The 60948-nt window shown below is 37.6% G+C and overlaps 1 protein-coding gene across 1 annotated transcript; it reads right to left on the bottom strand.

Annotated features, from left to right (window-relative positions):
• Positions 1 to 3068: 3068 nt before the first annotated feature.
• On the bottom strand, positions 3069 to 30589 carry LOC133815538 (protein DETOXIFICATION 45, chloroplastic-like). Its single transcript, XM_062248368.1, has 11 exons — positions 30204 to 30589; positions 8050 to 8148; positions 6537 to 6641; positions 5266 to 5369; positions 4745 to 4841; positions 4551 to 4651; positions 4176 to 4339; positions 3866 to 3937; positions 3639 to 3755; positions 3441 to 3535; positions 3069 to 3342 (listed from the first exon to the last, which is right to left on the bottom strand). The coding sequence occupies exons 1-11, from the start codon at positions 30587 to 30589 to the stop codon at positions 3201 to 3203; spliced, it is 1482 nt and encodes a 493-aa protein (XP_062104352.1). The 3' UTR covers positions 3069 to 3200.
• Between the last annotated feature and the right edge of the window lie 30359 nt (positions 30590 to 60948).

Here is a 60948-nt window from a genome sequence, read left to right as displayed (position 1 = left end):
TCTCAGTTTCACAGATTCAAGACCATTCATATGTAAGACAATGGCATCAGCCCCCAGCTAATCTGAGAAGCCTTTCCAGTTTCCATAATACTTTGCTTACTATTTTGTTTCTCTCATCCGTTTTCAATAAAAAATCGAGGATACCATACTAACCTATTATTTGTTACCTTATCTGAGTAAGGACAGTATGTTACCAGAAACTATTCTCAATTTTGGGATAGTTAAGTTATAGTCTTATTTATTTGAATTTTTGTATGTCTATCATAAACAAAGAAGAAGAATAAATCTCTCTACACTCCAGACACCAAGACTAGAGTTCATTTTCTCTCTATACGATATAGCAATATATGATCCTCAACATACATACACTCCACTATTCTCCAATCACAAAACCAAGCCAATATTTGGCTCAAAAAATACCTGAACTCTAATTAATACTTTTAAAGCATCACCTCTGCATCTCAAAAAAGAAAATAAAAGACATCACCCCAGCCTCTGAATGTTGATTTCTTACAAAAATACAAACAACAAAGAAATGAAACCCAACTTTTCATTATCCTCATTCTCAGGACAACCAATGAGAGCAAGAAAAATGATAATTATAAAATCAAGAACATAAACAATAAGTGAAAAAAGAACACGAAAATCAAAGCCAGTAATTCCCTTTGCTCTGTCTAAAAACAAAACAAACATATAATTGATGCTTTCCAGCCACAACAATAGTTCAGTACATTTGGCTGAAATTTAATGTTATGGAAGGATTACTGATAATAGCACCAAACCACTTCAAACTTCATTAAAACCAGCATCAAAAGATAATTCCTTGGTGAGATCAAACAACTTAAGATAATTCAGAAGTGGGTTCTTAGTCTTATGTTGTGATCAGATTTCAAAAATCCTACATCATTATCCATTATCAAAACCAAGAACCATGAGTCTCCAGCAATTAAAAGAGAGACTTCATTCTCGAAATCCTCTAAAGGTACAGAACATAGTAATACAGAACAAGGTAGCATCATAAGCCTATTAATGTGAGAAATTTTAAAGTGCCAAGTTAACAAGCTACCATGCTCTCAACTTGACATAAAAATAAGCTCACAAAAAATCACAATAAAATCCAAACTGCAAGCATTGCACACAACAAGCATAAGCATGATTCAAGTTAGATCTGAAAGAATAGAATCATTTTTTTATCAATAGATAATTAAGATAATTATATGCAACTAAATACTTGGTAACATTTATAGAGGGTTTAAGGTGATAAAAATAATTTCAAAGCAATTAATGATCCGGAATTAAGACATCTCTCACATTTAATAGCAGTGAGAATAGAAATTATTTAGTCAAAACCATGAAGAGAAGATAGCGTAAAAGTGAATTACACGTCCAGGAGACTAGATGATTTCTTAAGAGAACACACAATGAGCACCTCCATTCCTATGAGGTGTTTATCAAAATTAATAGCTACTAAAATAAAATGCAATTTAAAAGTTCTTCCACATACTTTATAACATAGTTTTCCTTGACCATATTAAAGTAGAGTAGAATCATTTTAGCCACTTTAGACAAAAAAAAATCACCACATTCAACAACATACTATTAACACAACAAGAAATCAAGCAAGCATGGCACAAAAACTTGACATAAGTCATATCATTATACATTATGAAGCAAACATCTAACCAGGTTGTAAGCGAAGACATGTCAACCAAATATTATGCTCGATGTAGTCTTAAAGCTTTCTAATGCAATGAAATTCCCGCCAACAAACTAAACTACCAATTCCCAAGATCAAGTTACTAACAATTGATTAAGACATAAAGTGATGCAACAACTACAATATATTTTATCTTTTTCATTCTTGCTAAAATAAAATTTTATTTTTGATCAAGGAAAACAAGCTCCAAAAATTCAATAACAACAAAAATAGAAGTAGAAACTCTTCAGTTAGGTAAAATCAAGAAAATTAAAGGAGAAACTATATAATGAAAAGTAAAATCATGTTAATTTCAAGGAGAAACCATGACCCTGAAATTTTCATAGTATTAAAACAAAAGTGACCTTCCAATTTGAAATTCAAGTTATAAATGCTAACCCAAATGCTGAAAAACAAAATCATAAATACAAATTAAAAAAATAAGGCTTGCTCTCTAATAAAAAATCAGTTCTATTGATACTAGTCTCAAGAATTACATGCTATAAAGTCTATTGTTTACTTGGTAAATTATTTTATTTTGAAAAATAAACCAATCATAAACTAAGCAAAGTGATAGAAGTCAAAGATAAATTAAAGCATAGTATTTACATCAAGTAATATTTGATAGAAATTGTTCTTTTGTGCTGTTCAGATCAGAAAGCTAATAGCCCAAAAGATAGCATTGTGTTAAACAATCTAAAAACACAAAAGAGAAACAATAAGCTAAGAGATGAACGAAGAGAAAATTCCACTGCCAAACAGAGTATCCGCTATCGCTGAATTCCAAGACCACTAACAATAGAGATACAAAACTAAAAATTAGCTTATAGGAAAAAAAATCAAAAATAGAATAGAGCTTCATCTATTTTTGTAAGCAATTAGTAGATTGAAGCAAACAAAGTTCAAAAATAGATCCCACTTTTTAATTATCTTTCATTCCAATACAAAATAGCAAATTAAACTCATAGACACGCTTCAACCATTATCAAATATAACCATTAGAAATAAGTAAGCAATCCAATTCACCAACATGCATTACAGTAGTCATTATGTATAGTAAGTACGCATATGAAACCATTAATATGTTTATCAGAAAAGCTCTAGTATGCTTTAAAATAAGTTCTACAAGCAAATAATATTATATCAAGATCCTTAAAAGAAACTAGAAGGCAACACAGAGACAGATGAAGTGAACCAGCAACAAATTTTCAGTAGTCCATATAATATATTCAAGAATTTCATTCTCTGCATTTCATGAAATCACCACAAGCATTTAAATTAAAATGTATAAAAACTCAATGGGTAGGACATTCAAAAATCTTTAGGTACAAGAAAACTCGATAAATAATTAACATAGTATAAAGACCTTACCTTCAGCACATAGTAGGATCAAAACATTATAGCAAGCAATATAGAATGCTATTTATAAGAGTTTGAAAATCCCATAGTTCATGCTTCATCATAAATTTTATGTCTTTTATTGTTTTAATTAAGAAAAAGGAACTCAAATATTGTATGCATACCTGTAAAATCCAGCCACCACCCGCAAACCCATAAACAGAGTCAGCCCTAACCAAATCCCAGGAAGAGCAATGATTGTCGGAGTATATAGCAAAAATGCAGAAGACATTCCTCCCACCACCATCTATGAAAAAAAAACAGTAGTCAAAATGAGAAAAATATGCAATCTTCGGATCAGACCTAAAAAATAAAATTTCTGAGATTTTCAAAAGTTCAGCATATCATGGCACGAGCAGCATATGCAAAATCCGAAGCACCATAATGGAGACCATAAAAAACATAAGCTAGTGCGTTCAGAGGTTGACTAGCATTGACAAACTGTAACAGTTTTAGAGAGCATCATTATGAAGTCTATACATGGCCAGTTACCCAAAGGCAAATGAAAAGCAATTAGACTTATGAACAACAAATATACACATACCAATACTCTAGTACCAACAATTGCTAGTACTTCAGCATCCTTGGTGAATAAAGTAGCTAATGAACCAAAAGATAGACCCAAAATTGTAGACAAGGCATGACCTGTGAGCAATCCTACCTGATAGATAGTTAAATTAAAATGTATAAAAACTCAATGGGTAGGACATTCAAAAATATTTAGGTACAAGAAAACTCGATAAATAATTAACACAGAAAAAAAGACCTTACCTTCAGCACATAGTGAGCAATTTCCTTCACTGTCTTATAGTCACCTTTAAACATATAACTTGCAGTCAAAGCCTACAAGTAAACAACTCATAAATCATCAGAGACAAATCATGTGCAGACGCTGACTATGCAGGGAGAAATTTCAACAGATTTAAAACTAAAGTATCCCTCTATTATTGACCAGTATGAGCAAAAAAAAAACAATAATAATAAGCAGAACATTGCCAAAACTAGTGGTCAAAAACAAGGGCAACTTTAGTAGGATCAAAACATTATAACAAGCAATACAAGTCAAAGAAAGAGATAATACCTGTGCAGATGCACCCAGGGCATCAACCAGAAGCGAAACAACCAACCATACTTGTATGCATATCTGATGAGTAGCCATTGCAACCGGACCTTGACGAGCAGCCATTAATGTCCCCAAAGTCATGGTTGTTAGAACTGCAAGAGTTCTTCCAAGAAGAAAACCACCTATAACATTCCAAAATATATGAAAGAATTAAATAAAAATATAACACCTTAGTTATAACAGGCAAAGAAAACGGTCAACATGTCTAAAACAAAGAAACAGGTAATATTTTTGCTAAAGAAAAGTAAACTAAAAAACAGAACATACTATATCAACTGACTGGTTATGCTTCAGTCAAATTGTAAGACAAGAAAGCATCTTCATATAATTTACCAGATTTTATGTATCCTCCAAATTGTAATGATCCCATCTTTGGAGGCAGTAGTATTGCTCTCTTATTTAGAAACCATAGCATTAAGAAGGTGACAACATATCTGAAATATAAACATTCGAGCAAGATCTTATGTCAAGGGATTATCATTGCAAAAACTAAAGAAAATTTGCAATGCTAGTCAAAGAACACGTACTGAGACACAATTGTGGAAATTGCTGCACCAGTTGCACCCAATTGGAAAGAATACATAAGTATGAGAAACAAAATCATAGCTACAAGATTCCCAATACCTGCATACACAACACCACATGAACTGACAAGAAGAGTGGTTAAACTTTGAAGAAATGGAAAAGAACACAAGGACAATAAATTGAAGACAAAATATATGATTTTCAATAGTTCTGTCAAATTGAATGGTTTATGAAATCTAAAATACAAATTACGCTAAGTAAAATGAAGCAACTACTTGATGAAATTTCTGTAATGATTTGCAGAAATTACAAGCAAGCAATTCATATATGCCTGAACAAAAATTAGCTTAGAGAGGTGGGACTTTCCTTCAGCTACTCTTTGCTACCCTAAAATTCAAATTCAAATAAAAATAACTTACATTAGAACCAAAGTCGGGTCTAATGAGGTAGAACAAAAGAGATTAAATCAGACTAAAAACTAAAATGAAAATTGAATTGAATCGAAATAGGAGATGAAACTCACTAGATTCAACGACCATGTGGTAGGAGAAATCGAAACCGTTCGTTCCAGTAGGCCTTCCATATGTGGATTTTCTCTGCTGCATCTTTTCTTCTTCTTTTTCTCGGCTATGGACAAAGGGCTTTAGCTTAAAAAACATGCAAAATTTTGGACAGATCCCTAAATTATTATTATTATTAAGAAATTTTAAATTACTTCACTATGATCAGATAACACAGTTCAAGGAAACGAGAGATAGCGATGAATCACAAACAAAGTGTCGTAAGGAAAATGAAAAGAACCTTTCATCTTCTCCTCAACGGTGTAAGCTTGGTGGTGGCCCGCGAATGGAAGTCGCACTGGGTCGAAGGCACGCAATGGTGGGCTCGCACCTGGGGTCACTTGGTTCGGGGGTTGGGTTCACGGGTGCCTGAGATTTGGAGCTTGGCTCGGAGAAAAATGGCTGTGAGGATGGTGGTTAGGTGGTCGGAGCTGAGGATGATGGTGGTTACAGGAGTGCGGCTAGGGCAAAGGGAAGAGAGAGACGAGAAGGAGAAGGGGAAAAAATGTATGAGAATTGGTTCTCTCTCGGGTCTCACAAATTTTCAGGTCAAAAATGAAAAAAACTCTAAGTGGCGCGGGATGGTGTATTATTACCGCCCTTTTTTTTCACAAAGTGGCCCATTATAGTGCTCTAGTATAACACTTTTTTATTAGTATTATATTCATGTGTTATGGAAATGGGTATTTGGTGTAGTGTCAAACCAAAAGCTTAATGGCTATAGAATGTTTTGTTAAGAAGTCTATTTACATTTATAGATGTTATGATAGTGTTGACCAAGACTTAAAAAGTTTCAACAAAATGAGGCAATGAAAAGAACTAAATCTAAAAGCTTGTCTACATATGCTACTGTATATTTACAAGCATTTTTTGTATGTGTGTGTAGTTTATTCAGTTTTTATGTTTTATATAGAAATTTTGTTAGGCTAGTTGGCTCACTCTCTCAGCATTCCCTCTCTATGAATCAAGCTGTATATATATATCTATATATATATTTATGTTTTTTTTTGTTGCATTAGTTCTATTCTCTATTTTTTTTTTTTGTATGAAAGGGGGAAGTTTTTGGCATTATTCTGTTGATGTGAAAGTGGTCAAGCATAATAACCAGATTGAGTTAAGTTTCTGTTAATCCTAACCCGAATCAAACTAATTGTCAACCACTTACATGTTTTACTTAAAATAGAAAGAAATAAATTCAAATAACACAACAAAAAATAGGGGATTGACCTTTTACCAGCTTCTCTTTGCTGCTTCAACTAGACCTTTTTTCGCCCAATCTTCATTGAAGGCAAACAAAGTTAAAGTGAAAGAAGCAAAAAGAAGCTTTGGAAAGATTGTACTATACATCAGAAAAAACAATTAAAAGAAGATCACTACCCAAAAAAAAAAAAACAAAAAAGATTGGCTAACATCTTTTGTATGCCCTCTTCCTAGTACACTTTAAAAAGACTGTGATTCCTAGTCTTTTGTTTTGTTAGAAATTCATAAGAGCACCATTATTCAAGGTAAAATTGAAGCTTAGTTGATATGGAATGAATGGCCTAAAGATAAAAAGAAAAGCAGGCTTGAGATTACCATATGATTATTGTAGAGAAAACAAATTATAGATGCATGTTCCACCTTGGATTTTCTGTCAGCTAACTCAATCAGAGCCATTTTGATGTTGTCATGTACTAGCTTTGATGTAGTGAATATAAAATATATAGAAGTGTCAAGGAATTTTATAAATTTACTGACCAAGAGCGAGTTGTAGTTTCATATAACATTTAACATTTAAATAACCAAATTTATATGTAAAAAGGTGAAATAGAGAACCATATCCAAGAAAAACTAAGAACCATATCCATTATCATTAATTGTTGTATAATTATATAAATATAAATAGTAAGTTTAAGCAAATAAGACTCAACGCATTTCCTTATCATGGTAATATATAAAAATTTTAAATGAAAAACTTAAATGAATTATTTTGCAAAAGCGAGAAAATGGTAAAAATGTCAAAGAAGGTTTGGTTTACATTTCTTAATGAGAGTACAAGTTATTGAAAAATGAAATATAAGTGTAAGAGTTATTTAAAGATCCCAGAGAGACTAATTTAGTTTGAACAAAGGACCAGACAAGGATTACATTAATCCACGCAATACTAATCACTCTACAACCACAAAACCTTCTAACTCCCCCACTAGAAAGTAAACACAAACCAACAAGATTCATTCAATATATATATATATATAATTCCACATTCCCTCAATACATTCCAACACACAACACTACCCATGCCGCAGTAATGGATGAAAATAAAAAACTTCATACACAGTAATAACATAACAAAGATATCCTAGAAATATGTGAAATATATGAGACACAATCAAAACAATATAAGGTATCCTAATCTTAGCTAGCCAATAAAATATATGAGACATAATCAAAATAATAGAAGTTATCATAATCTTAATAGTTCATGTTTAAATGTTAGACACATCAGACATATCAGTGCTTTTGTTGCTTTACTATAGATCATATAATATTTTGAAAGTGGACAACTGAAAAGTACCAAACAAACTTGAGTTATGATCAACATCTACTAGATAACAGTGAAATAGTAGCCACTAAGAAAGAAAGAAGAATAATCAGTGGAATAGATTTCAGAATTGCAGCAGTACAAAAATTTCTCTAAATAAAAGAAAAATAGGAGAGAAATTATCTTGATGTTACAATTGTTACTAATAGAGATGAAACATATGTACCTTTCATTGCCAAAGATGCACAGACCATAACACGACTCAATCTCTCTGCTTCTTGTCATTGTTCTTTTCTCAACAAACCATAATCTTCCAATCATCAGTCTGAAAAAAGAAAAGTGATATACTCTCTAGAAGAACAAAAAGAACTTTAAAGCAATTCACACAGGGAAAAGGTCGTTGCCAAAGTTGAGAGAGACGATTACAACAAAGAATAGGAAGATCTAAGATGGATGTCTACTTGATCGTGGGAGAGAGAGAGACTAAGTATTGTTATTTCTCTTTTTCTTTCTTGCTGAATATGCTATTCTAAAAATTGGTTCAAGAATTTAGCGGGCTTTCTCAAAAGTATGCTGCCTTTTTTTGTTTCTTTTTTTTTTTTGCCGCTTCTTTAACCAAAGATATAATAATACTTTTTCAATAGTATTATATTCATGTATTATGGAATGTGGTGTTTTATGTAGTGTACCTATGTTTTCTAGTTTAGTTAAGCTTCAACATGAGAACTTTTCGTAATTAAAATATATCTGTTGTAATAGATTAAAATACAGTTCTAGCTATGGAAACACCAGACTTTCCTCCCATAAGTATGTACTAATTCAGCTCCATAACCAGTAAAGCATTCTAATCTGTATATACCCATGTAATTCTATGTGTGTATATATATGAGCCACGTATACTAAGTAATGATGGCTCTATAGCCTTGTAATACAAGTTTTATTTTCCCTATTTTGGAAATGCATTACACATCTCATCAATCTTTAAACTTTCCTAGTTTTGCTATCTCTATAATGACTAAAAGGAAAGCAAAGCTCTTAAAATATATCCCTCAGAATATGAGCCATGAAAATGGCTATTACTAGTTCTATAAAGCTATAATCAATATCAAATCATGCATTGGAATGATGACACTACTAGAATCAGAGTCAAATTATACATTGGTATGATTTAAGTTATGAGACTCAAATATCAAGAGTGTTGGTGATCAAATTCAGTGTTTACTATAAAAAAATAAAATAAAATGCTCAACCCAAATCTCCAAAATGATTTATCATTTCAAATAATTAGTTACCAACTATAACATTGATATTAACCAAAAGGGTTTCAAAAATATGTGATTCCCTAAAATATCACAACAACAGGGAATAAAATTTTCCTTTCATTTTAAACACATCTCTCAGAAACCAAACAGTAGAAATAAAGTTTTATGTTTAAAAGGAGCAACATATCAATTCAGTTGTGATAGACAACAATAAGTCGTGATTTGAAAGAAAAAAAATCTATCTAGATTTTCGTTAACGAGACTCAAAGAAGACAAACAACAACAAAAATATAACCTAATTTAAATCAAACACAATGATCTAAGTTAAATTCTTATATATGTTTGCTTGTTTGTTCTTCCGCTCATGATTGTTCTTGGAGGATCACTTGCCTTTATCATAGGGACAACTATAAGTTGGAGATCATTAGCTCTAACTGGTAAATAGTGATTACAATCACATATTTTATTTTTTTCCTATATCACTATATATGTGTATGTTATGTGATTGAACTGAATTTTTCAATGAAACATACAAGAATTTAAGGGACTAACTTCTGAGTTTTTTTATTTTTTTATCTGAAGGACTTGTTCCATGCATTGTCTTACTGGTTGATCTACATTTTGTTCCTGAGTCCCCTAGATGGTTGGTCTTATGGGGAATGTAATTTCCGACTGCTGTTATATTCATGCATATTGCAATCCCAAGTAATTTGAGACACTATAATTGCATTAAGGTTGGTTATCTACACAAACTAAACAACAAATGTACCCTATTTTTTCTGCTCCAATCATATGCACGGACATCTATTGTGAATAAAAATAAATACCATAACCAAATTTAAATATCAACAAGGCACAATTGGGACTCAAATAAAAGTTATTCAATAAAAATAAATACCATAACCAAAGTTACATCTTGAGTTATGAATTATGGAGCTTTAGGATCAACAGAAGGAGCAGTCTTTCCTTACATTATCTCTAAACTTCACATACAAAATGACAAAATTTGTGTATAACTATAGGAAAACAGATCAGTTCAATTTCACATGTGAAAACTATCAATCCTTATTTTTTCAAAATACACATATATTTTCCTCTAAAAATCCAAGCAAAAGAAAATAAGAGAAAAGTGAAAAAGAAATAATCTTTAAAAAAAAAAATTAAATAAGGTCACCAAATTATGCTTGCATTCCCGATAATATCACAAAGTTATTGTGACAAATATCCATGATACTGCTAATTAAAAGAAGAAAACATAGAAACAAATATATATATATATACACATGTACAAAGAGAAAAGTCCAAACATTTCAAGCTATCCATAAAAAAAAATATTTCAAACCAATAGACAAGAAATGCAAGATAAATCACAAAGCCCAAATCATATCAAACTAGAAGACGAAAAATACAAGTTAAAATCAACTATGTGAGCAATGTATAAAGTTTCAAATTAAGAAAAAAAATAAAATTTCTTTTAGTAGAGAACGTGAAGACTAACTATAAAACAATGCGAGCCTTTTGCAATGGTAGAGCATAACTATAAAACAATGTTAGATAGTGTGATCAATTGCTACTATTTGAGAATAAGCTTTTAGTGTTGAAAACGAATAAATAAGTAATAGATTAAATAGCACAAATATTAACAGAATCTTCTACATTGAAATAAACAAAGATAATGCATTAAGCTAGGGAAATGAATTACTCTGAGAACTACATTATATGTTATCCAACGTGATTGATGATGAATACATAAACAACTAGTTACCACTATATTTTGTAACCATACATATATATGGTTTGAGAAACACTTGCACTGTTTTGTAAGTCTTTTTCAATCTTTTGGCCAAATTAATTTATTCAGAAAACACATTACCACTAAAAATCCATTGTCATTGTCAACTACAGATTGGACATCAAATTAACCAAATTTTAATAGCTTAATTAGCCAACAAATAAAAGGGCAGTACCTACAAAGTCAACTTCTAATTTTAAATATAATGTTCTATATTGATTCATTTGTGTGAAGTAAAAACTACTGAACCACACTACTGTTCTAAAAAAAATCGTATTAAAAAACAAACTTAATTCTTAAAAAACATAGCAAAATTCACAAATTCCAATTGAAAAAAAAAAGAGTAGATTTATTATTCAAGTATATAATTAAGCTTAAAATCTAACAGAACACGTTTATATGAAGAAAAAGAAAAGTGCTGCCAATGTCATTATTTTGTATGTGGGTGTAATGACCCACTAATCTAGACTATTTGGACCATTAACGAAACTATACATAAATCTTACATTTTTACGAAAATACCATAATTTATTGAGTAACTTGCAAAATAAGAGTTATTTACAAATAAACAGAATGCTAAGAAGGATTATGGGATCCCATTGTCTTTAAAAACAAAAGATGATTTAAAATAAAAGACATTACATAATTGGTGCGGAAAATACACATAAAACCATAAAAATTAAAAGGAGACTACATCCTCGAATCGAATAACGCTCGGCCCCTTGACTCCATTCATCATCGATACACATCCTCCAAGCGTCACGAATCTTTCCACCTCTAAAGCTTATTTCCTGCACATAAACAGAAAGGAATGAGCCTAATGCCCAGCAAGGAAAAATCTAACACAATCATAAACATAAACATAATTTCATAATAACGTAAAGACATATCATAACACATAATTCACTTATTATAATGGCCATTATCACTTGGGGTCCCATAGACTAAACAAGCTTATGCCCATGAGATTAGTGGGGTCCTACCAGCTAAATAGGCATATGCCCACAATCTTTTTGGGGTCTTGTTAGTCAAATAGGGCATAAGCCCAAGCCTACAACAAACACATGCATAACAAATTCATAACACATTCATAACATATCATAACATAAACATAAACATATAGATTCTAGCCTATTTTCCTTACCAAAGTTACCGGGATAAAATGGACTGAGTTGGGACTTTTTGGAACACTCCTAAAACCATAATGAACAAGAGTGAGTCTAAAGAAAGGAGATGAAATGAAAGAGAATAGGAAGACTAAACCATTAAAAGAAAATATGCTTACCACAACTTAAGTGCTTAAGAACTTGGATTCCCTAACCAAAATAAGAATGAGGTTAGGAAATTGAGTAGAAGACTAAGAGAAAGGAAACATAATACAGAAAGGAACTAGAGTTTTGGTTACCTCAAAGATTTGCAAGATCAATCTAACCTCCACCGAAATACTATAGAACTCACTTCCCAAAGTGTTTGATAAGCTTATGATGTTTAAGCTTATAGTTTTTCCCCAAACCAGAACACTCTCACACTCACTTAACACTAGCAGCTTCTGAACTTAGAGCAAATGGTGAATAATGGCTGGGTACTAGGTCCTATTTATAGAGTTTGGGAATGAAAATATCTTGATTTTACTTGAATAAAGATAATGGCTTTTTAGGTGAAAATCATTTGAATAATCGTTCAGCAGAGGCTGAAGACTCGTTCAAAAGATGCTGGACTGTTGAAGGAGTTTGAATGGCTGAAAGGAAATGAATTCAAAAACATTTGAAAACATACTGGAGGAGGCGATATATCGCCCCCTGTAGGCGATATATCGCCTGGGCCAATATGCCCGAGGCGACCGTGCATCGTCTCATGTTTTCCGTATTTACGTGCTGCGATATATCGCCCCCTATAGCTGCGATATATCGGCACATGCTGAATAATTAAACACGAAATTACACATTTTTAGCTAAGTTTGAATGGAGTAAACAGCCTTGACTAAGCCCTCAACGTATTCAAAGCTGTTGACTGGCCCTATAACATTCAAACTTTACCCTTATTTAATTTAATCCTCCAAAAATACTTAATCCTTAATTACCATTCATAACATGTCCTTAAAATCCTATTGGTTGATGTCTAAACCTTATAATATAATAAATACTATCCTTAATATCAGTCATATAATCAAACCTTAGGTTATACTTAATATTCTTAAACTATAGATTAAACTTAGAAAATCTATAAGTACTACTATGAGTGTCCAAATAATTCCTGGTCTGAACCAAAAATCCCTAGTAACAAAGATAACACTAAACATACTATAATACTACTAAACAATTAGCTAAGTAAAGTTCTTGGACTCTACAATTCTCCCCTACTAAAAAGAATTTCGTCCTCGAAATTTACTTACCAAATAACTCCGGATACCGGCCTTGCATGTCCTCTTCCAACTCCCACGTTGCCTCACGTTCAGAACTATTGCTCCATAGGACTTTAACTATAGGAAAGCTCTTGGACCGTAACTTCTTCATCCCCCTATCTAGGATGCTAACCGGTCGTTCCTCGTAACTTAAGTCTTTTTGGAGCGCTATGGTATCGTACTTGAGGACGTGAGATGGGTCTGACACATATTTGTGTAGCATCGAAATGTGGAAGACGTTGTGACTATCGGCTAGTGCTGGCGGTAGGGCTAGTCTATATGCAACTGGTCCCACTTTATCCAATATTTGAAAAGGACCTATGAATCGGGGACTGAGCTTGCCTTTCTTCCCGAACCGGTTAACACCCTTCATAGGAGATATCTTTAGGAAGACTTGATCTCCAACTTGGAACTCGACATCGCGTCGCTTGGTATCCGCATAGCTTTTCTGACGGCTTTGAGCAGCAAGCATACGCTGTCTAATAAGCGTTACTGCTTCTTGTGCTTGTCTAACAGCTTCGGGCCCTAGAAGCTGCCTTTCTCCTACCTCGTCCTAGTGCAACGGTGATCGGCACCTTCTTCCTTATAGCAACTCATAAGGTGCCATCTCGATCGTCGACTGGTAGCTGTTGTTGTACGAGAACTCGATCAGCGGTAAGTACTTGTTCCACGATCCTCCGAAGTCAAGTACACATGCGCGTAGCATATCCTCTAAAATCTGAATTGTACGCTCAGACTGCCCATCTGTCTGAGGATGGAAAGTTGTACTAAGGCTTAATTTAGTACCCATAGCTTGCTGTAAGCTTCTCCAAAATCTTGACGTAAACGTTGATCCTCTATCTGACACTATCGTCTTGGGGATTCCATGCAATCATACAATCTCTTGGATGTAGATGTCTGCATATTGGTCTACCGGGCATGAGGTTCTAACAGGCAGAAAATGAGCCGACTTGGTTAGTCTATCTATTACTATCCAAGCGGAATCATGCTGCTTGTTCGTCTTTGGTAGCCCCGTCACAAAATCCATGGCTATATCATCCCACTTCCATTCTGGTACGCTAAGCGGTTGCAATAAACCTGCAGGCCGTTGATGCTCCGCTTTCACTTGTTGGCATACCAGACACTTAAATACATACTCCACTATCTCCTTCTTCATCCCTGGCCACCAATAGACTGCCTTGATGTCATGAGTCATCTTGGTAGACCCTGGATGAACTGAGTATGGGGTATTGTGCGCTTCTTCTAGGATCGTGTTCTTAATACTTTGATCGTCTGGCACACATACCCGATCCTTATATCTCAATAAAACTTCACTGGATATTGAGAAATCTGTAGTCTTGCCTTCTTTGACTGTTTCCATATGTGGTGCTAGCGATTCCTCATGTCTCTGACCTATCCGTATGTCCTCTAGTAGATTTGATTGGATAGACAAGTTAGCCAGCTTGCCTACAACCACTTCTATTCCGGCACTGATAAGCTCCTGCTGTAGCGGCTTTTCTATTCCGGATAAGACTGCTAATTTCCCATAGCTTTTCCTACTAAGCGCATCGGCAACTACGTTCGCCTTCCCTGGGTGGTATAGGATTTCACAGTCGTAATCCTTGACTAATTCTATCCACCTGCGCTGCCTCATGTTGAGCTCCTTCTGCGTAAAGAATTATTTTAAACTCTTGTGGTCCGTATAAATCTCGCACCGTTCTCCGTAAAGATAATGGCGCCAGATTTTCAATGCAACGACCACCGCTGCCAACTCCATATCATGAGTTGGATAGCGTTGTTCATACTCCTTCAACTGACGTGAGGCGTAGGCTATCACCTTGTCATTTTTGCATCAACACACATCCCAATCCTAGCTTTGATGCATCGCATTAGATAACGAACTTATCGTCAGGTATCGGTACACTAAGTACTGGTGTTGAGCAAAGCTTATCCTTAAGCAATTGGAAGCTTTCTTCACACTTATCGTTCCAGTTAAACTTTTGTTGCTTCCGGGTCAAGTTGGTGAGTGGAGTGGCTATCTTAGAAAAGCCATCTACAAACTTTCTATAGTAACCTGCTAGCCCTAAGAAGCTTCTTACTTCCGACGCGTTCTTTGGTCTAGGCGAATCCTTCACGGCCTCTACCTTCGATGGATCTACTGCAACTCCGTCTTTCGATATGATGTGCCCGAGGAACGCCACTTGTGAGAGCCAAAACTCGCATTTCTTGAACTTGGCGTAGAGTTGGTGCTCCTTCAATCGCGTCAAAATCATCCTCAAGTGTTCCTCGTGCTCCACTTCATCCTTGGAGTAAATTAAAATGTCGTCGATGAACACAACGACGAATTTATCCAAGTAGTATTTGAAGACCCTATTCATTAAGTCCATAAACGCAGCTGGCGCATTAGTAAGACCGAAAGACATAACCAAGAACTCGTAATGTCCATAAGGAGTCCTAAAGGATGTCTTAGGGATATCTTCTCCCTTTACCTTGAGCTGATGATACCCAGACCGCAAATCGATCTTAGAGAATACAGTCGCGCCTTGGAGTTGATCAAACAAATCATCAATCTGAGGTAGCGGGTATTTGTTCTTAATTGTTACTTTATTCAGCTCACGGTAGTCTATGCACATGCGCATACTTCCGTCCTTCTTCTTCACGAATACTACCGGAGCTCCCCATGGTGAATGGCTTGGCCTAATGAAACCCAAGTCTAGGAGTTCTTGTAGCTGCGTCTTTAACTCCTTGAATTTCGTAGGTGCCATCCGGTATGGTGCCTTAGAGATAGGCTCGGTGCCCGGTACTAATTCTATCATGAAGTCTATTTCTTGATTTGGCGGCAATCCTGGCAAGTCATCGGAAAAACTTCTGGAAATTCTTGTATAACTCGAACATCTCCAACTTTAAGTGACGTCTCCTTCTCCACATTCGTGATGCTGTCTAAGAACGCTTGGCATCATTTCTCCATCATTCTTTGAGCTTTGAGAGATGACACTAACGGGGTGCGTAGTCCTGAAGCTTGTCCCATGAAGCATCGTCTCTGGCCGTCAGGAGTTTCGAACATCACCTTCTTGCGTTTGCTGTCGATCGTTGCGCCATGCCGTGCTAGCCGATTCATGCCTAGTATTACGTCGAAGTCCTTGTTCACTAGTCTATCAAGTCTCCTTCTAGTTCTATGTCCTCAATCTTGATCGGTACGCCTCGTACTATTCGTGATGATAGAACTACTTTGCCCGAAGGCAACTCGGTTACAAACCTAGTTCTAAATCTTTCACTAGGTTTGTCTAGTTTTTCTATCATTCCTAACGAGATATACGAGTATACTGCTACCAATCAAGCGATACTAGAACATATACTATCGAGGATAGGATCTGACCTGTAAATCCTTGTTACTAGCATGGGTTCCTCCTTGGGTCAAGGCAAAGACTTTGGTCTGGAACCATCGTTTAATCCTTCTTCTCCTCACTAACATTCATCTGAATCCTTTCTACTTCTATTGCCGCTTCTAGAACATTGGCATAGGTAGGGGTTCCCAGGTTTGCTAACTTAACCCCTAATTCCATCTTTGGTCTAAGTCCTCTGATGAACTTGGTCAACCTCGTAAAGTCGGTTGGGACCAACTCTGGTGCAAACTTGACCAATCTATTGAACTGATGAGCATATTCTTCTACCATTAGCGATGACTGCCGAGGAGTAATACTTCTTGTGGAATGGTTCCACAAATCTTGTCCATATAATGGTGGTGACATCGTTAGTCTGCTGAACTAAGTCCCACCATATTCTGGCATCCTTCCTGAGTAATGACGAGACGCAGGATATGCGGTCCGTATTACTGAGGTTCATGTGCGTAAGAATTGGCTCCACATTCCTTAGCCACTCTTCTGCCTCAAAGGGGTCTATAGTCCCTTCGAAGTTTGGAGCGTGCTGCTTGCGGAATCTTTCATACACTGACTCCATATTCGGTACTGGATGTGGTGCGTAGTTCGTCACTGGCCATCCCCCATATGGACCAACTTGTTGGGGTGCTAGAGCCATTAGTTGTAGCTGCGGCTGCGGTTGCGGTGGAGGCTGAGGCTGAGTCTGCGCCTGTTGACGTTGTTGCTGCAAGAGTTCCTCGACTTGTTGTCGCCGTCTAGCGATTTCCGCGGTGTTGTCAGCTGACGGTGTCGGCGCGTTGCGGCTAGTAGTAGCACGCACTCCTCTTCTCTGAACTGGAGGGCATCATTGGTCGTTGGAACAATGTTGGAGGCGTTTCCGTTGGTGCGTGCAGATCTTCGGAGCGACATCTTCACCAAAAGTTCTAACAGTCGAGAACTTGTTAGAACTTACCCTAATAGGCTCTAAGGAAAAAACTTATTCTAAAACAACATATCTCGGACATTTTTATTATGACTTCTTATGAAAAATTATATAGGTCTTTATTTATTATTAGAGCGGGTTTCTATACTTAGAAAAACAAGTCATCTTTATTTTCTAGGTGTGTTTCTAGTCATCCTTTATGACTTAATTCTCAGGCTCGAAACTTATCTTTGTTCCAAAGTTAACCATATTGAGGGAGGGCTGGGATCAGTAAAATCGTTCCCACTACTAAGGCCCCCTAACTCTCAATAAGGAAACTTGGTTCATTGATTTGTATCCACCCTCACTGAACTTGGTCATTATTCATTTTATTTATTACTTATTATGATTGCGAAAATAAAATCAAACTCATACATGATGATAAAATAACATGAAATTAATTTGGAAAAATAATTTTCACTTATTACAATCATAAAATAAAGAAATAAACAAAACAAACAATGAAAAGCTAGGTATTCTTAAAAATCGGGATCTTCTACATCCGATCCTTCATCTAGCATATCATTATCTATCTCCTTATAATCATCATTGTCTTGAGCCTAAAAATTTCCTCGGGGAAGATTCAAGAAGATCCTATGTTGTTGCTCATTAGTGAATTGAAACTCTAAATCATAGGTGAACTTAAGTATGAGAGAATAATATCTTAGGGCTGCTTGTAAGTCATCATCCTTATTTATATTCTCCCATATTTCTTCTAAAGTTAAAATTGCTGAAGGAAAATCTTTTAAAAGCCTAATTACTAGGACATATTGTTCTGCAGCTCTCATCATGATTTGCTTAGACTCTTGAAGGTGACCTATCTCTTTGTGGAACAAGATCAATCTTCGAGTGGTCTTTTCTAGTGCTCCTACGGTGTTCCTTGGCTCCCTTATTCTTTTTAAAGCCTTAATGGCTCGAATATCCTCATTGCTTAAAGCTCCGTTCATTCTTAACTGAAAACATAAACACTTAAGGTGTTAGCTATACACATAAGTAACATAACTAGTAACTTAAACACTTACTTGGCGGTCCGATTCGGAGCTTTGAGCGTGTGTATCGAGGAGAACTTCATGCAAAAGAACCGTTTCTCTGATACCAACTGTAATGACCCACTAGTCTAGACTATTTGGACCATTAACGAAACTATACATAAATCTTACATTTTTACGAAAATACCATAATTTATTGAGTAACTTGCAAAATAAGAGTTATTTACAAATAAACAGAATGCTAAGAAGGATTATGGGATCCCATTGTCTTTAAAAACAAAAGATGATTTAAAATAAAAGACATTACATAATTGGTGCGGAAAATACACATAAAACCATAAAAATTAAAAGGAGACTACATCCTCGAATCGAATAACGCTCGGCCCCTTGACTCCATTCATCATCGATACACATCCTCCAAGCGTCACGAATCTTTCCACCTCTAAAGCTTATTTCCTGCACATAAACAGAAAGGAATGAGCCTAATGCCCAGCAAGGAAAAATCTAACACAATCATAAACATAAACATAATTTCATAATAACGTAAAGACATATCATAACACATAATTCACTTATTATAATGGCCATTATCACTTGGGGTCCCATAGACTAAACAAGCTTATGCCCATGAGATTAGTGGGGTCCTACCAGCTAAATAGGCATATGCCCACAATCTTTTTGGGGTCTTGTTAGTCAAATAGGGCATAAGCCCAAGCCTACAACAAACACATGCATAACAAATTCATAACACATTCATAACATATCATAACATAAACATAAACATATAGATTCTAGCCTATTTTCCTTACCAAAGTTACCGGGATAAAATGGACTGAGTTGGGACTTTTTGGAACACTCCTAAAACCATAATGAACAAGAGTGAGTCTAAAGAAAGGAGATGAAATGAAAGAGAATAGGAAGACTAAACCATTAAAAGAAAATATGCTTACCACAACTTAAGTGCTTAAGAACTTGGATTCCCTAACCAAAATAAGAATGAGGTTAGGAAATTGAGTAGAAGACTAAGAGAAAGGAAACATAATACAGAAAGGAACTAGAGTTTTGGTTACCTCAAAGATTTGCAAGATCAATCTAACCTCCACCGAAATACTATAGAACTCACTTCCCAAAGTGTTTGATAAGCTTATGATGTTTAAGCTTATAGTTTTTCCCCAAACCAGAACACTCTCACACTCACTTAACACTAGCAGCTTCTGAACTTAGAGCAAATGGTGAATAATGGCTGGGTACTAGGTCCTATTTATAGAGTTTGGGAATGAAAATATCTTGATTTTACTTGAATAAAGATAATGGCTTTTTAGGTGAAAATCATTTGAATAATCGTTCAGCAGAGGCTGAAGACTCGTTCAAAAGATGCTGGACTGTTGAAGGAGTTTGAATGGCTGAAAGGAAATGAATTCAAAAACATTTGAAAACATACTGGAGGAGGCGATATATCGCCCCCTGTAGGCGATATATCGCCTGGGCCAATATGCCCGAGGCGACCGTGCATCGTCTCGTGTTTTCCGTATTTACGTGCTGCGATATATCGCCCCCTATAGCTGCGATATATCGGCACATGCTGAATAATTAAACACGAAATTACACATTTTTAGCTAAGTTTGAATGGAGTAAACAGCCTTGACTAAGCCCTCAACGTATTCAAAGCTGTTGACTGGCCCTATAACATTCAAACTTTACCCTTATTTAATTTAATCCTCCAAAAATACTTAATCCTTAATTACCATTCATAACATGTCCTTAAAATCCTATTGGTTGATGTCTAAACCTTATAATATAATAAATACTATCCTGAATATCAGTCATATAATCAAACCTTAGGTTATACTTAATATTCTTAAACTATAGATTAAACTTAGAAAATCTATAAGTACTACTATGAGTGTCCAAATAATTCCTGGTCTGAACCAAAAATCCCTAGTAACAAAGATAACACTAAACATACTATAATACTACTAAACAATTAGATAAGTAAAGTTCTTGGACTCTACAGTGGGTTAATACGAAACTTACTATTCTTGGGCTCTTTCCATTTGTTGGTCGATGTAATTCAAATGAAAAAAGCTCTGCAAAATATTTGTGTTTCCATTACGAAGTTTGGCTGAAAAATATTTAGTTACCTTCCTACCTCTCATCAAATTGGTTCTCAAGTGCCGATAACCCTTGAAAAATGATACATGATTCTTAAATATAATAAATCAAGATATAACTTATTTTAACTATTCTAGGGCAAAAGAACCCCTTGAGTAGAAGCAATCTAATTTATTTAAGCAGAATTTACACATGCTTTTGAGAAACATATAATTTTGTATAGAAAAATAAAAATGTCCCTTTTATCCCAACACCGTAACATAAAACACAATCAAAAAAACAAGGAAAAGAAAAAAAAAAAAACCAACATAAAAGCTATGATCTAAGCCTTACCCAAATAGAGAGCCACGTCGTATATGACCAGAGACGAACGGAGACTTTGGACACAGCGGGAGGAGTTTTGTAGGAGTAGATCTTTAATCCTTTAACACTGATTTAGGGAGAATAAATGAAAAATCAATATGCAAAATCGAAAACACATGCAAAATTGAAAATTAATTTTGAAAACCACAGATTGCATAGATTCTATGAGATTCAAGCTGATAAATCTAACATCTACAACTAATTACTTACCTGGCTTGCCAAGACCAAAGAGAAGAAAAAATTTGAGAAGCCCAGCGACTGGAAATCGAAGGTTGACAGAGAGAGAGAGAAAGACGAGAAAGAGAGAGTGAGGAGTTCGGAGACGTACGACCAAGCCGAAGAAATGGGTCTCTTCTTTGTGTCGATATGTTGAAGGAAATGGGCAGAAATGTTGAAGGAAAGCTCAGAAATGGGGGTCTCGGGTCTCAAAAATGGGGAAGAGAAAGGAGATGGGTGTCTCGGGATTCTCAAGTCTCAGAAATGAAAAAAAAATTCTAAGTGACGGGATGTGAATATATTACCGCCCTTTTTACATAAAAAGTTTCCCAATATAATACTCTACAATAATACTTTTCTATTAGTATTATATTGATGTGTTATGGAAATGGGTATTTGGTGTAGTGCCAGTACCAAAATCTAGCCTCCTACAAATGAATTTCTCTAGTCTATTTAAAGACTGATTTACAAAATATCTTCCCTCTTATTTCGGGAAATTATAATTCAAATTTTAAATAAATTCAAATAAATGCATTAATTACATAATATCCCATGATAACTGGAATTCTTTATCAGATTACAACAAATCCATAAGAAATATGGATTTTCAAACAGTAACTGTATTCAAACTAGATTATCGACCTCAAACATATAACTTATATACTTTCGAGATTGGCCAACATCACGAGCTCGTCATTTCTATTAACCTCGTCCTTATCAAGTAACTTTATCGAGATAATCCTCTTCGAGCTTGCAATGCTCAGGATCGAACCTTCCTGACTGTTATTCAATCACCAATAAGAATAAACCAAGAAATTTATACAAGTGTTGAATCCTTGTATTTGTAGCTTCGACCTTGACTTGTAACCTCGAAACACCTTCGAGACCACATGTCATTCCGATCTCACAAATTCCATCGTCGACATCTTAATTCCAAACGAAACTACCAAACCCAATCCGCATAAATGTTGATGACGTGGCACAATTGCTTATTTCCATCTTACATTTTACGAGCTTGTCTTTCGAGACCATAATTTCTATTCTCGATATTTGGGTGTAACATTTTTCCCACTCAAAAGTATTGGTTCGAATCCTATGAGAAGGAAACTTTTGAACTTCTTCTTTCAAAAATTGTGCCACCTACCATACTCGAGTATGGACACGCGTCAGCTAAGGATTGCACACAGAGTACTTGAGTACTCCCTACTTCTGCCCACGTCTCTTCATATCTCAACTTTTTGTTTCCAATACCCCATCCGTCTGATCGAATTTCAAATCAAACCAAAGGTCGAGATTTGTCCGACCTTTGACATCCCTCTGGGATATATAATATATATACCCCTTTTCTTCTTCGTCTTCACTCTTATTTCATTATCAAAGGAAAAGAAAAACCGAACCAGAATGGACCAGAGCCCCCTTCTTCTTTTTTTCTTTATTTGCATGTTCTCTAAATCGAAGGAACAAATTAACTCCAGCACTTTCGACTCTATGAGGTCTTTCTTGCAACCGTTCCTTCAGTCGTCGATCTCATTATTTCCACAGACAACTTTGCGTAAGTTTCTGGTCTTGATTCTCTTTCTTTGGTATATATATTATACGTGTTTCCTCTGTACCATGAGTATATTTACTGGTTTTCCACTAGTTTTATAAGATTGTTTGATCAATGTTAGGCAAACTTCTAATCCAAGTTATTGTAATGTAATCAAAATCACAGTATTAGACCCAAATTCTCTAGTATAAACATGCATAAATGGGGTTTTTCTGGCCAAAAAGAGTTTCATGCAGCTTAAGAAATAGGGGTTTTACAATGCACAAATCCCAAAAATATCACCTTTTTGAGTAACCGCCAGCTTTTTTTTTTCAGAAAATCTGGCATCAACCTCCCCACTCTCATGTGAGTACCGCTTAAAGCCCGAACCTTACAATAGTTCGGGGATCACATTCGAGTTAATCTCGCCCTTTCGAGGCTACAGTCTTGATTTAGGCAATCTCGTTATCTCAAGCTTTCGAGCTCGAGCTATCAAAATTATACTTTCCGTATAATTTCCAATATACTGGGCCCTCACCCTTTTGTTTCTTGTTAGATGTCACAGTACCCTGAGAATGGGTGGGGGCCCAAGTTCGCCATCCCTTACCTCCCATCAACTTCCTGTCTTGAATCGCCCTTCACCTGAAACCAGCAGTTGATACGCAAGCACAAAGAAAGTTGTGAGCAAGAGGATATTCAAGTACGCTTACGACGCTAAATAGAAAAGGTTGAGGAGAAAAAGAGAAAGATACTCTGAGTGGCAATTTATCCTGATCCAGACCTCGAGATCAAGCCTGTTCCGTTAGACCCCAAGCTCAAAGTCATTGTCACCTTCGAGCCTGGTGTACTCTCATTCTCTCTAATGGAAGACTCTTCAACACGTCCTTCCACCTCCCATGCTCTCTCAGTCCCCACCTCAAAGGAGGAGTTATTCGAGGCTGAGCACTACTGGAGCTCAGTCTCATCTACCAGCCAGATATCCGAGTTGCTGGCATATCACAACCTTAGGTTCTCTGGCACCCTGATGTGCTGGCCAGCAACCTCGAACGAATGGGGCTGCTTCGCCTCGAGAGATGGAAATTTCAACTGTAAAATCAAGCTCGCCGCCTGGAGTTGCGAGCACTTGAGGGCTGGGGCCTTGCTACCCCTGAAGTCAAATTTCAAGATCTTCTTGGATTTCGTCGAGCTCACCCTATTCCAACTCCAGATTAACTATTTCTGGGTTTTGTCAGCCCTCAGGTTGTTATACCACGAGCTGAAGTGGGAAGGACCCTTACCACAAGAGATATTGTATCTCTTTTATCTCAAGAGCAACCCTTCTCGAGCTCGTGGAGGACATGGCTTTTACTACCTATCGAGCTATTTGAAGGAAAAGTGACTTTTCGAGGATATGCCAAATCACCCTGTGAATTTCGAGCTCGCATTTTTCTGGACAGACGACCTCCTTCATTCTAGATTTTACTCCTTCCAACGCATGTGTAAGTATTCAACATACTTGTCCCTTTTTCCCTTGAATAGCTAGGCTCGAGACACTCACATTTATTTGTTCTTGAAGCCAATTACCACTACCCCACCCCATCAGAAACGATGGTAGAACATAGGGCAACCATGATTCAACTGCCGTATGGTCGAAGTTCCTTGTCCTACCTCCTTCACGAAGACCGGCTCTGGGCCTGCAGCCTTTTAGAAGAAGGCCAGCCCATGGATGACTCGACATATCGCAAATATTCAAGGTGGGAACACATGCCCCTCCCTATTGACAAACTCCTTGCCAGGAGGAGATCTTCTAGCTCGCGGTTTCATGCCCCTGCTTCCCGCCAACACGATCGGCCTGTCTTGGGCAATGAAGCTCATGATGAAGCCTCACAAAGCTTGGGTGATGGAGGTAAAGTTGTGCTCGATTCCTCCATGTGGTCCCCTTCCTGGTTTAAGCACAAACCCGAGGTTATGGTCCTCACCAAGGACCGCAGGAATAATTTCTTAGTATGGTCATGGGTAGATCTTAGGGTTCGTAGGATCGATAGCTGGTTAGGGCAGTATCAAACCATGTATAGTTTAAACGAGGTTTGGGACGGGATTGGCATTCAATACGAAACCAATATCTATAGAGACCTTTCGAGGCTATCTCCCACATATAGAGATGGGATTCTCCCAATGTCTTCAGAAGATACAGGAATTTCCTGGTCCCCGAGCTCCAGTACTGTTAAAAGTACCAGTTAGATTTCTATTATCCTTTGAGTCTTGTTTCTTTTAGTAAACTTATGCTCGATCACTAAAGTATGATCTTTATGTTTTTTAGATGACATGGACTCATACCTAGACAACGTGCTCAATGAGCATCCCCAATGGGGAGTCATCCCTCCAAGATTGCAAAAAGGCCCGAGGTGGCTCCTCCATCCTCGGTTACTCAGAATTCGGGTTAGGCTGTCGAACCCACTCTTGAGGCCAGAGAAAATGCTAATATCAAGCCAGTGGTGCCTTCCACCACCCTGCCTCCTCCTGTTGTCTGACCGGCCAAGCATGCCCCTGCACCCCAGAAAAAACAAGCACCTGCGAGGGAACGTTTCTAGACGATTTTACCTCACATTCTGGAGTTTGTGCTCGATAATGCAGCAGGGTCGCATTGAGTCAATCTAGGATCGAATGTCTTGACCTTGGTGGGTGAAAGTCCCAGCAGCCTCAGAGCCCCACTACGGGAGTTTCTAACCTCCTGCCGCGATGTCAAACCATCTTTGACAAGGGTGGCAAGCTTAACTTCTCGGTTAGTCATTCTTACTTTGACCCTCTTGTACTGTACTAACATATATTGTACCTTTAATAACTCGTGTTTATTTTTTTGTACAGGAATTTTCCTCCTTTGTTCAGCACAACTTCATGCTAAACAACGAGGTGATCGCGAGCAGGGCACTTGCATAAGAAGCCAGAGATGCCCAGTTGAAGCTTGCGAATGAACTCAAAGCAACGAAGCTAGAAGTGGTAGCAAGGGATGTGGCCATTCTAAAGGTTTCTGAGCTCGATTCGAAGCTAGAGGCTACCTTGGAACTCGATTCGAAGCTCGATTCTAGGTCAGACACCTTCTGAGCTCGATTCAAAGCTAGAAGGTGTCAGATCTAGAATCAACGCTGGCGGTGACCTTGGAGGAGGTCGAGGCTAAGAATTATGAGATCAAGGAGAAGGACTCCAAGATCAAGGAAATCCAAGAACTAAATGCCAAGTTGGAGGAGGAAAAAAAGGCGAGCTTTGAGGTAATCGAAGGCGAGAAAGCTCGTCTCCTGGAAGAGTTCAAGTCGAAAAAGGATCGCGCCGTAGACATGGCGATGTATCAGATTTGGGTTAACAATCCTGACCTCGACACCACCTTTTATGCCAAATTTGAGGCCGAATTTGTCACCAAGTGGCAGGCTCGGCTCGAGGAGGAGGAGGCCATGCTCGAGGCCAAGGAAGCAGTAGAGACCTCGGGGTTGCAGTTGGAGAAACATCCAAATCTTGCCTTAATTTCATGCCTTATATTTGTAGAATGAAATATTTTGAGCCTACCAATATTAAGGACTTGCTTTCATATGTTTTTTATTCGTACAAATATATCTATTGGATTTAAGTTTGAATTTCAATGCATTCATGCAAAGTTTAGTATCCATGTTCGACTTCGTTATTGTCAAGGTCGAACCTTACTTTTACCATGTACCTGAAAGTACTTAATTGGCATGTAATTTTAGTAGTCTAGTTATAATTTGCTTTTCTAGTCACTTTTCCTCATCCTCAAGTATGTTCTCGAGGTTGCGAGGTTGAAACTTATTTGCAAAATTTTCCAGCCCCAGAGTCGACTTAGTATGCAGTTGGTTTATCTAAAATTCCAAATTTTTACTGTCGGTTAGGTTTTCCTGGTTTATTCCTAGCTCGCATCTTTGGTTTATAATCCATACACTTATAAATTTTCATGTCGGGTTAATAATCCAGACATTTTTAGCTTGCATGTTTTTTTAATGATCCATACACTTATAAATTTTCATGTCAGGTTAATAATCCAGACATTACTTTTCTTTTTCTTTATGTTATATTTTTTCAGACATATGATATGATTGTATACCATTTATGCCCCATTAATATCCTATGAATGTGATCGTAGGTTTTTGAATTATGAGGATTTGCAAAACAAAAAAAAGTACAACACTAAAAAGAAAGCACAACTCTTTGAACGAAATCAAGAAAAAAAAAGTCAAAAATCAAGCACTTTCTTGGTTACAATTAAAACATCATTCCTACAGTACTGGTAATAAGGTCATAGATATTCACCATTCCAAGCTTGCATATCAATTCTCCGTTTAGCCTCGCCAACTTATACACTCCAGGTCAAATAATAGACTCGATCTGGTAAGGCCTTTCCCAATTAGGTACAAGTACCCCAACAGACGGGTCTCATGTGGCTAAGAATATGCGCCTTAGCACGAGGTCTCCTAATGCGAATTTTCTATCTTGAACCCTCTTGTTAAAATACCTAGTAGCTCATTGCTGGTATGCAACATTTTTCAATTGGGCTTCATCTAGTCTTTCTTCAATTACGTCTAGACTTTCTTCGAGCTGAGATTGGTTCGAGGCCTGATTGTATGCATTGTGTCGTATTGTTGGGATTTCGACCTCAATTGTTAACATGGCCTCGCATCCATAAGCTAGGGAGAACGGAGTATGCCCCGTTGAAGTCCGTGTTGTGGTTCTATAAGCCCACAAGACTTGAGGCAACTCCTCGGACCATTTCCCCTTCGCCTCTTCTAGCCTTTTTTCATGGAGCTTTTTAAAGTCTTATTGAATGGTTCGACCTGGCCATTTGACTCGGGATGGGCCACAAAGGAGAAACTTTTTATTTTCACGTTTTTTTTGCAGAAATGAGTAAACAGATCACTGTCGAACTAGGTCCCATTATTTGACACTATCTTTCTGGGCACCCCATATCTGTAGATGTTATTTTTTACTACAAAATCTAGGACTGTCTTCAAGGTGATAGTGGCCAAGGGTTCAGCTTCGGTCCATTTTTTAAAATAGTCAAATTGCGACCACAACATACCTTACTCCACCTTTTCTAGTTGGCAAGGAGCCTATGAGGTCAATTCCCCATATTGCAAATGGCCATGGGGAGCTCATCATGGGGAGCTCAGTGGGTAGAGCTCGTGGAATTGAGGCAAACCGTTGACATTTATCACATTGTTTGACATATTCGAATGAGTTCTCCTTGACTGTAGGCCAGAAGTATCCCTGCCTTATATCCTTTTTCGATAAACTATGCCCCCCCAGTGTGATCTCCACAAAACCCTTCATGGATTTCTTCCAAAATCGTATTTTGCCTCGTGTGGGGTTACACATCGAAGTAATGGCATAGAGTACCTCCTTCTATACAACTTCCCTTCAACAATAGTGTATCTTGGAATTTGACACATCTGCTTTCTAGCCTTATTCTGGCTACTGGGAGATTGTCGGTTTTGAGGTATTCAACTATTGGGGTCATCCAGGTTTCTTGTGAGTCAATCACGCATACTTCTGCTTCATCGAGCTCGTTAATACTCAGGATCGGTAGAAATTATACTAGGACCGCGTTCAGTGTATCAGCCTCGTTAGTTGTGGCAAGCCTTGCCAATGCGTCTGCATTGAAATCTTTCTCCCGGGGGACTTGCTTTATAGCGTAGAACTCAAACTGTCCGAGTGCTGCTTTTACTTTCTCTTGGTACGCAACCATTTTTATACCACAAGCCTGATACTCCCCTAAGACTTGGTTAACAACCAGTTGTGAGTCGCTATAGCAATGTATAGCCCTTGCTTTGAGCTCATTGGCTATTTGAAGTCCTACTAGTAACACCTCGTATTCATCCTCGTTGTTTGCCGCTTCAAAGCCAAACCTTAGAGTCGAGTGGAAGCGACTTCCTGTTGGGATAATTAATATGCTTGCCCCCGATCCATTTTCGTTAGAAGATCGATCGACATAAAGTTTCCACAACTTTTGGGCTGGGGTTACAACTTTGTTGTTGGAGATCCCAGTGCATTCGAAAATAAAGTCTACCAGAGCATGTCCTTTGATCTTCATTCTTGGGTGATAAGTGATCTCGAACTGTCCGAGTTCGATAACCCACTATAATAGTCTTCTCGATGCCTCTGGTTTGGACAAAACTTGTCGCAGTGGCTGGTTAGTTAGCACATTAATAAGATATGCTTGGAAGTAGGGTCGGAGCTTTTGAGATGTGTGTATTAGGCTCAGAGCCAGTTTTTCCATTCATGGGTATCTTGATTTTGCCCCTAATAATCTTTTGCTGATGTAGTATACATTTTTTTATATTTTTTTATCCTTCCGTGCTAGTATTGCACTAATGGCGTGCTCGGTTGTAGCAAGGTATAAGTACAAAATCTCTCATGTAATAGGTTTAGACAAGATCGGTGGTTCGACAAGGTGTTTCTTAAGGTCTTGAAATGAAAGCTCACATTCTTTCGACCATTCGAACTTTTTACCCCCTCTTAAAAGGTTAAATAATGGGATGCACTGGTGTGTAGATTTCGAGATAAACCTACTTAAGGCCACCATTTGTCTAGTTAGGCTCTGGACATCCTTATGTTTTCGAGGTGAGGGCATGTCTATCAACGCCTTAATGTTGTCTGGAGTAACCTTTATTCCCCGTGTGTTTACTATAAATCCAAGGAACTTACCCAAAGATACTTCGAACAAGCATTTTTGTGGGTTAAGTTTAATTTTGTATTTCCGAAGTACATCAAAACACTCAGTGAGATCATCCACATGGTTATGGTTCTGTTTAGATTTGACCAACATATCGTCCACATAAACTTCCATGCTATTCCCTATTTGTTTAGAAAACATATATTTATACCAGCCTTTGGTATGTGGCTTCTACGTTTTTGAGCCCGAAAGGCATGCATTGTAACAATACAAACCTTTATCGTTTACAAGCTCGTATGTTATTGGTCCATCCATGCATGGCAATCTGGTTATATTCATAATAAGCATCCATGAACGACATGATATCGTGACCTGTTGTGGTATCTACGAGTTGGTTTATCCGAGGTAAGGGGAAGCAATCTTTAGTGTATGCCTTGTTAAGATCTGAATAGTCGATACAGGTTCGCCATTTTTCGTTGGGTTTTGGGACAAAAACTAGATTGGTGATCCAATCAGGATAAAAAGCATCTCGTATGAAACGATTTGCTTTTAACCTCCCAACCCCTTCTATGAGGGCCTTCTTTTTGTCATCGTCCAGGAGCCTTCATTTTTGTTGTTTCAATGGGAAGCTCTTATCAATGTTTAGTGCATGGCTTATGACATTAAGACTAATTCCTACCATGTCTAAGTGCGAACATGGGAACACATCCTGGTTTTCTTTCAGGAAGCAAATTAATTGCAATCTTGCCCTTTCAGAAGGTTCTTGCCCATTTTTACAACCTTCATGGCATCCTTTTCATCGAGCTCCACTTCTTTAAGCTCCTGAAGTGGTTCAAGATCAGCCCTTTCTTCTACTCTAGGGTCGATCACCCCTTCTATCTCGAAGACAGATCCATCCTTCTCCTGAATAACAACAAGTGTCTGGGCACTAATTTGACTCTTTCCTCTCATGGAAATGTTGTAGCATTCCCTTCCTACGAGCTGGTCCCCCTTCAACATCTCGATGCCACTAGAAGTCGAGAACTTGATGGCCAGATGCTTGACAAACGATATTTCCCTGAGCCCAATCAGGGCGAGTCTCCCGAGCAGTATGTTGTAGTACGACGAGGTATCCACCACCACAAACTCCATCATCTTTGTTACTGAGATTGGATAGTCTCCCAAGGTCACGGGTAGTTCAATGGATCTCGTACATGCAATCCTTTCTCCTGAAATTTTTTACAATGTTGTTGCATATTCTTTCAAATCGTAAAGCATGAGTCCCATATTTTCTAGAGTGGCCTTGTAAAGGATATTCACAAAACTCTCGTTATCAATCAAGACCTTGCGCCCCCTCCTGTTCGCGAGTTGAAGAGTGATGACCAGGGGATCATTGTGAGGAAACTGGACGTGTGACGCGTCAGTAAACGTGATGGGTTAAGTTTCAACCCTTTGCTACTTTGGAGCTCCTGGTTCGGGTTTGTAGGGAGAATCATCTCCAGTCTTTAGCTCATTAACATATCTCTTTTGGGCATTTCTGCCTGATCCCACAATATGAGGTCCCCCCGAGATGGTTACTACATCTTCTCCATTAATTGGAGGAGGTCACTCATCCCCTCGTGCTCGAGAGTTGTTATGTTGGGCAGGTTGTGCAGTTGCTACCCTTTGACTTGTAGAGGTATGATTAGAATTTTGGTTTCTTACATACTGTCTCAAATATCCCTTCGAGATCAATCCTTCGATCTCTTCCTTCAGTTGTCAGCACTCATCAGTTGTGTGTTCGATGTCTCTGTGGAATCTACAGTATTTATTGGAGTCCCTTTTTGCCTTATGATTCCTCATTGGGTCAAGTCGCCTGAATGGGACCTAATTCTCATTGGTAAGAAATATCTTTTCCTGAGTCTCATTAAGCTCGGTATACACTACGTAGACAAAAAAATACTTGTCTCCCTTCTTCTTTTTCCCACCATCAGCCTCAGGGTTGTTCCCTTCATTTTTCTTCCTTTAGAAGGCTTATCTCTAGAGGGTTTTGACGTTGATGGGGCCGTTGAGTTTAAGGCTGAGTTAACGTTTGTTGTTGTAGTTATTTGTTGGGAGGTTAGTTTTAATGCCGACCTCGCCTCTTATACATTGACAAACCTTTGGGCCCTCCAGCTGAACTTAGTTGTTTTCTTTGCAAATCTTCCCAAAGGGGACTCCCTGGTAGTATACTAGCTCTGACATCCATTAAGTGGCCACTATCATCGAAATTATGGGCTCGAGCCACTTCTATATTAAACCTCGTAAGGTAACTTTTTAGTGACTCCCCTTGTTGTTGTTGGACATTAGTCAAGGTTGAGGCTTCGGGCCTGATGCCAACCATTGCTTTGAATTATTTCTTAAACTCCTTTGCTAAATGATCCCAAGACTAGATCGAATGTCATCTAAATTTATCAAACCAATTTTTCACTAGTCCTGTAAGAGTAGCTGGAAATAGCATGCATCGGAGCTCATAGCCAACATTGCTGGCTCGCATGATGGTATTGAAGGTGCTCAGGTGACTGTACTGGTCTAAGTTCCCATCAAATGGTGCTACGTGGGGTATCCTAAACCCTTGCACAAATTGGGTATTTGAGATAAGCGGGGCAAAAGGCTCGAGCTCCTCGTCGGACTCTTCAGCCTTATCTTTGTTTCGCTCATCTTGCAAGAGCCTGAACCCCATTTCCAACTGGTCAATTCTCTCTTGGATTGGATCTACTAGGGGTCAAGCTTGAACTTGAGGGAGCTGGTTATTGTTTTTGAAAACTCGAGCACCTTGTCCTAGCATAAGGTTATTCTTATTTCCATATGACGACTATTTTTGACTGTTCAAATGGTCTCGCAAATCCGGGTTCGTGGGATTAGCTTGCCCCAGTTACGGTTCATGTGATCCTGTAGGTCAGGATGATTCCCTCGATTTTAAGTATTTCTAGGCTTGGTATTATATATACTTACAAACCGGGTGTAATCTGAGCTCCCGCTTACGAAGCTTAGTGTCCTTTCTAGCTGCGAGGCCCGGTGATGACGAGGTGGGTCATTTTCTGGCCTCCTCTCCTTAGTCGATTGCAATCTTGAAACCTGGCTTCCAGAAGGTTAGGGAGCTCTGTGTTCTTGGGTAGCCTCCCTCTCATTCCTCTGTCCGAGTCTGGTCCAACGGTTTCCATCCCGACTGCCACTGCGAGACAACCTTTATGGTGTAGTTCGTGGGGCCTCTCGGACTGGTGATGTAACGACCCAAATTTTCTAATAAGGTTTAAGGGTCTTGATTAGCGTGCCTGGAGGGCATAATGGGAATTATGTGTGATTTTAAAAATTAAGATGCATGACTATGTGTATTAGTATGCATGTAGGCCCTGATTATGTTAGAAGGGCATAATCGTTATTTTGGCCATTATGGGCATAACTGCTTTGATATATGTGATAATTGTCGAGACCACATTATTATGTGGATATATCTGAGATCTGTGACTCGAGACGATCCTAGTGAGCAAAGTAGCGAAAAGTCATAACGGGGATTTATACCCGGCTCGAGGTGAGCTCAGGAGTATAAATGGGAATTTGGCGGATATACTGGAGTCTATTACAACATTGAGGAATATTATTGGTGATTAATTAGGTATCGGGAGTTAAGCGGGAAATATTAGAGACACTCAAAGAGTTAGCGGGAATTGGGTAAAATGACTAAAATGCCCTTAAGTGGACTAAAGGATTAGAATTAATAGGGAGGGCATAATGGTCATTTGCTTTACAGGAGTTAAGTAATACCAAGGCTTTATGTTAGTGGGATTTGTAGAATATTATAGAAGTCTAAAAAAGAAGGAAAAGGAAGGGAAAAGAAAGAGAGAAAAACAGAGAGAGTTTCTCTCAGTCGTTTTACATTTCCTTCACCTGTTTCTTGAGGATTTCGGGAGTAAAGCTCAGAGGAGAGGTGGGATAACTAAGCATCAAGGATCCTAATCTAAGATTGTGAAATTGGAAGAGGTTTAGCAAGGATTCATCAGCACTTGAGGTAAGACTCTAGAGTTCTTCAATTTCTATTTCTGGTTTTTGAGCGATGGTGCTTAAGTTGAATTGGATGGAACCTTAGGGAATTCAGGCTTAAGGCTGAGGAGAAGCAAGACAAGAAGGTCTAGAGACAGCTTGTGGTCAAAACTCTATGAAAGGTATAAAGCCTAAACTCTAACTTTGTTGTTCAGCTGGTTTTTATTGAGTTTTAGAGCTTAGGAGTGGCCATGGTGAATTCTGATTTTGTGGATGCATGTGCTTGAGTTCTAGGTTTTTGGGGTGCTTGGGATGAGTGGAGTATGGTCATGAGGTTGTTTTTGAGTTTGGGAAAGAGTTGGAAGAGTTTTGGTTGAGGTTGGTTCGAGAAAATCGTAGAAGAGGAAAATTGGTGCTAGGCTGTCTGTGACTAGCGCTACAGCGCTAGCCTTAGGGCGCTATAGCGCTAGGCCATGATGCTGAGGGGATTTTGGCTTCTGTTTGTAGCACTGTAGCGCCCTCCCATGAGCGCTGTAGCGCTACCCTGCTTCCTGAAGGGGATTTTAGGGTTGTTTGCAAGGGTTTTTGACCTAGGGTTTGGGGTTTGATTCCACCACCTTGTTTGGTGGAACTAGGACTTCCCGGGGGCTCGGGATTGGCCCCGAGGCTAGGTTTTGAAGTTGAGGATCGATAATGACTTTGGCCCATGGTTGTGTTTAGGTGAGCGCTAGGGCTCGAGGGGGGTCATGCTCAAGAAGTCGAGGGATCAAAGCTAGTAATTAAAAGGTAAGAAAACTGCACCCGGTTATATGTTTGTGGTGGGACTAAGTGCTCCCGATGCTTGTATCATGTCAATGATGGTATTATGCCATGGGACATGTGAAGGCGACCTAAGATTGCCGTACATTATATTCGCGCACAGGGTGCGGCTTCGCCACTGGTAGCCGAGGACAGCTTGATAACGGAGGGGGCAGCCTGAGAGTGTCAGCCCTAGTTATCAATTGTGAATTGTAAATGATATGAGTTGACATGTTTAATATGTGGAATACTTAATTATACTGAATGGTTATATGGTTGAGATTATGTGATGCAATGTGAGATATTGGCTTGTTTGCTAATTGTTTATGCTCTGTTGTTGTTATGTTTTCTTGCTGGGCCTTGGCTCACCGGTGCTACGTGGTGCAGGTAAAGGCAAGGGCAGATTGGACCAAGCCTGTGGTGGAGAGCTCCGAGGTGGAATGTACATAACCAGTTGTTCGATCACCACGATCGAGGAGTGGATCAGGACAGGGATTACCTAACTACTTGTTTTGCCTTAGTATGGCTGGTTATTGTATCTGAACCTTATAACTTTTGTAAACGATCTTTAAACTTGTATTTTTGGGATCCCGTGTAAGCAAACAATGGTTCTTAATGAAAATGTGGCTTTTGAGACCAAAACATCTTAAACCTTAGTTCCTTTATAGTCTCAGTAACACAATTTTGTTTAAGTGACTTGATTAGCAAGTCTGGCACTTTATAAACACACAGTGTAACGGTCTTGGCTATCTAGAACGTTACAACTTCGTATCAGAGCGTGCTAGGTTTATGGGTCCTGAAGACTGGTTGGATATGTACATTCGTCGCGTGAGACAGGCTCAACTCCGGGTTTGGTAATTGTGTATAAATGAATATGTGCCTAAATGATTTGAGTGAGATATGATTGTCGATATTTGTTTGATGTATAGGGAGCATGAGATACTGATAGAGCCTGGCCCTTGACTATTGCATGATGTTATTGAGGCATGCTTATTAGCATTGTTGTGCGTGTGAATGAATATCTGGATAAATTGTTATACTTTGATTGTTTGTGTATGATTGGAGTTCCAGTGATGGATTATGAAAGGATTATTACCCTGTCGCCATAGCCTAACTGCCGAGTCATTGACTGCAGATTGACTTGAATAGTTATGTGTTCAAGGAAATCCACACGACTAGCCGGCAGGTCTGGGGCTAGAGATGATGACCAGGGCCCGACCCCTCCGCCAGTCCCTGAGAACTGGCAGCAGTTAATGGCCGACATGCAGGCCCGACTTCAGAGTCAAGATGAACAGATTCGAATTCTGCAACAGGATCCATCTGGGAGTGTTGCCCCTGTTGTGCCACCTGCAGTGGTACCAGTAGTACAGCCAGTTGATGTTGGGAACAAATGGGAACCGTTGTATGAGCGGTTCAGAAAGCAACAACCCCCGATCTTTGAGGGAGGACTAGATCCGCTGAAGGCTGAGCAGTGGATGACTTTGATCACTACCATGCTTGATTTCATGAGAGTGGAAGGATATGACAGGGTGGCCTGTGCCACTTATATGTTGAGAGAGGATGCCCGAATCTGGTGGGAGGTGGCATCACAGACTAGAGAAGTTGCTACATTGACTTGGGAAGGGTTTAAGGACCTATTTAATTAGAAGTATTATAATGTTGCCATTCGGGCAGAGAAAGTGAATGAGTTCGTGGGGCTGGTTCAGGGCAGTATGACAGTTACAGAATATGCCTTGAAGTTTGACAGACTAGCGAAGTTCGCACCAAATCTTATGCCTACTGATGCAGCTAGGCAAGACAGATTTACCAGAGGTCTGAATGCTATGATAGCCCGAGATGTGAGAATTACCACAGTTCCTGGAGGGACTACTTATGCCCAGGCTGTGGAGAAGGCTCTTACCGCTGAGGAAGCGGAGAACAAGATATGGAGGGAGAGTGCTGTGAGCAGGGAGGGCTACAGGGCGGTGCCTCCATATTCTGGTTCTGATAGGGGCAGAGGCCCCAGTGATTTCAAGAGGAAGACTCCTGATGCTCTGATCGCTCCCGGTCCTGATAGGAGAGGTTGGGGTACTCAGGGTGGCCGTCAGGGAGGCGGTGATTCATGGAGGACTTATCCAAAGTGCACGAGGTGCAAGAGGCGCCATTCGGGTGAGTGTCGGGCTAAGGCCTGCTATGTGTGTGGGGTGGTGGGACACCTCAGGAAGGATTGCCCGACAGTGAAGAAGGGAGAGACGGGAAAGGTGGACAGCTTGACTCCAGCTCTAGTGTTCACCCTGACGCAGGCGAAGGCCGAGGCTAGTCCCTCGGTAGTGACAGGTCAGCTTTCTAGTGCTGGCACTCCCTTTACTGTGTTGATTGATTCTGGTGCTACGCATTCATTTGTATTTGATAAGGTGACTGATAGGCTGTGTAGACCTAATGAGTATAGTGCTTCAGGGTTTGGGACTATATTGCCTATAGGATAACTGGTAGTATCTAGGAGGTGGATTAGAGCACTGCCAGTGTTAGTTGATGGTAGGGAGTTGTCAGTAGATTTGATTGAGTTGAGTATGGAGGATTTTGACATGGTTCTAGGTATTGACTGGCTGGTTAGATACGGAGCTACCATTGACTGTAGGAAGAAGATGGTAACCTTTGAGCCAGAGGGTGAGGATCCCTTTGTTTTTGTGGGAGCGGTGCAGGGACCCCGCGTACCCAGGATATCTGCATTGAGAGCCAGAGACTTGTTACAGGGTGGTTGTATAGGCTTTTTGGGTAGTGTGGTGGATACCACCAGAGTTTCACCAGTGGGACCGGAGGACACCAGATTGGTTTGCGAGTTCTTGGACGTGTTCCCTGAGGATTTTCCTGGGTTGCCGCCGCTTAGGGATATTCAGTTTGTTATTGAGTTGGTACCAGGGACAGAGCCAGTGTCGTGGGCACCATATAGGATGGCACTGGCGGAATTGAAAGAGTTAAAGATACAGCTATAGGAGCTTCTAGATCTGGGGTTCATCAGACCTAGCTATTCGCCATGGGGTGCTCCAGTTTTGTTTGTAAAGAAGAAGGACGGGACTTTGAGGATGTGTATTGACTATCGAGAATTGAATAAGTTGACTATTAAGAATAAGTACCCCCTACCAAGGATTGACGATTTGTTTGATCAGCTGCAGGGTAAGACGGTGTTCTCAAAGATTGATCTTCGATCTGGTTATCACCAGCTGAGGATCAAGGATGAGGACATACCTAAGACGGCCTTCCGAACGCGGTATGGGCACTATGAGTTCTTGGTCATGTCTTTTGGCTTGACCAATGCCCCAGCAGCTTTTATGGATCTAATGAACAGGGTGTTCAAGGATTTTCTGGATCAGTTTGTTATAGTCTTCATCGAAGACATCTTGGTGTATTCCAGTTCAGAGGCAGAGAACGAGTTTCATCTTCGACAGGTTCTTCAGAGGTTGAGAGAACATCAGTTGTACGCTAAGTTTCAGAAGTGTGAATTCTGGTTACCTGAAGAGACATTCTTTGGACATATTGTGGGTGCAGATGGGATTAAGGTGGATCCATCTAAGATAGAGGCAGTTAGAGATTGGCCGAGGCCAAGGAACGCCTCGAAGGTGTGGAGTTTTCTGGGGTTAGCAGGTTACTACATACGGTTTGCAGAGGGCTTCTCGAAGATAGCAGCACCGATGACAGAATTGACAAGAAAGAATTTGAAGTTCATCTGGTCAGACAAGTGTGAGGACAGTTTCAAGAGTTGAAGCGACGACTTATTACAGCGCCAGTGTTGAGTCTTCCTTCCGGAGAAGGGAAGTTTGTTGTATACTGTGATGCGTCGAGGTTGGGCTTAGGCTGTGTGTTGATGCAGAATGAGAAGGTTATAGCTTATGCATCATGATAGCTGAAGTAGTATGAGCAGTGGTATCCTACTCATGACTTAGAGCTGGCAGCAGTGGTTTTTGCACTGAAGATTTGGCGGCATTACCTATATGGGGAAAAGTGCGAGGTGTATATTGACCATAAGAGCCTGAAGTATTTATTTACACAGAAGGACCTGAATATGAGACAGAGGTGTTGGCTGGAATTGGTAAAGGATTATGATTGTGATATTCTTTGTCATCTGGGGAAAGCCAATGTGGTGGCTGATGCATTATGCCGCAGAGGTCCAGGTCAGTTGTATAGTTCTGTTCAGATTTCAAGGAAGTAGGCTGATGAGATGGTTAGAGCAGGGATAGAGTTGGTGGTAGCCCAGTTGGCTAATATTACTCTGCAGTCGACCCGGCTAGAGCGGATCAGAGAGGGGCAGTTGACAGACGCTCAAGTACAGAAGGTTAGAGAGGATGTCTTAGCAAGAGTAGCTAAGGACTACTCAGTTTCTGAGGTTGGTTTACTTCGGTATAAGGGACGGGTTTGTGTTCCAGCTGATGAGGGGATCAGACGAGAGATACTGGATGAGTCTCATACGACGCCGTACTCACTTCATCCGGGTACCATGAAGATGTATCAGGATTTACGAACTTTGTATTGGTGGCCCGGGATGAAGAAGGATGTGGTTGAGTATGTTGCCAGATGCTTAACCTGTCAGCAGGTGAAAGCTGAGCATCAGCGACCAGCAGGGTTGCTTCAGCCTTTGGGCATTCCTGAATGGAAATGGGAGGATATTACAATGGATTTTGTGGGAGGTCTGCCCAGGACAGTAGAACTTCATGACTCAGTATGGGTGATAGTGGATAGATACACCAAGTCAGCCCCTTTCCTTTCAGTGAGGTCAACATATACTGTGGATCAGTATGCTGAGTTGTATGTGAGGGAGATCGTATGTCTCCATGGGGTTCCTAAGTCTATCATGTCAGACTGGGATCCTATTTTCACTTCCATGTTTTGGGGTGGTTTGCAGAAAGCTCTGGGGACTCAGTTGAAGTTCAGTACAACCTTTCATCCTCAGACTGATGGACAGTCTGAGAGGACAATCCAGGTATTGGAGGATATGCTCAGAGCATGTGTGATTGATTTTGAGGGTTCGTGGAGTAAGTACCTTCCGTTGATTAAGTTCTCGTACAACAATAGTTATCTTTCAACGATTGGAGTAGCTCCCTATGAGATGTTGTATGGGAGGAAGTGTAGATCACCCATTCATTGGGATGAGATGAGTGAGAGGAGATATTTTGGGCTAGATATGGTTCAGAAGACAGGTGAGGCCATAGAGAAGATCCAGGCTAGGATGCTTGCATCTCAAAGCAGACAGAAAAGCTACGCTGATCCTAAGCGTAGGAATGTGGAGTTCCAAATTGCGGACGACGTCTTTCTCAGAGTTTCACCATTGCGAGGGGTGAGGAGGTTTGGAAAGAAAGGCAAGCTAAGCCCTAGATTCATTGGACAGTTCGAGATCTTGGAAAGGATTGGTCAGGTGGCTTACAGGTTAGCTTTGCCGCCATCATTGTCTGGAGTTCATGACGTGTTCCATGTCTCCATGCTTCGGAAGTATGTCTCAGATGTGACTCATGTGTTAAGATATGAAGATCTATAGTTACAAGCGGATTTAGCTTATGAAGAGCAACCAGTTCAGATCTTGGACCGAAAAGATAAAGTGTTGCGGAATAAGACGATTCCTCTGGTGAAGGTGTTGTGGAGGAATAGTAAGGTCGAGGAGGCGACCTGGGAGCTTGAGACAGCGATGCGAGATCATTATCCCGAGTTGTTCAGGTAAATTTCGAGGACCGAATTCTCATTAGGAGAGGATAGTTGTAACGACCCAAATTTGCTAATAAGGTTTAAGGGTCTTGATTAGCGTGCCTGGAGGGCATAATGGGAATTATGTGTGATTTTAAAAATTAAGATGCATGATTATGAGTTAAAGCATGTTATATGGCTATTTGAGTATTTGAGATGCATGACTATGTGTAATAGTATGCATGTAGGCCCTGATTAGGTTAGAAGGGCATAATCGTAATTTTGGCCATTATGGGCATAACTGCTTTGATATATGTGATAATTGTCGAGACCACATTATTATGTGGATATATCTGAGATCTGTGACTCGAGACGATCCTAGTGAGCAAAGTAGCGAAAAGTCATAGCGGGGATTTATACCCGGCTCGGGGTGAGCTCAGGTGTATAAATGGGAATTTAGCGGATATACTGGAGTCTATTACAACATTTAGGAATATTATTGGCGATTAATTAGGTATCGGGAGTTAAGCGGGAAATATTAGAGACACTCGAGGAGTTAGCGGGAATTAGGTAAAATGACTAAAATGCCCTTAAGTGGACTAAAGGATTAGAATTAATAGGGAAGGCATAATGGTCATTTGCTTTATAGGAGTTAAGTAATACCAAGGCTTTATGTTAGTGGGATTTGTAGAATATTATAGAAGTCTGAAAAAGAAGGAAAAGGAAGGGAAAAGAAAGAGAGAAAAACAGAGAGAGTTTCTCTCAGTCGTTTTACATTTCCTTCACCTGTTTCTTGAGGATTTATGGAGTAAAGCTCAGAGGAGAGGTGGGATAATTAAGCATCAAGGATCCTAATCTAAGATTGTGAAATTGGCAGAGGTTTAGCAAGGATTCATCAGCACTTGAGGTAAGACTCTAGAGTTCTTCAATTTATGTTTCTAGTTTTTAAGCTATGGTGCTTAAGTTGAATTGGATGAAACCTTAGGGAATTCAGGCTTAAGGCTGAGGAGAAGCAAGCCAAGAAGGACTAGAGATAGCTTGTGGTCAAAACTCTATCAAAGTTATAAAGCCTAAACTCTAACTTTGTTGTTCAGCTGGTTTTTATTGAGTTTTAGAGCATAGGAGTGGCTATGGTGAATTCTGATTTTTTGGATGCATGTGCTTGAGTTCTAGGTTTTTGGGGTGCTTGGGATGAGTGGAGTATGGTCATGAGGTTGTTTTTGAGTTTGGGAAAGATTTGGAAGAGTTTTGGTTGAGGTTGGTTCGAGAAAATCGTAGAAGAGGAAAATTGGTGCTAGGCTGTCTGTGACTAGCGCTACAGCGCTAGCCTTAGGGCGCTGTAGCGCTAGGCCATGATGCTGAGGGGATTTTGGCTTCTATTTGTAGCGCTGTAGTTCCCTCCCATGAGCGCTGTAGCACTACCCTGCTTCCTGAAAGGGATTTTAGGGTTGATTGCAAGGGTTTTTGACCTAGGGTTTGGGGTTTGATTCCACCACCTTGTTTGGTGGAACTAGGACTTCCCGGGGGCTCGGGATTGGCTCTGAGGCTAGGTTTTGAACTTGAGGATCGATAATGACTTTGGACCATGGTTGTGTTTAGGTGAGCGCTAGGGCTCGTTGGGGGTCGTGCTCAAGAAGTCGAGGGATCAAAGCTAGTAATTAAAAGGTAAGAAAACTACACCCGGTTATATGTTTGTGGTGGGACTAAGTGCTCCTGATGCTTGTATCATGTCAATGATGGTATTATGCCATGGGACATGTGAAGGCGGCCTAAGAGTGCCGTACATTATATTCGTGCACAGGGCGCGGCTTGGCCACTGGTAGCCGAGGATAGCTTGATATTCACTGAGCTCGGTTTAAGCGGGCTGGGGTCAGTGGGATAACGGAGGGGGCAGCCTGAGAGCGTCAGCCCTAGTTATCAATTGTGAATTGTAAATGATATGAGTTGACATGTTTAATATGTGGAATACTTAATTATACTGAATGGTTATATGGTTGAGATTATGTGATGCAATGTGAGATATTGGCTTGTCTGCTAATTGCTTATGCTCTGTTGTTGTTATGTTTTCTTGCTAGGCCTTGGCTCACGGGTGCTACGTGGTGCAGGTAAAGGCAAGGGCATATTGGACTATGCCTGAGGTGGAGAGCTCCGAGGTGGAATGTACATAACTAGCTGTTCGATCACCAAGATCGAGGAGTGGATCAGGACAGGGATTACCTAACTACTTGTTTTGCCTTAGTATGGCTAGTTATTGTATCTGAACCTTATAACTTTTGTAAACGATCTTTAAACTTGTATTTTTGGGATCCCGTGTAAGCAAACAATGGTTCTTAATGAAAATGTGGCTTTTGAGACCAAAACATCTTAAACCCTAGTTTCGTTATAGTCTCAGTAACATGATTTTGTTTAAGTGACTTGATTAGCAAGTCTGGTACTTTATAAACACACAGTGTAACGGTCTTGGCTATCCAGGGCATTACAGGTGAGGGGTGTCTTATTGGAGATGGTGGTTTTCTTATGGGAGTTGGTGGCTGCCTTTCATTTTTGGGCCTAGATGGTCCATAATTGGCGCGGATAGGCTCTGGGTTTCTCCTTATTGTGTCAGGATTTAGATTTCGAGCTATTGGAGGAGCTCGGTTATTCATGGTTCCTGTTGATAGCTCCACAGTCGGGTTGTCAGTAGGTTCAGGCTGATTGTTTCTCTGGGGCCTCGACTTAGCCTGCTGGGTCCCTTGCTCAGCTCTCCTAGCAGCTGTGCTCCCTTAGGGACATCCTCTAGGTCTCCGAGGTTGTGCCTCAACCTCAGCAGCCTGTTTGGCCAGCTCTTCATTGCGCCTTGTCGCTTCTGCCAATTGTTTGCACAGTTGGCGATTCTCCAGTTCCACAATAGGAACATATCTTTCCTCATTATAGTAGACATTCTCATCAGGCCTAGGAGCAGGCTTCCCCTGGGAATCCGATGAGTCAATTCTCTCTTCAAGGATTGGGTCAGCTATGGGCTGCTTTCCAGGCCGACGTGGGTAGTCTTTAGCGTGAGGAGTTTTCTCCTCTGGTATTTCAGGCAATGGTCACCCACCAGTGTTGGGATTGTTCACGACGACCATTGATGATTCATGATGTTTTTTATTAAATAGTCTAACGTATTGCTTAACGCTCTCAATGAGAGCACCAAACTGTTGACGTCGTTTTTCGTCAACTTAGAATAGAAGAGCACTAAACACAGAATTAGGAAAATCAATGAAAACACACTATATTTTATGTAATTCAGTAGTTAAAATATGCCTAGTCCATGAGTCAATATTATTGAATGATGGAATTCTCTCAAAACTTTTAGAAAGGAATTTTTGCAGAGTATTCCCAGTACCAAAATCCAGTCCCCCTACAAATGAATTTCTCTAGTCTATTTATAGATTGGTTTACAAAATATCTTCCCTCTTATTTCGGGAAGTTATAATTCAAATTTTAAATAAATAAAAATAAATGCATTAATTACATAATATCCCATGATAATCAGGATTCATTATCAAATTACAACAAATCCCCAAGAAATAGGGATTTTCAAACAGTAACCGTATTCAAACTAGATTATCAACCTCGAACTTATAGCTGATATACTTTCGAGATCGAACAACCACGAGCTCGTCATTTTGGTTAATCTCGTCCTTAGCAAGTAACTTTATCGAGATCATCCTCTTTGAGCTTGCAATGCTCAGGCTCGAACCTTCCTCACTGGTGTTCGATCGCCAATAAGAATAAACCAAGAAATTTATACAAGTGTTGAATCCTTGTATTTGTAGCTTCGACCTTGACTTGTAACCTCGAAACACCTTCAAGACCGCACGTAGTTCCAAGCTCACCAATTTCATCATCGTCATCTTATAATGCCGAACGAAACTGCCAAACCCAATCCACATAAATGCTGATGACATGGCACACTTGCTTATTTCGAGCTTACATTTTACGTGCTTGTCTTTTGAGACCATAATTTCTATTCTCAAAATTTTGGTGTAACAATGGGGTTCCATCTTTAACTCAAGTTATTATTATTACATTTCCTATTTTTGTATTATAAATGTGATAAGATTGATTATTCATATTTGTTTCAATTTTTTTTTTTTAGTTTTGTAATTATCTCATTGAATGTATAGGTTTTGTTATTTTAATCTATTAGTTTTCAGATTTGTATATAAATGTTTCATTTAAATCATAATGTTTAATTTAAAATAAATATAAAAATATGTTTTAAATAAGTAAAAATATAACTTTTAAGGACTCTTATTGCACACCCTAAAATTAATTATTTTAGGACTCGTAATGCACACCCTAAAAAACTTAACTTTTTAAAGCTTTTAAATAGAGAGCTCGCATAAAGAAGTCTTTTTTGTGGTAGTGAAGTTTAACTATACCCAATATAATTTTTTATTAGGAAACTAACCAAATTTTCCTGTCTATCAATATATATATTAAACTCCAGAAGGAAAAAACTTTATAATAAATGGACCATATATATTTGAAACACCAGAAAGAAAAAACTTTTTCATTATTATTATACCAAAAAATCACTTCGTACCACTGGTCGCCGGCCATATCTAAAATATATATGACACTTGTAAAAAGAATAAAGGAATTATATTCTTTTGTATGGTTATCTTGAATTGTAATTATTGGTTCTTTTTTTTTTTGACAATAATTATCGGTTAAAAGAAAAGAGGGATATAATTTTTATAGAACATGAGTATATATTTACTCTCTTAATGAATGTTTTAGACAAGAGAAAAAATATTGTACACAAGGGTAAGGTTAATATTATGGTCGTGCCTTGAGAAATGTTCAAATTAAGTAATTAGTTATTTTGACGTGGGAAGTGTGAACTTAAGAAGAAAATAATTATTCTAGTCAATAATAGAGAGAGAATTTGTTTCGGCAGAAATTATCCTTAAATATCACATATTATTACATATCTATTGGGTTTCATTATTGAAAGTTGCATGCACCATTAATTGAACCCTGTCAATTTGTTAATGGAATAGTAGTATTCACAACAAGAAAAATAATCTAAGCGGGGATAGCAATTGCAATTTTTACCCACCGCGACAAATCTAATTTCTACGACAACATTATCATTAATTTATGGCGATAATCTTAATGTTATTGAACAGGCCATAAAAAAATGGGTTTATATATTTTTAGACTCTGTGTTTTTCCCTATTATTTGTTTAGACCTTGTATTTTGACAAATTACTTTTTGGACTCTATGTTTTGTAAAATTGTTAAAATAGAACCATAAACTCAATTTTCATGAAGAAAAAATTGAATATAACAACACAGTTTTTAAGCAAAATGATTTTATTTTTGTTCTGAATTTTTAGTTTGGTAAATTATTTGTGAGTTTAGTTAAAAAAACATTGACCAAATCGAGTTTAGGGTTCTATTTTAACAATTTTACAAAACATATGGTCCAAAAAGTAATTTGTCAAAACACAAAATCCAAACAGATAATGAAAAAAAACACAGGGTCCAAAAAAATATAAACCATAAAAAAATATACTACATAGAAAATTAATGAAGTATTCTACTAGTTAGAACACAAAATAATCAGACCCTAGTCATTACGAGAGAATAAGACCAAAAAAAAAAAATTACTATTGGTTTATATTAATTAATTAGTATCTACTAATTTTTTATTTGTGTCAAGAAAACCCAGAAACTAAAGAGTTGCCTAGTATAATTTATAGCTGAAAGGAATATTTCACTCGCAGAAGGATAAGAATGAATTTATCAACGAAAAGGCTGAACAAGGCTTTTGTTAGTAAATTAATTCATTATGTTATCTTTAAAAGAGTATTGCTTTAATTTTGTTTTGTTACTGACTTTTGTTTTGTAATAGTGCAAGATGTAAGAACTTATAAGACAAATCCATCTAGCATTAGCTTCTTTAATTTGAAGCCTCCACCACAATCGACTAGAGAACGATCATAAAGAATATACTGGGTCAACAGTTAGGGTCAACTATGAGTTGTGAGAGGCCTTCGTGTATGTAAAAAAAATTATTTTTCTAAACTTTGGGGTTTCATTCTATTGGGGACCTAGGCATAGGCCTTGCTCGCCTATGCCTAGGACTAGGTCTGTCAACAGTGCAACCACAAGCAAGGACACAACCACATATTGAAGGGGTTCTATGCGCGTGCAGTAGTCAACCTCAAGCACCTCTTTCACTATAGGAAAAAGGGGTATTAGCGACGACTTTTTTCGTCGCTAGAAGGGGATTTGTCGTCGCCGGAGGCTCCAGCGACGATTGGTTTTTATTAGCGACGATTCCAGAATTGTCGTCGCTAGAGCCTCTAGCGATGACCAATGTTATCGATAGAACCCGTTAAAATTCGTCACTGGATGGCTTCTTATTTCTGTATTTGCGTTTTCTCTAGCGACAACTTCTTCCCTAAGTCGTCGCTAGAGCCCTCAGATGTCGTCGTTAGAGATTTACTTTTTTTCTATAATTATTATGTATTTTATTTGTTTTTTTTTTATTGAAACATAAATAATTCTAATGAAATTTAATAATCATAAAATTTTATAAATATAATGTTCCAATAAAACAAAGTAAGTCTAAATAAAGTAGAATGTGATATATAATATTTTCCTAAAGTCAAATTACATAAAGTATAAAGTCATAAATAATGTTCTCCAGCATGCTATTGAGTAGGAGGTGTCGGATCTTGACCATCACCTGGATGAGAAGATCCAGAACCTAAGGCTCCACCAAGTCTAGCCATGTACTCCTCAACGATTCGGAGACGTTGGACCACATCTCGCATCTCTTCTGCAGTAGGGGCGATGACGGTGGTTGAAGTGTGTCAGTCACTTCACGTTCCACGCTCGAGCGAATCCTACGACCAAGTCTTGTCTGATGGCCCCGACAGCATCCAAAGACTATCTCAACAAGGGCAATGTTGTCCACCTCAATTGTGGCAGTACTCGCACTGGAGGTGGTCGTAGTAGATTGTGTCTGCTGAGTTTGACGTACCTCCAGCAACTTTTTCTGTATTATTGAATTTTTAATAAAACTATTGCAAATTTACAAAGTAAGAAAAATATAAAATATATACAATTACTTGCATAGTTATCACGCGCTACTTGACTGACCCAACATCTCCCTTCTTTATATTTAGTATCCATCCAAGTTTCTGGAACGCCTAAGAGATGGCCAGTTTGCATATTGCGCTAATATACAAAAATTATTTAGAAATTTAATAAAAATATATGAATTTTTTTAAAAATTTAATAAGAAAAAATACATTCTTTTAACGAAGAGTTGGCGTAGACTGCGATCCTTGGAAGCTATTTTGTTTTTTCTTTGCTCGATTCGCAGCATTATTCTCAGAGCGCCTCTACAAAATGACATTGTGTTAATTATATATGTTATATTAACAAAACTAAATTAAAAAGAAATTTTACCTTCACTTCAGGTCGATCAAAATAATCAAGCGCCTTCTTCCATTTTTCTTCTACCAAACCATCAGGAGCATGTCTCTGACCATGCTTCTTTATGTGAGTAGATATATCATTATTCCATTCTGAGTAATGATCAACGCAAGATCGTTGAATGCCGAGAAGAATGCCACTTCGGTGTTCTGCCCCATACCGAGTGAGACCAATATCGAATAAATCATCCTAAATTAAAATAAATTAAGTTAATTAGTCAAATTTAACATTAAATTCAACAAAATACTAAAGATAAGAAATAAATTACCTGTATACAAGGAAATATTCGATCCTTAACTTCCTTTGGTACTTTATCCCATCGATCATAGTCGGTATCGACATATTGTCGAATGAGAAGGCCGATCTTCCGAGACAAATGGTGAGAATATTCACCAATTTCCTTGTATGTCTTTCCTCGAACATCCCACTCAAGGGGTAATGGTCTACCTAAGGCAGCCCTAGCCTCTCGGGTTGATATCCCTTTGTTGATGCCACGCCTTTTTATTGCAGGCACTATTATTTTACAATTGCATAATATTAAATTATACATCTATAGTTATAAGGATAATTTATGAATAAAAACAGTAGATAGTGCATGAATTACCTCTCTCACAATCAGCGTCTATATGTGTTGGATCTCGAGGAGGATCTGCCCCGCCATCACCTCCGTGATGTCGCATTACCACAGAAGACATCTAATAAATTTAAATATAATGATATATATATGTGTGCATATAATAAAATTTTGACAAATAAATATAAACATAAATAATATGGTTATCCATAAATAATAAGTGCAAACAATCTTTGAATGTAAAAATTACAACTTAATCATCACTATAATATTCATTATCACTATCATTCTCATTTTCTTCTACATTATCTTCTTCTAAGTCCATCTCTTCCTCTTCCTCTTCATCGACCATCTCCTCATCTTCTTCATCGACCATTTCCTCTTCCTCTTCCTCTTCCTCTTCATCTTCCTCTTGATCAACAGGAGTATCTGCATTTACAATAGATGGCGGTTGATCTCTACGGCAAAAATTGATTTCTGGCAACGGACCAAGATCGACAAACAATTGGAAATCAGATGATATCGTGTCATGCATAACATCTATTTCAATGGGATCCAACTGTTCATCAGCTGCTGGGGTGTCCCACACATTTCTATGATGAACTTCTTCAACAATTTTCGAATCCCGATCATTTTTCAAATCATCAAGATAGAAAATTTGTTTTGCCTGAGTTGCCAAGATAAACTTGTCATCTTTGTACCACTCGAACTTAGTAAATATACTGGTTATATTATTTTCATGCTTCATCCTACTCCTGGTAAGATCTGTATCAAACCATTTACACTTGAATAATACAACAGAACAGCGAGCAAGGTATGACATCACTATAACCTCTTCTAATTGCCAGTAGAAATTTTTGTTGTCTACTCCAGGTACTAAGACACCACTGTTTTGAGTTTTCAAATTTTTATCTCTATCATAGCACAAAAATCGAACTCCATTGACAATACACCCAGTGTATGAAGAAACAAGATTAGAGGAGCCGCTTGCTAAGGAGAATAACTCTTCAGAAGCTTCTGCAGATCCCACTTGTCGAAGATTGTAAAGCTTATTGTAAAACCATATGGGGAACTCCTTTTTCTGTAATTGTTCTAGGTTTTCAGCACCACTAGATAAAAGGATCTGCTTGTGCTCTCTACACATATAAAATATGAAAGACTTACAAAATTTGAAAGATAAATGGAAGAGTAGATAAATATATTGTTAGTGTGATCAAAGTACTTACTGGATATATGGGAGAATCTCAATGCAATTGTTGAGAATGTACCACTCAGCAGTTCTTTTAAGTTCATTGTCCAAAGTTGTTAATGTCTTCTTACCGATCGGACGACCTTGAGATTGAAACATAGACAACTTCTTTGGTGATGGAATTGCATCAACATTTTTATCTGGACGATTAAACCTTGTTTCCACCCCTTTGAAGTACATAGAACAGAATGTCAATGCTTCATTGACGACATAACCCTCAGCTATGGACCCCTCAGGACGAGCTTTATTACGCACATAATGTTTCAATTTTTTCATGTATCTCTCAAAGGGATACATCCACCTCATGTGTACTGGAACTCCATCTATTGCTTCTGGAGGCAAATGTATCATTAGGTGAACCATAACATCAAAAAACGCTGGCGGAAAAATGATTTCTAGTCCGCAAAGAATTTCAACAATTGATGTTTTCACTTTCTCCAAATCAGAAACAATCAGAGTTCTAGCACAAATAATCTTGAAGAAAGTGCACAAGTCAATAATGGTCTTGGCAATAGGTTTTTCTAGGAATGAATGAACACCAATTGGCAAAAGACTTTGCAATATGACATGACAATCGTGGGATTTCTACCCAATAATCTTATTGTCATTTTCAATCACATTCTTCCTTAGATTAGATGCAAACCCATCTGGAAATTTGACTGATTTCAAAAATCGACAAAACTTATGCCGATTTTCAGGAATAAATGTGTATTTCGCTGCCGGCTTTTCCATTCGACCATTTACCATTCTCAGATGCAATTTTGGCCTTATCTTCATCTTCTCCAAATCTACTCTAGCACTAATTGTATGTTTGGTCTTATTTTCCAACCCGACTATTGTGCCAACTAAGCTGTCGCATACATTTTTCTCAACATCCATGACGTCTAGGTTGTGTCACAACTTCATATTGGCCCAATATGGGAGCTCAAAGAAAATGCTCTTTTTACGCCAACCAACTTGCTCTTTTGTGCGTTTCCTTTTTTGTCCACCGTAGCTAAAATGCTTACCAGGAAGAGATTTAGGCATAAAATTCATTTTTGTGAAAATAGCTTCAGTGCTAAATTCCTCTGGAGGTGGTCTTTTCTCAACTGAACCATATAACTTCTTCTGTTTTCTAATTTGGTGTCCCATTGGTAAAAAATGTCTATGACCGTAAAATGCAACCTTATTTTGCAAACGAACTGATGGTGTTGATACATTTCAAGTAGGACAAGCAGTGTAATCTTGACCAGTCCATCCAGAAAGACTACTCCTCGCTGGAAAATCATTTATAGTCCACAATAAAGCTGCTCAAAGCTTAAAAAAACTACCATCAACAACATCTCGAGTCTGAACACCGTTCACCCATAATTCCTTTAACTCATCAACAAATGGCCTTAAGAAAACATCAAAATCTTTTCCAGGTGAATGTGGACCAGGAATTAATAAAGTCAACATAAAGTTAGTCTCTTTCATGCATAACCACGGTGGCAAGTTGTAAGTCGTTAACACAACCGCCCACATGCTATAAGACAAACTCATATTTCCAAAAAGATTGAATCCATCAGCAGCCAATCTAAGACGCACATTCCTAGGTTCCATTGCAAACGCTGGATTGCTACGGTCAAAATCCTTTCATGCTTTCCCCTCTGCAGGATGACGCATGATACCATCTTCTTTAACACGCCCTTCATAATGCCATCTCATATGTTGAGAAATGTGCCTTGACGCGTATTTTCGCATCAACCGAGGGGTTAATGGAAAATAACGCATAACTTTTTGGGCCACTTTCTTCCCCTTGGTATTTTTATCCACCCAACGATCCTCCCCACAAATTGGACACTTGTGTTTTCCTGCATTTTCCTTCCAAAACAATGCACAATCATGCTTACAAACATGGATTGACTCGTAACCCAAACCCAATTTCCTCATTAATCTCTTTGCCGTATAATGTGACTTTGGTATCTTATTTGGAGATGGGAATGCATCTTCTAACAACTCCAAGATTCCATCAAAAATTTTGTTAGGAATTTTCCCCAACACTTTGAAATGCATCAACTTAGCTACGAAATTCAAAGATGTGTATTTTTCACACCCTGGGAATAACGGAGACTCCATCTCGGCAAATAAGTCATTATAGTATTGGCTAGTACCTCTGCATTCTGATGCTGGTGGTATCTCATCATCAACCTCATTCTCATCATCTTCACAATTGTTAGGTTGTGCTATATCATTAAGAACATCCATCATCTCGTCCTCGTGACATTGGTGGACCACTCTATTGGTCGGTATTATTTCCTCCTCTCCATGCCAGTACCAATTTGTATAACTTCGTAGAAAACCATTCTAAAAAAGATGACTTTCTAGCACACCAATCGTTTGCAATTCGATATTAAGACACTTGTTACAAGGACACTTCACTAGTCCCCTTGTATCCACAAATTGTTGAGCTCTCTCAACAAATGCAAATGCTCCGGCAACATACTCATCAGAAAATTTATTTGAATTATTAATCCAAGTCTTGTCGATCGACATTCTATAGGACACTGCACAGTGTAAGAAATTATTATTTGAATTATTAATTATTACACTGCACAGTGTAAAAAATTATTTTTTGAATTATTATTTTTTCGATGAATTATCATGTTTTACAACTAAATCATCAATAACTTATTAGATTAAAGTTTATTAATTAATAAATTAAGTGAGTAATTAATAATCAATTTAATTTCAATTTTATATATAATTTAGTAATTACTTTTATTTGATTTAATTATTTGTTTTATTATACTTATTTTATTAATTATTACCTTTATTGGTTATTAAATTTAGTAAAAAATTTATAAGTTTATGCATATTGACCATTTATAAAATATTGATGAAAGAAAAAACCACAAAATGAATAACATAAATCTTATGATTATTATTTATTGTATAATTTTATTGATTCACTCGTTACTACTTTTTTCTTTCTATTTTTTTTAATGAACGCAAATTGCTTGCTCAGAGTTGATGTATGGTACATATATACATAAATTTCCCTATAAAACACACACACATGTACAATACATCTTAATTAGAAATATATCATATTTTTTCTTGGGTAAACCTGACTCCATATTTCTTGAGGAAAAATAGTTGCATCAAGAAAATGGATAGACTATTACAAAAGGATGGGAAGTAATTAAAGAAAAATAACATCACAAAGAACAACAAATATACATATTATTCTGAGAAACTCAAAACTTGTAAAAATAGTAAGACTTCTTTTTATTGATAAAAAACAAATATACTATTTTAAATAGGACTAAATATGTGTAAATATCAATCTAGTTATAGGTAGCTATAGCTTAAACATATTGTATTAATTATATGGAATTAGATTAACCTCCACTTGACTCTATATTGGGTTCAATTAGAACAACATATATTTTTTCTACATACATTAAAGTTTTACAAAAATTCAGTTGAAACATGTATTCTCTTCAACTTATAGCACATAATGAAAAAAAAAAAAACCAAAATAAACAATCCTAAATACAGAGAATAAACACATTTGAAGAGTAAATACCTCAATAAATCAATCAAAATCCAAAATCTTTCGTTATAGAAAATCCTGAAAAACCAAGCCCTTGCTCAAATTACAATCAACAATTAATCCTGAAAATTAAAAATGCAGTGGTTAGTCAACAGTGTACAAATTAATAAAAAGAAGAGTAATGCAGTAGTGATTTATTATGTGGTTTGGATATAAAGACACATCAAATACAACAATATCAACAAGTGCATATGAGCCATACCACAACTAGAGGCAAAACAAACTTTCACATTTCATTGAAAAAAATAAACTTAATATATATATATTATAGGATACCTGTGAGAAATAGTTGCATTAAGAAAATGGATAACACATAAAAACACTACATTAAGAAATAGAGCAATAAATAAATTTCATATTATAAAATCAACCATCAAATAACCATTTTACAAAAAGCTGCTAAGAGTTTAACTTTGCAGTTGACAAAATGTGACAATGTGGAACATGACTAGTCATGCCAAATGCAAAAATAAGACATTAGTCGGTACCTATATATAGTGTTCAGTTCTATATATATGTTATAGACAATGAATACAATATATAGACTCAAGCATTTGAGAGAGAACAACAAAAATTAATTTTCCTCAACTTTCCTCTCCAAAACTGAGAATAATAAAATTTCACATTTATTTACAATTATTTCCTTACTCCTTTTATAAATTTCACCCCCACTTTTTATTGAACCCCAAACACCAAAAAAATAAAGTCCACTTTTTTTTTTCCTTTCTATTTCCCTTTTTTTTTTTTTTTTCTGAAGTGAACCCCATCTCTCAATAAAGACAATGACATATAATTCATTAATTAGAAGTAAAATAACAAACTAACTAGCAGAGGAAGAAACTAGCACCAGTCCAATAAAAACAACACAACAAAACAGTCTAAAAAAAAATAAGCAGTTCAAAACAGACCCAAAAAAACAAACAGAAAAATGAAAACCTCCACACAGGCCAACTACACTCCAACCATTAATTGTCTTCACGGTGGCTATTGCTAATGATAGTCCTACAATTGGCCAACCAACCTCTACCAGTTCACTTCTCCGACAAGCCCAAGTTGAATTGACCATCATGTATATATATATATTAATGTAAAGACTTAAATCAGTAAGAGATTGCATTTTCTCACAGTACTAAACTATACTTCTCCCCCCCTTTGTTTTATTGGAGTAACAAAAATGAACTTTTATACAGTCCATCTCTCTTATATATTCAATCTCAATAAAATTATATTAGGGTCTTAAATAAAAATAATTGCAAATTTTAATTGCTAAAAGATCCCTATCTAATATTAGAAACAAAAATGAATTAATGTTTCTAATATGTTTTTGATGTGTTACTCTTGTGTGTGTGTGTTTGCAGCTTAAGTATCCATCTGCACTGAAATGTTTTAGTCAAATTGTGAAGCAAGCAGAGAACAAGAGAATAGCAATTTATCTTGACTATGATGGGACTCTCTCTCCCATAGTAGACGACCCTGACCGTGCAGTTATGTCTAATTCGGTATGAAAATATGTACTTATCATATATGTATCTATCTGATTATATTTATATTTATATATATATGTACTAATTCAAAATTCATTGTCTCATCAGATGCGTTCCGCTGTGAAAAATGTTGCAAAGTATTTTCCCATTGCAATCATAACTGGAAGGAGCCGTGACAAGGTATTTATATGTATATATATAGCTAGATTTTTTATTCTAAGATGTTGTTAATTACACTTTAATTAATTAATTTACTAATATAAAGTTCATTGTGTTCAGGTTTTTGAATTAATATGACTAACAGAGCTCTATTATTCTGGTAGCCAGGGAATGGACATTATGGGCCCTAACTGTGTCAAATCCAATGATAAACAGGTAATTAATTGCCCTTTCACCTTTTACAGCTCTTTTATAATATATATATATATATATTGATATTCAACAAAAGTATATTGTTTAAAGTTAATTGCAACACCTAGCAAAAACCATATAGTGCATAATATAAGAAGAGGGTTTATAGGTATGTACCCAGTGGTCCTTGGAATCCAAGGAAAAATTTCAGCAAATGCCTGAGAGTGGTCCCTGAAATTTCAGCAAATGCCAGCAAGATTCAAAACAGTTAACAGAAAACACAGAGCAAAAATATATATTTTAATCCTGATATTAACACAAAACAGAACAAGCAAGAGCACAAAACCAGCAAGTAAAGCTTAAAGCAAACAGAAAAGCTACAGAAAAGTAAAACAAGGATAAATACCAACCTGATGAGGAAGATCAAATTGTGCCAATATAACTTCTGCAGACTTTAGAGTCTTATCTGCAATAGAATGAGCAAACCCAATAAAAACTCCATAAACGGCAATATCGAAGCTATGAAATAAAACAAACAAAACACACATATTTTTCTGAGTCTCTAATTTTTCTGAAAGAAAAAATAATAATAAAAGGGTTTGGGTTTACTCACTTGGCTTCTTGGGATTGCACGATATGATTCCCCAGACTTGGTTGTTGAGAATGATAACGAACGGTGAGTTTCTTACAGAGCCGAAAACATTACCCAAACAAGTCCAAAATAGGACATATACATACAAAACAGAGAGGGAGTCGAGAGATACTTCACTATCACAAAAGAATATATATATAAATTAACTGAACAATACTAATAATAAAAAAACTAAATACTTATATATATATGTACCGTAGAACTAAATATTTTTATATATATATATGTACCGTAGATGGAGATTCTCCGATGGAGCTTGGAGGAACCGTACGTCTCCAGCGGAGCTTGGAAGAGCCACAAATGGAGCTTGGAGGATGCTCGAGAGGATGGGCTTTTGTGCGATTGGGGTTCTCACGGTTTGGGGTTTGAGGTATGAGAGAAGAGAGAGAGGAGTTTGGGTCTGAGAGGAGTTTGGGTCTGAGATTTGGGCTCTGAGAGGAGAAGGGTTTGGGGTTTGGGGTTTGAGAGGAGAAGGGAGAGCTGAATCTGTTTTGGGGTTTGAGGGTTTCGGTTTGGGTCTGAAAATAAAGGGAGAGAGAGAGAGAGAGACAAAAGTTAAGATAAAGGAGGGAAATAAATTGGGTTTCATGTGAATAGGTGCTGCGTATATGAAATAACCTCTAGCGACGATTTTTTTCATGTCCTCGCTAAAGGTGTAGTCGCTACATACTATTATTCTTATAGTGTTTGTACACATAGACCGTGCTACCTCAATAACCAGTAGTTTCACTCAATACATTCAATGCAATGGTTCAATAAATGGTCAATCTTATGTAGTTTTATAAAAAAATACCTTAGGCACGTGACAGGAAGAGGTCAACTTCCCTCGATCCTTGTATGTTTCCTTACCCTTAGAGGCTGGTGACTATGCAAGAATCGATAGAGATGTACAATGTCCCCCACCATCGCATATCATTGAGCCTGTGGAGGAAGATGAAAATGATAACATCGACTTAGGATCGAGTAGGATATTATTTTTTTACGCCATTTCTCGTCAACTTAAGAAGGAGAGCAATTAAACAAGAATATACGAGAAGAAGTTTAATAAAGAGATGAAAACAATGTGTTTTTACGTGGTTCAGCAGTTAAAAATCAACTTAGTCCACGAGTCTATATTATTAGTTCTTTGGAGTTTCCTAGAAACTTTCAAGGAATAGTTACTGAGAGTTTTCTCTCCAAATCACAATATTTCAGTCATTTACAAATGGAGTTTCCTTCTCTATTTATAGAGAAGGTTTTAGAATTCGTTCCCACATATTTCGGGAAGATATTCTGTGAAGCAAATGATATAATGCCAATTAATGCAGTATTTGCTACGTGCACGATAATATCCCATAGAATGTGGGATCAGATAACTAATTACATCATATCCCTTGAACATAGGGATTTTACAACAATAAACACCTTTACACGTAATTGACTAGCTTAGATACTAGGTTCATTACGCCTTTGAGACTATTTGTCTATCACGAGCTCGTCATCTTGCTTTGCCTATGCTCCCAACAAGTAATCATTGACGAAGCCATCACCTTCGAGCTTACACTTATTGAGCTCGAACCATCTTGTCTTAGGGCAAGAGATGCATCAGGAAACTCATACAAGTGTTGAACCTCTACGATCATGAATTGTGAATCCAACTTATAAACCCGGAGCACTTTCGAGGCTATATACCACTCGAGCTCGCAAGTTCGTCGTTCACAGCGAAACCATCTCTAAATAGTAGATCAAATAATTGGCCGAGTTAATTTCGAGCTTACACCTAACGAGCCTAGATTTCAAGATCATAATTCTCATGCTCGAAATCTGGGTGTAACATTATTATTATTTAATTTTTGGGATTGTTAAAACAATGATTAAATTCAGTGTTTTATATTTAAGAATATTAATGATAAATTTTTCAATTTCTAGATATTATTATTTTTATATAATAAATATTATTTTATTAATTAAATTGTAATTTGTTGTTAATTTTTATATTAATGATTAATTTTGTAATTTTTAGATATTATTATTTTTATATAATAAATATTATTTTATTAATTAAATTATAATTTGTTGTTAATTTGTATTTTTTATATACTTTTTTTATTAATAAATGTCTATTGCAACCACATTGTTGTAGAAATCAAACCATACACAAATAAAAAAAAATTATATCAAAAATAATAATTGCAACGACAATTTTTAAATTAGTAGTTGCAATAAATACCCAAACACAATAAAATAAAAATTATTTTGAAGCAACTTTGGAAAACATTGCTACATCATTGCAATAACTTATGTTTTGTGCGGCAGCGTCCTACTTCTTGTTGCCAAGAAAAACCTTATAGGAACAAAATAATTGTGGTAATTTTTTTGGCATCGAATTTTATAAAATTAGGGCTATTACGACTAAAAATGTCCCTGCAATATGTTAGAGAATATATATATATTCATTGGAAATATGGAAAAACAAAATACAACTCTATGCAAAAAATACAATAGAAAATGTTTTTGATAAAGTAATGTTACAACTTATTTGCACAACATACATGTAATAGAAATAGAAGATATTAGATATATTGATAATAGAGTTCAAATCATGCATAACAATACAAATAAATATATAAGATAGAAGCAAAAAGTAAAAGAGGTAGAAGAACAATAGATAAACTCTCACACTCACATAACTAAAGTGTAGAGTAGTGAGGATCACCAACTTCAATAAGGTTCAATACATATGTCCAAAAGCTTATTTCCCCCTATTCTCTAAGAACTAAGGGATCTCAAAGGAAATAACTCTCTAGAATTATCAAGCATCTATGTTGTATTTTCTAGCCAAGTGCTTTGTGGATAAAAATGGTGTGTCTTACAAGTGAGCATTAGACTCCTATTTATATAGTTTGAGAGATAACCTTTGAATTTTAAATAAAATCAAACCTCATGGCTGTTACCAATGTTTAATTGGATATTTATGGAATTAAAATAATGATTTGGGAGTGACTTGAGATGTTAAAACTGTTCAAATTGAAGAAAAAATGAAATTGGAATATGATATCTGTTGACGCCATTTTTCGTCAACTTAGATATGAAGAGCACTAAACACAGATACATAAAAAATAGAAGGATTCAAAGGCTTTTTACGTGGTTCAGCAATTAAAATCTGCCTAGTCCACGAGTCACTATTATTACTCTCACTACTCTCTCAAAGCTTTTTGAGAAAGCAATTTGGTAGAGTATTCTTTAGTACAATTTGTGCTTGAATACAAATGAAATTCCCCAGACTATTTATAAACCTGGTTGAGAGAATATCGTTCCCTTATTTCGAGAAGTTACAATCAAGCATTTAAATATGAAATAAATACAAATAATGCATTAGTTACATAATATCCCATGATAATAGGGATTTAATATCTGATAATAACAAATCCCTACGGAATAAGGATTTCCTAACAGTCTTTCCGCGTGCAAAACGCATTGCTGAGCTCGATCGTAGTGCTGACGCGCTTTTGAGACTGATCCAAACTTCGAGCTCGTCATTCCGGTTATAGCCTCCTCCTCATCTAGTGTTTCTACCATACTCATTCCTCGGAGAAGATTATTGTGTTCGAGCCTGTAACTCATTCTCGAACTCTGATAGCAAATCTAGAATCTTGTCAATTTATACAAGTGTACAATGAAGACTTGTTATTTTCAAGCTTACTTTTTCGAGCCTACATTTTGAGGCTGTTTATTTATTCTCAAAATTTGGGTGTAACATTTTGCCCCCTCAAAAGTATTGGTTCAAATCCTCTAAAAAGGAAACTTTTGAACTCACTTTCGAAAAACGTGCCCACCTACTACACTCGAGTGTGGACACTTGTTATTATGGGATTGCATAAAAAGAGTACTTGAGTACCTTCCTATCTACACATGTCCTTTCCTATGACCGTTTTGCCGCAAATTTTTTGGAATCAAACGTGATCCTCTAGATCACCTTTTAACTCAAATCAAGGACTCAGATTCTTTTTTGAGTACCACCCTTTTGGCCTATTGAAACCCATTAACCGTCCTCTACCCCTTGACTTTTCTTTCTAACTTTCAGAAGAAAAAACACGAAGCAGAGCTCTCAACTCTATGTATGTTTTCCAAGCCAAATAAACAAAGTGTTATTTCCACCTTCGGCTCTGTGGGATCGTTCGTACACACAGTCATATTGTGTAAGTTCTCTAATCTTTATATATATATTTTTTATATGCGTGTTTCCTTTGTGTGTAAAATAGTTTTTTTGGTTTCTACAAGATTCTTAAAATCTCATTTACACTAGATAGTCTTTTGATTTGGGTAGATTGGTAGTGATCAGAGATGTGTTTAGGCAAAAACATTTAGGGAAAACAGATAAAAATGGTGCCTTTCTTTAGGATATGGGGTAATAGGTTATAGGTTTCATGCAGCTTAAGAAATAAGGTTCTTAATTAGGGTTTTAACGCACGTATTGCGATAGTATCGCCTGTTTGGGTAACTGCCTACTTTTTCCCTAGAAATTCGGGATACTCTTAAACTGACAATAACCGCGCCACACTCACAAGGGTATACCCTCGATGCCCCGAACTTCATAATAGTTCGATATTGGTATTTGAGTTAATCTCGCCACTTCAAGCCTTCAAACTCAATTAAGGCGATCTTGTTATCTCGAGCTTCCATACTCAAGTTATCAAGATCTTAATCTTTTCCTCTTTTTTTTTATAAAGGGCCCTCACCTTTTTTTTCTTGTTAGATTTCACAGTCTTCAGAGAATCGATGGGGGCCTGAGCTTGCCATTCCTTATTACCCATAATCTCCTCGACCTGAATTTCCATTCACGTGAAATCAATGGTTAATCCGTGAGCATAAGGAATAACGCGTACGAGAGGATATACGAGCCCATTTTTGACGTCAGATCGGCGAGGTCGAAGAGAGGAAGAAAAAGAAACTTCGAGTTGTTGTATATCCTGATCCGTACCCTGAGTCCCGGCCAATTCCACTAGACCTTAAGCTTAGAGCCACCATAGCCTACCCTCCCGGCACACTTTCATTCAGCCTAATGAAGGGTTCATCAAATCAACCGTCTACTGCTCCAAAATCTATCTCCATCCCATCCTTGGACAGCTCTTTCTTCGAGGTTGAACACTACTGAAGTTCCATCACTTTGACCCGCTAGATATCTAAGCAATTATCCTACCATAGGCTAAAATTCTCCAACAAGTTGGTATGTCATCCCGGAAGCTCCGACAAGAGGAGCTGCTTCACCCTGGCAAGGGCGATCCATAGAGGAAGGTTAAGCTCGCGGCCTAGAGTCGCGAGCACCTGCGAGCTGGGGCCTTACTACCTATAAAGGACTATTGCCAGAACTTTCTGGAATATGCCAGTATCACCCCATTCCAACTCCAAAAAAACTCTTACAGGGTCCTGATCGCTCTAAGGTTTCTGTATCAGGAGATGAAGTGGGAGGGGACCTTGACGCACGAGATCCTCTATCTCTTTTTCCTCAAAACTTACCATTCCTGAGTTCACGACAGAGATGGCTTCTACTACCTCTTGAACTATCCCAAGGAGAAGCGGCTGTTTTAGGATATCCCCAATCATCCTCCTAATTATTTCAAGACCATCTTTTTTAAGATGGACGGTCTCGCTCCTTCTCACTTTTACTCCTTCCAACAGATTCGTAAGTATTTTTCCATGGTCCTTACTGATTCTCTTTT

The sequence above is a fragment of the Humulus lupulus genome, chromosome 2, assembly GCF_963169125.1.
Source record: "Humulus lupulus chromosome 2, drHumLupu1.1, whole genome shotgun sequence".
Lineage (NCBI taxonomy): Eukaryota > Viridiplantae > Streptophyta > Magnoliopsida > Rosales > Cannabaceae > Humulus > Humulus lupulus.
The sequence above is the reverse complement of the archived record's forward strand: the minus strand, read 5'-3'. Positions and strand labels throughout refer to the sequence as shown.

What these genes read in the sequence shown, in the direction of transcription:
- LOC133815538 (XM_062248368.1), bottom strand. Translation starts at nt 30,589, where the DNA reads ATGATGGAGTTTGTGGTGGTGGATACCTCGTCGTACTACAACATACTG. An exon ending in CCCTGGGTGCATCTGCACAG is followed by an intron (nt 3,938 to 4,175) that starts GTATTATCTCTT and finishes GTTTACTTGTAG; the next exon opens with GCTTTGACTGCAAGTTATAT. An exon ending in TTGTTGGTACTAGAGTATTG is followed by an intron (nt 3,536 to 3,638) that starts GTATGTGTATAT and finishes AAACTGTTACAG; the next exon opens with TTTGTCAATGCTAGTCAACC.